The sequence below is a fragment of the Leguminivora glycinivorella genome, unplaced genomic scaffold (genome assembly GCF_023078275.1).
Source record: "Leguminivora glycinivorella isolate SPB_JAAS2020 unplaced genomic scaffold, LegGlyc_1.1 Scaffold6, whole genome shotgun sequence".
Lineage (NCBI taxonomy): Eukaryota > Metazoa > Arthropoda > Insecta > Lepidoptera > Tortricidae > Leguminivora > Leguminivora glycinivorella.
In genome coordinates this window covers 2,309,667-2,381,755 of record NW_025952831.1, presented here as the reverse complement: position 1 = coordinate 2,381,755, position 72,089 = coordinate 2,309,667, and the positions used below count along the sequence as shown (strand labels likewise).

At 38.5% G+C, this 72,089-nt stretch overlaps 2 protein-coding genes across 2 annotated transcripts; both read left to right on the top strand.

Annotated features, from left to right (window-relative positions):
* The first annotated feature begins 13,654 nt into the window (after positions 1-13,654).
* On the top strand, positions 13,655-22,787 carry LOC125242065 (peroxisomal catalase 1-like). Its single transcript, XM_048150767.1, has 3 exons — positions 13,655-13,697; positions 20,459-20,583; positions 21,294-22,787. Exons 1-3 carry the CDS (start codon positions 13,655-13,657, stop codon positions 22,785-22,787), a joined length of 1,662 nt encoding a protein of 553 aa, XP_048006724.1.
* A 25,470-nt stretch (positions 22,788-48,257) lies between these two features.
* LOC125242104 (odorant receptor Or1-like) lies at positions 48,258-58,928 on the top strand. The gene is made up of 10 exons (XM_048150815.1): positions 48,258-48,310; positions 48,743-48,926; positions 49,802-49,931; positions 50,653-50,851; positions 51,404-51,564; positions 52,238-52,298; positions 53,253-53,352; positions 55,304-55,405; positions 56,149-56,298; positions 58,869-58,928. The coding sequence occupies exons 1-10, from the start codon at positions 48,258-48,260 to the stop codon at positions 58,926-58,928; spliced, it is 1,200 nt and encodes a 399-aa protein (XP_048006772.1).
* Positions 58,929-72,089: the final 13,161 nt, after the last annotated feature.

Sequence of the window (72,089 nt, the reverse complement as noted above, 5' to 3'; positions counted from 1 at the left end):
AGACCGACGGTCGGATTTTTCCGGGGTCGCGAGATCAACCTCTATACTACCACAGCCACACCAAATACTGCCACCTGCAAAATCTCCTGGCTATTTTTGGAAAAATGTCAGTCGGGTTGCAGCTTTATATTATATAGAATAGAAAAATAGAATAGAATATAGAATTGATAAATAAATGAATATACAAGAATTGCTCATTTAAAAGTATATGATATTCTTAAAGAAAATATATAAGTTATATTTAACCAAATTAACATGCAAAGAATTAAGTTATTTTATTTCATCTTTGTTTAAACGACAGGTAGGATAGGATAAGATTTAATAGTAATTTGAGGAAAGATTTCGTTTAATTTTTATCTAAAAAACCGGCCAAGAGCGTGTCGGGCCACGCTGTGTAGGGTTCCGTAGTTTTTCGTATTTTTCTCAAAAACTACTGAACCTATCAAGTTCAAAACAATTTTCCTAGAAAGTCTATATAATTTTTTTTTTTCATATTTTTTAAACATATGGTTCAAAAGTTAGAGGGGGGGGGGACGTACTTTTTTTCCTTTAGGAGCGATTATTTCCGAAAATATTAATATTATCAAAAAACGATCTTAGTAAACCCTTATTCATTTTTAAATACCTATCCAACAATATATCACACGTTGGGGTTGGAATGAAAAAAAATATCAGCCCCCACTTTACATGTAGGGGGGTACCCTAACGAAACATTTTTTTCCATTTTTTATTTTTGCACTTTGTTGGCGTGATTGATATACATATTGGTACCAAATTTCAGCTTTCTAGTGCTTACGGTTACTGAGATTATCCGCGGACGGACGGACGGACGGACGGACGGACGGACAGACATGGCGAAACTATAAGGGTTCCTAGTTGACTACGGAACCCTAAAAACACTACGTGACGTCACGCGAGGCAAGTCCATTGGGCGTTTAGTGTTTTGTATTCGATATCAGTTATATGACTTCACCACGTTAAATATTGCCGGTTATAAAAAGTACATCCTGTATTTTGCTTTATAATCCTGTATTTTCTACATATAAATTCCTCACCATTTTACGATATAATATGATCTCGTACCAACGTCGATCCCCACATGTACTTCAAAATAAAATATGAATAATCGGCGGCGCGTGTGTTAGCTCATTGAATTATATATATTTTATGTATGTGGATTCATATTGAAAGATAAGCGCTCAGCTACCTGCATAGTGAGTGACACGCTTAAATATAAGTCTAAAGTACTTAGATGATAAATCGCATTATTTTATTTGGCAGTAGTAGTAGTAGATTCCACGATGTATACTAAATTTATTATTTATAAATTAAATTATTTACTGACGCATGTGGAAAATAGGTATATTAAGTTAAAATTGTTACTCTAGTAGTCTTATCAAATACAACCCTTTCAGGCTTAGCATTAAATAGCGTGATGCGCACAGTTGAAATAAATTTTGGCGTTTTGTACACAACGTGCGGTTTGTCGAATGTCGAGAGAGGTCATTGCCCTTCCCCGCTGCCGCGCCACGGCCGCGCGGTCGGTATCATAATACCTACACTACCCGCGTCACTGCGCTCGCTTGACTTGATCGAACGCAAATATTAATACCGTATTATTTTTCGAAGCATTCTATTAAACTTACCCAAATTCACGTATCTTATTTATCTTGTCTTTTTAGTTAATAAGATAAGAACTCTAGTAACTTTAATATTTTTTGGAATGGTAAAAACCTATTTTTGCTAAATTATCGCAAATTTTATCAAGCACTGGAGTAGGAAAACACAATTTCAGTTTATTGATATATTTAAAGGAGGCAATGCGACGTTTTTTATTTTTTTTAACATGAATATTTTTTTGTGTCTGTTTCGCTAGGTATGACAAATTGTCATATAGCACTCGAGTAAATTGACCCAAACTACGTATACACGCTAAAAATATCATTCTAAATGCAATACAGTTACATTTTTTCTCTCGAATATTTTTTTTACCACATTAGGTCAAATTAAAAATTATAACCACAAATTACCAAATTACTAAAAAAGCACCCTAGGAATGTGACCCAAAACGAAATGTTAAATTTATATGTTATCAATGTATTTATAAACGAAAACAAAATCGACTTTAATATTTTTTTAACTTAGGGCCCAAAATATAGCCAGCGCCGCAGGACTATTAGTATAAAAATTAGAAGCATACTGTTTCATAAAAAAAATGACCCAAATTCTTAATATTAGCGATGAAAAAAATCTAGGCATCTTATGTTGGGTTGTTGTATTGATATTGATATTGTAAAAATCATCTAAACAATTCAACATTAGGAGCATAGTTGTGATTAATATACTTTTTAGGGTTCCGTAGTCAACTAGGAACCCTTATAGTTTTGCCATGTCTGTCTGTCCGTCCGTCCGTCCGCGGATAATCTCAGTAACCGTTAGTACTAGAAAGCTGAAATTTGGTACCAATATGTATATAAATTACGCCGACAAAGTGGTAAAATAAGTAGTGGAAAAAATTTTTTTGTTAGGGTGCCCCTACATGTAAAGTGGGGGCTGATTTTTTTTTTCATTCCAACCCCAACGTGTGATATATTGTTGGATAGGTATTTAAAAATCAATAAGGGTTTACTAAAATCGTTTTTTGATAATATTAATATTTTCGGAAATAATCGCTCCTAAAGGAAAAAAAAGTGTGACCCCCCCCATCTAACTTTTGATTCATATGTTTGAAAAATATGAAAAAAATCACTAAAGTAGAATTTTATAAACACTTTCTAGGAAAATTATTTTGAACTTGATAGGTTCAGAAAAATACGGAAAACTACGGAACCCTACACTGAGCGTGGCCCGACACGCTCGAGGCCGGTTTTTTTAGAAGCAGAAAATATCTGTATTCGGTGCCATTTGGCTTAATAATTTTTAAAAGTTTATAATTTTAAAAAGTAAAAAAAATACTGCATTGGGTATGTGTTCAAGTCACTGCGTCTGGATCGATTTTCCAGAGCTTTGACAACTGAGCCACCAAGACTTCAACATAGCCGGAAATAACCTAACCACAAAATTAAAATTTTGAAAAAACCCCCGACCCCGACATAGTGGACCGATTTTCATGAAACATGGCTAAGAACACTCCCGACTAACTCAGCTTTCAGACAAAAAAACTAAATCTCAATCGGTTCAGCCGTTTGGGAGCTACGATGCCACATACAGACAGACAAACAGACACCCTGTCGTTTTTGCGTCGGTGGTTAAAAAAGGTCGAAATTTGTATGAACAGCCTATTTTACGGGGCCGTCCTCATTCTTAAGTCGACATGGGAACGATTGTCAGTTTGTAGACACGTATTAGTTCAGTCATTGGTTTGGTTGTATTTCTTATTCTCGTGGTAAACTGACTTTAGAAATAAACTCGAAAGAGAAACATGTCTTATTGTGTGAATTTGGGTAAAGTCTGTGATGTTTTTTTGAACCCCTGAGGCTTCTCGAATTTCTGTGCGATAAAATAACATGGCACTTAAGTGGTTGAAATTTGGAAGATAATAAAATTGTGATATCTGCAGTGACAGGTTGCTACAGCATAATAGGGATGACGACTATATATAATAACCTAACCATAAAATTAAAATTTTGAAAAAACCCCCGACCGCGACATAGTAGACCGATTTTCATGAAACATGGCTAAGAACACTCCCGACTTACTCAGATTTCAGACAAAAAAAAACTAAATCCAAATCGGTTCATCCGTTCGGGAGCTACGATGCCACAGACAGACACACACACAGACAGACAGACAGACAGACAGACAGACAGACAGACAGACAGACAGACAGACAGACAGACAGAAAAACAAACAGACAGACAGACAGACAGACAGACAGACACACACACAGACAGACACGTCAAACTTATAACATTACACCCCGTCGTTTTTGCGTCGGGGGTTAAAAAATGGCATTCTGTTTAGTCCGTCAGTTAGATCGTCCAATAACCTAACCACAAAATTAAAATTTTGGAAAAACCTCCGACCGCGACATAGTGGACCGATTTTCATGAAATATGGCTAAGAACACTCCCGACTAACTCAGCTTTCAAACAAAAAAAAACTAAATCGAAATCGGTGCACCCGTTCGGGAGCTACGGTGCCACAGACAGACACACACACAGACAGACAAACAGACAGACAGACAGACAGACAGACAGACAGACAGACAGACAGACCGACACGTCAAACTTATAACACCCCGTCGTTTTTGCGTCGGGGGTTAAAAATACTAAACACATATTTTTCGATTTTTCTAATTAATGAAAAAATACAAACATATAGATCATCAGACTTCCGGAGTGGGGGCTTGTGTTGTGACGACACTTCTAAGTAAAAATTGTACCTAGGCTTGACGTCACGCGAAACTTCAACGCACTGTACCGCCGTCATTTTTCGTTTACGAGAAAAAAGAAAAAATACGTGTCTAAAATTCTTTGATAATCTAACTGACGGACTAATTAGTTTTTAGGGTTAGTAGGATCACTTTGTTGTCCGTCTGTCCGTCCGTCCGTCTGTCAAGACCCTTTTTCTCAGGAACGCGTGGAGGTATGAAGCTGAAATTTATATCAATTACTCAGGTCTACTGTCCCTTGAAGCTGTGAAAAAATCAAACTTCTAAGCCAACGCAATCAAAAGATAGAGCCGTTTATGCCGCAAATTTTCGACACTTGCAAGGGAATCAAAACCTACAGGGTGCTTCCCGTGAACTCAGAATCTTGAAATTTGGTACGAAGCAACGTCTTATAGCATAGATAAAGGAAAAATTACGAAAACCATAAATTTTTAGTTACATCACATAATATATTTTTTTTAATAATTTTAACCTTACTACCCATTTCCTCATAAACGCGTAGAGGTATTAAATTGAAATTCATACCAAATACTCAGGTCTATAATACCTTTAAGCTGTAACAAAATCAAACTTCTATGTCAACGCAATCAAAAGAAACAGCAATTTAAGCTGCATATTTTGAAACTCGCAAGTACTCGCAAGGGAATCAAAACCTAAAGGGTACTTCCAGTCGACCTAGAATCTTGAAATTTGGCATGAAGCAACGTTTTATAGCACACATAAAGGAAAAATTCCGAAAACCTTAAATTTTTAGTTACATTACAAAATATATATTATGACTCGATTGTCGTAATGAACGAACTTTGTATACCTTGCAGGTTTGTACGGAACCCTCGGTGCGCGAGTCCGACTCGCACTTGGCCGGTTTTTTTTTAGTCGTCTCGCCTATTAAACCCCCCACAGTCGACTTCTAGGACACCTCCACCCATCCCTTTGCCCAGCAGTGGCTCCACACAACAGGATAGCAAATAAAATAATTAAGAATATTTTGCAACTTGTACGGTGGTCAACCAATTTGATCCTAGGCCACCCTGTCTTATTTACATCGTCTTCTATTTGCCATAGAAGTCACATAGACGTTTACTGTGCAAAGGTTCTACAGTGGCCTAAGATTCAAATTGGTTGACTAGGATACATAGTGTGTACATTATTGCTAGGCCCGACCAGACCGGTCGTCAAACTGTGGAGTACATAAATAAAATTAAATTAATAAATTAAATATTATAGGACATTCTTTTACACAGATTGACAGGCCCACGGTAAGCTCAAGAAGGCTTGTGTTGTGGGTACTCAGACAACGATATATAATATATAAATACTTATACACCGTGTTTCCGGTAACACTCAAAACCTCAGACACCCCAACTGATTTTTATTTTTTTAAACTCATCTAGAGTATTCATCTTTTAATCTGATGGTTACTTTTTTAGGGTTCCGTACCTCAAAAGGAAAAAACGGAACCCTTATAGGATCACTTTGTTGTCCGTCTGTCCGTCCGTCCGTCCGTCTGTCAAGACCCTTTTTCTCAGGAACGCGTGGAGGTATGAAGCTGAAATTTATATCAATTACTCAGGTCTACTGTCCCTTGAAGCTGTGAAAAAATCAAACTTCTAAGCCAACGCAATCAAAAGATACAGCCGTTTATGCCGCAAATTTTCGACACTTGCAAGGGAATCAAAACCTACAGGGTGCTTCCCGTGAACTCAGAATCTTGAAATTTGGTACGAAGCAACGTCTTATAGCATAGATAAAGGAAAAATTACGAAAACCATAAATTTTTAGTTACATCACATAATATATATTTTTTTAATAATTTTAACCTTACTACCCATTTCCTCATATTATGACTCGATTGTCGTAATGAACGAACTTTGTAAACCTTGCAGGTTTGTACGGAACCCTCGGTGCGCGAGTCCGACTCGCACTTGGCCGGTTTTTTTAATTGAATTTTTAATTTTTTGTACAGCTCTACTTGACTTTTAGCTCTACACTAAATAAAATAATTGCTAAGTTCCACCATAAACCACAAAACTATTTATTTGTGTACGTTACTGCAACGACATAAGGTTTACCAATAGACAGCTAAGATGTCACTGTAAAACACTTTAAAGCTTTGTCACAGTAAACTTCAAATTGGACAGGTAATCGCAGTAAGCAAATTTAAACCCAATGTTTAAAATGACAAGGTTGTAATTAGGTACGAGTTCAATTTGTTATGACTTATGATAAACATTAAGATTAAACTGACAAACAACGTCAAACTCGTAGCGAAAAAATAATCGTCCAAGTAACCAGCCAGTATTAATACCCCTAAATACTGAAAAAGGTAAACAACCTCTAGCAATGCGATATACACAATGTTGTCTTACGAGTACAATAGAATAGGCACGTAAAAAATAACTAATAATACAAATTTAAATAAAAATATTACCCCCATCAAGATATAGCTGAATCGATTCTACTCTCGATTCTGAACAAACTGTTTTCAGGTTTTTAGTGTTAAGTGAAACACGGTGTATACATAGAAAATATCCATGACTCAGGAACAAATATCTGTGCTCATCACACAAATAAATGCCCTTATCGGGATTCGAACCCGGGACCGCAGCGCAGCAGGCAGGGTCACTACCGACTGCGCCAGACCGGTCGTCAAAGACATAAATGCATAAGACATAGATGCAGTTATCTTTCTCATAGTACATGTCCAATATGTCCATTGCCGGAATGCCGAGCCAAAGTTTGTCACACACGGTTACCCCTCAATGTCGCTAACTACCCTAAAGTTGGGGAAAGTTAGCGGAACTGAAGTGAGAGTCACATGAGGTATTACCTCATGTATTAAACGTATTTTGCTTCGCAATTCATAGTACCTATAGAGGGTGTAAAACAGGTTTTAGATAATTTATTATCTCAGACTTTGTTGCTGTCTTTGTTTCACGGTTTGTTTCATTAGATTTATATTGACCACTCTGACAATTTGGTTAATACATCGCAGTTAAGCTGCTGAATGACTCGACAAACAAAGAGTGTTTTTTTAGTGTCACGCGGACCGATCGCGCGTAGCGATCTGCACGACCAATTTGTATGAAGTTTCTGATGACGTTCACATTACTCCAAAATCACAGTCCAAAATGCTGCCGGCGTAGCTGAATTGCAATCGTGGACGCCAGACGCCGACAGAAATGAAGTTAAAACATTATTGGTCCGGTACTGATCGAGGTTTGCTTACATAACTTACAGACTATCGCGAGGTTTGCTTACATAACTTACATAGATAAATAATCCTAATAAAAAATAGAAAATAAATAAAAAATAAGTAGTAATTGAGCCTATATAGATACCTATACGTCCTACTGCAGGGCACAAGCCTCCTCTCATGCAAGAGAGTGCTTGGACTATAGTCCTCACGCTAGTCCAATGCGGATTGAGGACTTCACATACACCTTTGGATTCCTTCGCAGATGTATACAGGTTTCCTCACGATGTTTTCCTTCACAGAAAAGCCAGTGGTGAATTTAAATGACACGATAAAGTAGAAGAATCGTATAAAATTTTTGGACACTGAAAACACATACAAAGCTTCCTACTTCATCCGTTTCATCACTAATAAAGAATATAATATATTCCGAACAAATTTCTTATCTCCCCGTCCGGTCATAACACGCCGTAATTCCTTACGGGTTATAGCCGGTTATTACGATATTATGACGGACAGGAGGTCTAGCCAATATGATCTTCTTTGAAGTAAACGAAACGAAACTGTTCTCTTTTCTTTATTTCTTCAGAAATTTCTTTGAAAAGGTGTACCTAAGTAAAGGTAAACCCTTAAATAAATAATTAAATATTGGGGGACACCTTATACAGATCAACCTAGCCCCAAACTAAGTAAAACTTGTACTATCGGTGCTAGGTGACGATATACTTACTTATATAGATAAATACATACTTACTTATACCATGACTCTTGCTTAGAATATAATAGAATAGAATATTTTTTATTCGAAAGCACACAGATAATAAACAATTTTACACTGACAGAAAAGTAATAAAGTGCCACGAAATGGCCTCACCTCAGCATATTGCTGGCGACTTCCAGCGCTGGTCTTCCGGTGAGACCATTAAGTGAGAAAAATCACGGAAGGTAACATACAAAAGAAAAACAATAAGGAACAAAAGCATAAATTTAAAAAACTAAAAAACATGACAAGAATAAAAACATGGCTAGACGGACTTTACGTTTTGATGGCGACCGAACCTGAATCGGTCCGGTCGGATATAGCGTGGCATGACATTAAGCGCTCGTGTACTAGCGCCAACGGACGTTACATGAACTAAATGACAGCAAGCAGGGTCACTATCACTACCAACTCGGCCAGACCGGTCGTCAACCTCAAAACCTTAAAGATAGTTTTATTTCGATTCTCTGCGAACGGTTAATCGTCATCTTGGCTAGGCTAACTCTCTGACGAACTTATTCAAGCGGTAAACTTTAGCAATAATAATGATACGACGTAATGATGAGCCTTGGAGAGGACTTGTGAGACATAATAGCCAATGTACGAGAAGTGATTTTATTTGCTATCATTTGGCCCTCTTATGTACATACAAGCTGCCCATGGGGAAACGGAATAAATTTAACCACGCATTTCTGAGGTCAAAACAAAGAATAGTTATTTGTTATACAAGGGGGCAAAGTTGTATTTTAACGCCGAGTGTGGAATTGAAAAACGAGCAAGTGAAAGGATTCTATAGTTGAACCACGAGCGAAGCGAGTGGTTCGAAAATAGAATCCTGAACTTGAGAGTTTTTTAACACACGAGAAGTAAAATACATTTGCACCCGAGTGTAACACAAAACTTTTCCCCTCACTATAGCGGGGAAACTACAACGCAAAAAATGCGTTTATCACTGCTTCCAGTAGTTCCACAGGTGGTAAATCATCTTTATTACTAGATTCACCTACTTTTATCAATTTTGAAGCAGTTAATTTGACTTTATTTAAGGTCAAATTACTTTACTCACTAGTGGATACAATGCGTTTTTACCCGCTGGTATTAAAGGAAAAAACACGTGTTTCCGAGCTAGTGAGGGGGAAAAAATGTTATATACAGATGAGGAAATTTTTCAAAAAAAAATTTTTTTAATCTAATTTTTGAATATATTTTACATAAAAAGTAAATGTTATTCATAAAACTGGCATTTAAAATGAGTTCACATGTTTTTTTTCTAAAATGTTCATTTTAGAAAGGTTGTACCTACTTCCCACTTTTTGACATCTATCGATGATGATAGTGAGACTATTCTCCATAATGGCATCAACGCCGTTAAAAAATGTTTTGTACCGACTGTACCGAGTAACAAGAAAATATTTTTCCCCTCACTAGCTCAGAAACACGTGTTTTGTCCTTTAATACCAGTGGGTAAAAACGCATTTTATCCACTAGTGGGTAAAGTAATTTGACCTTGAATAAAGTCAAATTAACTGCTTTAAAATTGGTAAAAGTAGGTGAATCTAGTAATAATGATGATTTACCACCTGTGGTACTTACTGAAAGCAGTGATAAACGCATTTTTTTGTTCTAGTTTCCTCGCTATAGTGAGGGGAAAAGTTTGGTGTTACACTCGGGTGCAAATGTATTTTACTTCTCGTGTGTTAAAAAACTTGGATCCTTTCACTTGCTCGTTTTTCAATTCCACACTCGGCGTTAAAATACAACTTTGCCCCCTTGTATAACAAATAACTATTTTATTCCGTTTCCTCATAGGCACATGTACATAGGTAGGTATGTACATATTATAATGATGATTTTTTAACTTTTTTAACTATGATAAATGTACAAAAAAATAAATCGATTAAGTTTTATAGTTTCCTCAAGTTGGTGTTGTGATGTGTATGTTTTTTTGTGTTTCACTCGGTAGCAATACAACGTTACGCCTACGTTCGGGTATCAATTTAGCGCGTGAGGTTAAAAACCAACTTTGTCCCCTTCTAAAACAAATAGGAAGCTAATGTTTTATTTTGGTCGGCTGTATGACGAGTTTTTATCTTCGCGGACTGTACACTTAGGGCCGGTTGCACCAAACCGTCTGGCACCGTTAAAACGTTCGTTAAATTTTATTGTATGGGAAGTTCCATAGACGTCTGCTGCGTGACGATGATGTGTCTGTCAAATGTGTTTGGTGCAACTGGTCCTTAGTAAGGAAAGGTAACAACCTACACCCTGAGACAATTTTCATTAAGTTTTAGTTGGTTTTAGGAATTAAAAAAAAAATAGATTTATGGATTTATGAAAAATATCTGACTGGCATTGGGAGAGATGATAAAATGTACAATATACTCTAAAATATATTCACGCTGATCATAAATATTACATACATACATACATATAATCAAGTCTGTGTTCCAATTAAGGGATTGGCGGAACATATGAATCTACTTAAGTTTCAGTGCCGGTCTAGGCAACTAAGGGTTGAAAAAAAAAAATTGTGACATTTGCAGTGACAGGTTGCCAGCCTCTCGCCTACGCCACAATTTAACCCATAATATATAATGGTTATAATCCATGCTATCCATACTAATATTATAAATGGGAAAGAGTGTATGTCTGTTTGTTGGTCCGTCTTTCACGGCAAAACGGAGCGACGAATTGACGTGATTTCTTAAGTGTAGATAGTAGAAGGGATGGAGAGTGACATAGGCTACTTTTTGTCTCTTTCTAATCCCCCGCTTCCCTTAAATAGGGGATGACATTTTGTATGGAGCATTCCGCATTTTTAGAATTTTAGCGAGCGAAGCCGCGGGCAAAAGCTAGTAATAAATAATACAGTGATAACAATAAAATTTAAAGTTAAAAAAAACCGGCCTAGAGCGTGTCGGGCCACGCTCAGTGTAGGGTTCCGTAGTTTTCCGTATTTTTCTCAAAAACCTATCAAGTTCAAAATAATTTTCCTAGAAAGTCTTTATAAAGTTCTATTTTTGTGATTTTTTTCATATTTTTTAAACATATGGTTCAAAAGTTAGAGGGGAGGGGACGCACTTCTTTTTCCTTTGGGAGCGATTATTTCCGAAAATAATAATATAATCAAAAAACGATCTTAGTAAATCCTTATTCATTTTTAAATACCTATCCAACAATATATCACACGTTGGGGTTGGAATGAAAAAAAATATCAGCCCCCACTTTACATGTAGGGGGGGTACCCTAATAAAACATTTTTTTCCATTTTTTATTTTTGCACTTTGTTGGCGTGATTGATATACATATTGGTACCAAATTTCAGCTTTCTAGTGCTAACGGTTACTGAGATTATCCGCGGACGGACGGACGGACAGACAGACAAGGCGAAACTATAAGGGTTCCTAGTTGACTACGGAACCCTAAAAATTAATGTTTATTTATGACTACCTCATAAGTTTTCTATATATGCATCGCACATTTTCAGGCATCGTGATTACCTCTTACTATAAAACATTTTGTGAGTGATGAATGAGTAATAATGATTGCTTAAAGTTGATAATTGCCGTAAATTCTAATATACCTAATGATTACACCGTATACACGTATAAATCTTAATATTACGAAATTTAGGCAAAGGTTTTCTGCTTTCAGAACCTGGTTTAATAATTATAGTTTCCGAGAATCCGTCAAATATACCGTCAGACAATTATCTAACGATTTATTTTTCCCCTTTAATAATTACTTGAAATATCGTTATCCGATGTTTTTGCTTGTTAAAAATTGATTTAATATGGGTAAGCATGGTAACTAAATTGTTACTGGTGAATTCTCAATTAGGTGGAAGTAAATACTTACTGCTTAACATTTCAATAGAAAATATTTTAATTGCGATATTGTGCTTATTTTTATAAATCTACATATTTAAATCATTGTGGTGTCGCCCGTGTGGTGACGGGTTAAGAATTTCACCACCCCCCTTTCTTCCCGTGGGTGTCGTAGAAGTCGACTGTGGGATATGGGTTAAATTGTGGCGTAGGCGAGAGGCTGGCAACCTGTCACTGCAATGTCACAATTTGGATTTCTTTCAACCCCTTTTTTTGCCAAGAGTGGCACTGAAACTTAGTAGTTCATGTGCTCTGCCTACCCCTTTATGGGATACTACAGGCGTGATTATATGTTATATGTATATGTAAAGCATTGTCATGTGGTTTGGGAGACTAGAGGACTGTGTGCGTAACCGAATGCACAAACGCTCACGAAACGCCCACGATAATATTTCCTTCGTAGATCTATCTCTTTCCAGGGACGACTCACTCCGCGATTCTATCGCCGCGCTACAAGTACATGCCGGCCGTTCGCGGCCTACTCAGGGGTGGCGCGCGTTCTCACTGAACGCACGTTCGCACTTTCTAATGTTACTTACTAGAAATAACCTAGAAAGTACCCAAGACTTGAATACAGTAGTATAACATTTTATGTGAGTGTTAATTCGTTTTAATCCATAGGTAACCCTATCGCAGGACGCCGCGCACGTGCGGCTCGTTTCTTTGTAAGAATTTTGTAGGTATTTAAAAAGGCGGCATTACGAGAACATCAAAGCAGTGGGCCTTCTGTACTTGTACTATTATATATTCTGTGCTCTTTCGTAGCTATAACCCGGCAATCTTCAAATCAAGAGTGAACAGGCATCTTCTGGGCGAACTCACTCCATCGTAGGCCGCGTCTTTGCCTTTGGCTAGTCTATGGCCAAGAGTAAGCCCATTTATAACAAAAAAAGCTACGAGTATCGCGCTCTTGCGTATTGGCGCGACAGAGCCAGACTACATTTCTGCGGCGTTTCGGTGGCGTTTCGCGTCGCAAAAATGCATTTCGGCTACGGGGCCTGGTAGTTCAGTTTGTTACTTTTGGGTAATAGTATTTATTTTATAAATGGGAACATAGGGGAATGAGTCTGGGCAAGGTTTATTGATTGAAATGTGAAAAGAGCATACCTGGGTCACCAAGCAGGACGACCTGGCGTACGCCCCATTTCCAATTTGTATGGTACATCAATAACATCCATTGATTTAACTCAAACACCACAAATTATTCCTCGTTATTAGTGTACGTATGTTATAATAAAATAATATTAATAAGGAATTGTCCATAATTGGATACTTTAAACTAAGCATTAATAGTTGTCCGGGTAAATTTGTAAATTTTGGTGGTAAATATTGAAAATGACTTTATGGTCGAACGAAATGCAACAAGGCTTAGAAACGTGTAGTAGCCTGTTAGTTTAGTTCTGTTCTGGCCCTGAACTATGACGTACGTGTCGTACGTCACTGGATCTGACCAGCAAACACGTAAGTACCTAATTTTGGTGTATTAAAATATTTTTTCATGCAATTTTGATGGTATATCTAACTAATGACAAACAAGTAGTTATGTTTACGTGAACTGTTTTTAAAGCATGTTTATGGTTTCTTTAAAAAGTAATAAACTTGAAAGTGACGTGAATGAAATAGTTTATTTAAAAAAAAATTATTATGCAATGGTTCTAATTTTGGTGCATCAATTTTGGTGGTTTTGGTGGTAATTGGAAAGCCACCAAAATTGCTTAATGCCACCAAAATTGATACTTACGAGTATCCTGAGCTAAAACGAAGTATTTTATTAATTTGCTGTCATATATTTATACTTTTAGTTTACAATAATAATTGACTAAGTTGATTAAATACCAGTAACAACGAAAAACTTTAAAATAAACTATAATTTCACTTTTTGTAATAGAAAATAATTCATCAATAATTAAGCAGTACCTACTATTCACATTACGAAAAGTTTGTGTTGTGAGGTCATTACTGTAACTTGCAACGAAAATGTTTGAACTGCAAAAATAAAATTATGGACTATAAAGAATTTGACAACACAGAAACTATGGGTTATTGGACACATTGCGATGGACAGCTTGGGAGCGTAGTCGACGTGAGATGTTTGTGTCAAGCTCAGCAGGCCTAGCACATGATGGCCGCGGGAGTATGTCGCCGCGAGATAGGGATTATGCGACGTTCTTGCCAATGTCACTTTTTCCTATTCGCAATTCTGGACAATCTGAATTCTACGCAATTAGTATTTCACCTCATTCGCTATTGTGGACAGTAATTAAATGTGAACAGTGGCAATTCTCCCTGTTCGCAATTCTGCACATTCTGAATTGCACACAATAGGTATTTCGCCTCATTCGCTTCTGTGCACAGCCATTATTTGTGTACAGTAGCGATTCTTCCTGTTCGCAATTCTGCACAATCTAAGTTCCACGCAATCGGTATTTTGCCTCATTCGCATCTGTGCACATTATTTGTGTACATAATAGTTTCTTCCTATTTGCAATTCTACGCAGTCCGAATTCGACGCAATAGGTATTTCACCTCATTCGTTATTGTGCACAGTCATTATTTGTATACAGTACAGTTTCTTCCTCTTCGCGATTCTACGCAGTTAGAATTCCACACAATAGGTATTTCGCCTCATGCGCTATTGTGCACTGTTATTATTTGTGTACAGGATAGTTTCTTCCTATTCTCAATTCTACGCAATCTGAATTCGACCCATTAGTATTTCACCTCATTCGATTTTATGCACACTCATCACTTGTGTAAATTAGCGATTCTTCCTGTTCGCAATTCTACACAATCTCAGCATCCTCGATCCCCTCAAACACGCACAAATAGAAACGCAGAAAATGCTTTCCACGGCGCTCTAGCACAGGCAAAGCTCCATATAGCATTATTAATATTAACTATCGTCATACGCACTGTATATATCTTGTAAACAAAATGTTAAAATCGAACTATAGGCCAATGTTTACTAAATAATTACAGATGTAGTGCGAAAAGCTTTTCCTTCGTATTTTTTTAGAAAACATTCGTATTTTTCATGGTATGATAGTTCACACTGTGACATTTGATGAAGTAGAATTGCTGATAATAAATCAGAACGAAACTCCGCTCATGTTAGGAGATTTCTGCGTTTCTATTTGTGCGTGTTTGTGGGGATTGAGGAAGCTGAGATTGTGTAGAATTGTGAACAGGAAGAATCGCTAATTTACACAAGTAATGACTGTGCATAAAATCGAATGAGGTGAAATACTAATGGGTCGAATTCAGATTGCGTAGAATTGCGAATAGGAAGAAACTATACAGTACACAAATAATGACAGTGCACAATGGCGCATGAGGCGAAATACCTATTGTGTGGAATTCGAATTGCGTAGAATCGCGAAGAGGAAGAAACTATACGGTATACAAATAATGACTGTGCACAATAACGAATGAGGTGAAATACCTATTGCGTCGAATTCGGATTGCGTAGAATTGCGAATAGGAAGAAACTATTCTGTACATAAATAATGGCTGTGCACAGACACGAATGAGGATAGATACCTATTGTGTGGAACTTAGATTGTGCAGAATTGCGAACAGGAAGAATCGCTTCTGTACAGAAATAATGGCTGTGCACAGAAGCGAATGAGGCGAAATACCTATTGTGTGCAATTCAGAATGTGCAGAATTGCGAACAGGAAGAATCGCCACTGTTCACAAGTAATTACTGTCCACAATAGCGAATGAGGTGAAATACTAATTGCGTAGAATTCAGATTGTCCAGAATTGTGAATAGGAAAAAGTGACATTGGCAAGAACGTCGCATAATCCCGAGATAGACTACCCGTCCTTATGTCATTAATACAGTTAGAAGAAGACGTGGCATCTATCTCGCGGCGACATACTCCCGCGGCCATCATGTGCTAGGCTAGGCCTACTGGACTCGGAGATCGAGAGCGACTGAGACAAGGATTTTGTGGCGTAGAAGGACCAGGCAGGGGCGAAGTGGGAATCCCACTTGCTGGTGCTAATACTTGTGCTCATTACAAAGCCTTCCTTTTTTTTTCTTCTATAATATGCTCTGAAATTCTGTCTGTTCCTTTTTCTTCGTCTTTCACGAGGCTGCATGCTGCTTAGAGGTAAAATCTTACCTTGGGCTTTTTAACGATGATACCGATCCCTTTCTTTTCTTCGCAAATCTGCTGCTTTGTCGGGATCACTCATAATTCTCCTTTTTCGTTCCCGCTCAGCAAGTTTCTTCTTTTCAAGGACCTCCTCTCTCGATTGTTTCTTTTTTTGGTTAGCCATTCTAAAAGTGAATTATTTTCTATTACAAACAGTGAAATTATAGTTTATTTCTAGTATAGTCTCATACACATCGATTTTAGCGACTTTGTTATAATCAGATAATCACTATAATAAAACGGATCATAAAACATCTGCCTTTGTTTCATTTTATAACTGATTAAATATAAATATACTACTAATGTGCAGAAATATCTAATTTTGGCGTGAATGAACAATTTTGGTGGCCAGTAAACCTAATTTTGGTGGGTGTACGCAATTTTGGTGGCAACCAAATTATTAAAACCTTAATATCTCCAAAAATACTATGTGTATTACGGGGGCATTACTACACAATATACATTGGGACTAGTTACGTATAATCCATACATAATTTAGACATAAACTACAAAAATAAAAAATACCACGAAAATTAGTCAAATTTGGAACCTGTTGAAATTCACCCTCCTTGAAAAGATATTTCATAACGGTGGTAAGTACATATGAAAAATAAGTAAATAAAATAAATACGAGTTATTGAGCCTATATTCGCCCCAAAGCTGGACACAGGGCTGGATATAAAAGAAATGTATGAAACAGTATGGGGTTCTTCAAAAAAGGAGTGTACAAGTTTCTAATGGGTCGGCAACGCGCATGTGACACTCCTTGAGTTGCAGGCGTCCAAGTTACGGTGACCGCTTTCCATCAGGCGGACCATATACCTGTTTGCCACTTGTTATTTAATGCATGTTAATTATAAGATGTAATGTTTTGAAAAGAAGTTGCCCGCCGAGTTTCTTGCCGGTCCCATAGTGGATACCCCCCTCCCAACTGAGGGGGGACTGAAATCTTCTCGAGGCTGAGGCGTAGGGTTAGAGCCGGCGTAGCTTTATTTGACGTTCATATGCGCATTGTAATATGCCTACTTGAAAAATAAATATTTCATTTTCATTTTTCATTTTAATTTTCACCGACGTGGTATAAAAAAAATGTAAGAAGATAACTTTTACTTAAAATTCAGTGTCGTCATTGACTGTCATTGCAATCAGGTTTATAGTAAATTGCTATTGAGAAAATTGCTGAATAAAAAAGGGAGTCTCAGTAATTTTTCCTTAAATATATGTAATCACCAAATTTCTGTAAGAAATGCCACATTATTAATTAATTTCAGCAGGACATAATTTAATAATTATGTTAGTTTTGTTATAAGATTTCAATAAAACAGCACAAGATGTATTTTATGGTACGGCACAGTAGGTACACTTTTTTTTTTTAATACTACGTCTGTGGCAAACAAGTGTACGGCCCGCCTGATGTAAAGCGGTCACCGTAACCTATGGACGCCTGCAACTCAAACAGTGTCACATGCGCGTTGCCACCCCATTAGAAACTTGTACATTCCCTTTCGCTGTGTTAAGTACACAGCAAAAAGGAGTGTACAAGTTCTAAGGAGGGTTCGGGTTGCCGACGACTCAAAGGACAATAAACGGAACAAGTTAGTTCCGTAAGTCCTCCCGTCATCAGCACACCGCACCCTCGTTGAGCTCTGGCAGCCTTACTCACCGGCAGGAACACAACACTATGAGTAGGGTCTAGTGCTATTTGGCTGCGGTCTTCTGTAAGGCGGAGGTACTACCCCAGTTGGGCTCTGCTCTAGATTCGAGCGAGACGATATCCGCTGTGCTGTGCCCTACCACACAAAGCGGAATATCATTCGCTATGCCCTACCTCCTATGCTCCTCCTCCTACTTTCTATAAATAGGAGAAATTTTTGGCCTGAATGGGACGCTTTTAGCGCAAAATCGGCGCCATTTATGTCAGCATACTATACATTTCCTAGTAATGGCTATTTTCCTCTATACAGACGTATTAAAATTGTTTATATATTTATTACAGTCACAGAGATATAAGCCACCGCGCCATAACACTTTTCGTTAGGTACATCTGTTTTTCGGCCCGGCCACTCTACTACAGGTTTTTAAGACGATACGGTAGGGGTCAATTCTCCATACAAACGCTCTCGACTATTTCCTCCCTGGTTTTTGAAGATAGAGCAATTATTTTTTCAACACAGATTGTTATTATTTTTATCTATGTCGGACCGTTTTGATTTTTTAGATATTCTGCTTTTTAAAGACTCTAGAGCCAATCAAAAATTTCCAAAAACGGCCTTTTTCATTGTGGCGCAAAAAAAGGTGTGATACTCAAGATTGGTAACAATTAACCAAAAAAGCTAAACAGTCCGACATAGATTATTTCATTGTTATTCAGATTTTCAAATTTCGTTCCGATTGATTAAGTTTTGAAGGAGGAAAGAGTCGAGAGCGGAACCTCGATTTTGAAAGTTTTTTAAAAAATATCTTTTGACTGAGTTGTTCTTAATGGACAATTTTTTTTCGATAAATCTAGTTAATAACACTTGTATATTTAACTAAAATTCCCAAGTTGGAAGGGAGGCTCCTTTCCATTTTAGAATTTTCGCTACTGTATCCTCTTAAGAACGTTCACCTAACAGAGATCACCAAGATCAAGGCATGAAAATTTAGAGTAACTTAAAATCACATCTAAATTAATGACACTAATGATTTATACATATATATCTGGTTTGATTTATCGCCCATATAAGACGTACACACTCTATAATCAGTTGAGTGCTTATTAAATGAAACTATTTAATTGGTAACTTAAATCGTTTCCGATAAAGTGAATCGATTAGAATTTCATTGTTTCTTCCGTTATGAACACAAATTATTACTAATTATTACAACCTTTAATTTAAGTAAGTACGTAATATGTAAGTATGTATGTCCGTATATGCTTATATGTATGTGCAAATATATAATAATTTATTATGAATATGTAATTATTTATTGGTCGCAGTGATAGCGTAGGATTTACTTTTGAATCTGCGGATGTTCTCCTCTGCAAATCGCAATTCTCAACCGATTCACGTGAAATTTTGTATCCATAGTCCACAATTCAATATTTTTTTGTCGAGTCAGATTTTGGAAATTATTCAAAATGGCAGAGCCATGGTACCTCCAGCCTAAACTAATAGCCATATCGATATTGTGTAAGTTTAATTGTTCTTTCAGAGACAAGTTTACAGAGTGCTTATAAAACACTTCAGATCTCTTAGATCACAGGTTTAGGCGGTATTAACAATATCAATTTATTTTTGATAATATTTTTTTTATACCACGTCGGTAGCAAACTGGTATATTGTCCGCCTGATGGAAAGCGGTCACCTGCAACTCAAGGGGTGTCACATGCGCGTCACCGACCCATTAGAAACTTTCACACTCGTTTTTTGAAGAACCCCATACTGTAGTAGTTCATAGGGAATACCTCGGCGGGGAGCTCATTCCACAGCCGGAGCGTCCGCGGGAGGAAATGCCTCTGAAACCGCACGGTGCGCGAACATTTAGGTTGCAAGGTGTGTGGATGAGCGCCCTGTCGAACGGTGCGACGATGAAAAGTGGAGAAAGAAAATATAAAAGTAATAAGTATCATAATTTCACCGCTCTACTTAAGCTCTACACGACGCACGCCCCGTCCCGCTGCACGCACGATACCGTTTTTTTAAGAAATAAAATTAAAAACATGATGTCTGTGTTCAGTCACTTCCACAGATTACATGCAAATTCACGATTTATAGCTTTACGTAATAATGAAACAACATTTAAGAAATACAACTAAATAAATTTATATTACATTGAAATTATTTTGATTCTTGTTTACTCATTTGTGTACACAAAAGTATTACGAGAACGCATTAAACTTAATAAGCAGTATGTGTATTAGAAGTACACAAGCAGAATATAGGCTGATTATATTTTTCCGCTACGGATTTACTAGCATTTAAACGGTATCCTCCAAAACAAAGTTACAAGAATTATAAGAGATCACGTAAATCAGTTAATATAAGAATTTTTCATATGGCACACTATCATCTTCAGCCATGCAGTGGCCAGTTGTGTTAGTCTGCGTGGCCATAGCCAATAATGCATATGGAATCGAGTACCTTAACGTTACCTTAGACGCTGTACAGAGACAATTAGAGGACTTCAAACTCAGACATCCGGTAAGCATCTGCAGGGCAAGCATTGGCGTGACAGTATCTCGCCATGACAAAGTTTACACAGTAGTTGTTGCTTATTTTATCAATGTTAAAAAGTTTTTTGTCCCACCCATTTTCGGTTACATTTTAAGGGTCGCTACCGTATGGTACAACAATGTGCATTGTTACTACAAAAAAAAATGTCAATAAATATTTTTGTTTAAAGGTCAATTTTACCAGCTAGCTTCGTAAATCAAGTAAAAATTTGTATGAATTTACGTTGTAGATAAAATGCTTTTTCATGCATTTTTGAGGAGTCAAAAGAGCCTTTACCAGTTGGTGAGGCGAAAAATAAATTAATTTAGGAGCCTCCAATTGCTTATCACATCAATTTGAGAACCCATGTGTTTAGCAAACAACAGAGTTTAATATTGATTCAAAAATTGGGACCCAAAGCGTTGTGAGGGTTAATAGGGTTATGTTTTAGTTTTCGAATATCACTTTGTCTCCTAGTGAAAATAAAAGATCATCACATAAAACTACGTAACATGACCTAATCTATTGTTTCAACGTCAGTTGTAGTTCTCTAAACTCCTCAGGCTCAGACCCACTTTTGCACTGTTGTTGAATTTGGAACTGTAATTAATTCCATTGTACCTAGTTCCTGAATTTATTTTGTTCTTGTTACCTAAGTAAAGACTTTTGTTAAAAGTTCAATGTGTATTTAATTGCAGAAACCTATCGGAGTGTTAACAACATCAGCTGGCTCACCGGTGGATGTGCGGGAGACAGTTACCCTCAACACCGATTTCTTCAACAGTCAGTATTTCTGGGATCTGCAAACATCTATTGATAAAGAGCGCATTCCACAGCGCGTGGTGCATGCGCGCGGCACGGGTGCTTTCGGCTATTTCGAAGTCACCAACGACGTCTCCAAATATACAAAAGCGGATGTCTTTAATGGCATCGGAAAGAGAACTCCTGCCTTCGTCAGATTCTCTTACCTTATCCAAGGTCGCGACGGTTTAGACGTGGTGAGAGAAACAGGAGCCTTAGTATCCAAGTTCTACACGAACGACGGCAATTTAGATTTCCTGTCCTTATCATTCCCAGTATTCCTCTATAATTCTCCACATTTGTTACATCCATTGAATCATGCTTTCAAGAGAAATCCAAAGACATATGTTATCGATTCTACAGCTCGATTAGATGCCATCAGTCATACTCCTGAAGCCATCCACCAAATATTATGGCTGCTCTCTGATTTCGGTATATTTAATGGCTACAGACATATGAACGCATTTCCTATCCACGCATATGAGATCGTCAACAAACATGGTGACAGCTATTTCGTAAGATTCAATTTTATAAGTGAACAAGGCTTGGAGCTGCTCAGCGAGCGAGCTGCCGTGGCTCTGAGATCTAATGACCCGGACTACTCCAATAGAGATCTTTACGATGCAATAGCCGCTGGAAATTACCCCTCTTGGAGACTAGACATAGACATCATTCCTAAGGCCCACATTACTAAACTTAATTACAATCCTTTCGACATGGGCGCGTTATGGAGAAACGGAACATATCATACAGTAACTATTGGACGCTTAGTTTTAAACAAAAATCCTGACAATAACTTTAAGGATAGCGAACTAGCGGCTTTCAATCCCGGAAATTTGGTGCCCGGAATACCAGGACCGGTTGACGACATGTTCAAAGCGCGAAGATTCTCCTACCGAGATGCTCAAGCTCATCGGTTAGGCATCAACCATAATAATATCGAAGTCAATCTGCCGAAGTATGCGAAAACCTATAATCGGGACGGCGTACCGCCAGTGCTAGATAATATGAAAGATGCGCCGAATTACTATCAGAACTTGTTTAATGGCCCAGTTCCGTTTGTAGACGTAGCGAGACCTAAAGAGTCCCCCATGATAAAGTTCCGTCAGTCGACAGATCTTGGAGAGTCTGCTTATTTCTACAATACTTACGTCAATACGGAAGGTAAGAGGACAAGGTTGGCAACAAACATGGCGGGCATAATGGTGAACGCGGTCGAAGAAGCGCAGAAGGAATGGCTGAGGATCATGTACCTCGTAGACCGTGACCTTGGGGCGCGCGTTGAGGCAGCGTTGCCTCTCGCTGAGGCACAGAAGATATTGTCGCGCCCGAGACTGGTATTAGTTGAGGAGAATCCTAAAACATATGATCTAGTACCTAACTGTCAGTAGTAACACAAAATATTGTTTTGTTTAAGTTTAATTGACGAGTAGGTTTCAAAAATACCTGTTCTACAGTTGCCTGTCGGCACATTTTTTAGGAAAAAACTTGGTTTCATCTGAAACTGCTCCATGATTTACTGGGATAAGAAAGGGTTTTGCTCCTAATTAGTTTTCTTTTTTGTAAATAATGAAGTTTACTACCTACTTAATTATTTCACTTGATGGTCTCACCGGAAAATCAGCGCTGGACCAGCTGCTAGGCAACAAGACGCTGAGATGAGGCCAACATCATGCCTTTTTGTATTTGTTTTATTGTTAATTTTGTCGCCTTGGTTCTAAAATAAATATGCATTTTATGCTATTATATTCCAATATCATCTCCGTTAATTTTTGAAAAAAGTTTTGCGTTGTTTATTATATGTACCTGCAATTTGTTTAGAGTTTATTTTATTTCTGAAATGTTACATGTCTAAATAAATAAAAATATTATCCTATTCTAAATAACTGTTAAGTATGTGACTGGTTTAAAATAAATTACATTAATACACGTTCTAATCTTAAATATACTCGTAATGTTCTCAATGGCAACTTTCAGAACTTTTTTAAAGAAAAATTCATGTAATTTACGAAAATTTTGAGAATGATCCGCAAGTTGGGCTATGTTTTCTGAACTTACAACCGCAATAGCCTTGCCATACATTTTTCTAAATATTTTTCTTTGTCTGACTACCGATAATTTTTGTTAACATTCATGAAGCTAGATGTACCTTTACCTGCGCTAGTGCTCCGCGGAACGCATTTTTGCGCGTCTATGTGTGCGTGTTTGCGGGGACTGAGGAAGTTGACGAGCCACTTCAGTGGGGCCTTAGAAAGTCTTTTATTTCAATAAATAAGGATTATATTAATGACAAAACCGCCTGGGACTGAGTTGACTTGCGCACTCTAAATACTAGCTAATACCGTTTATATAATATTTAGTTGCCATATTATACTGTTGTATTGTATTATTTACTAATATAATTTCGTATAACTGTAATATAATTATTATTGTAATACTTATCTGTAATTCTTAAGCTGTAATTGTTAATATTTTGTATGACATGTCAAAAGTGCTTATTTAATTAAGCCTACATGAATAAATATTTGAAATTGAAATTGAAATAAACATTGCCCTGACTCATTCCCATACGATCTTTTACAAAGGCAAGCAGGTATATAGTAAAATATCCTTGTCGACCTATATTGTGCCATCGACAGTGATCGAATTGCTAAGTCCATCAACGTTCTAACATAAATAATTTAGGCCTCGATTGAGCCACTCACAATGCCCACACGTACCCTTACTTTATTAACATTGGATTGCCGTTTTTATTTCACGAAATATTATATTATTGTTGCTGAAAGCAGGAAGTGAAAAGTCGCTGAATCACTACAAATATAAAAGCATTCTTCACTTTCAATCTGATCAGTCGTAACTCTAAGATATTGCCATAGCAAAAGTGTTTAACGGGTAGTAGAATAAAGTCTAAAGTCCGACGGGAGGAGTAAAAGTATTTTAAGGTTATAACGTAGTCGAAATCGAGTCAGCCAGCGGCGTATTGGAGGTGTGTTCCGGTCACGGTTATATGAGATTTATCGTCTTTGTAATTTGGGGTTACTATAACTTCTCGCCTTCCAAAATAAATGGTTTTGTCGATTTGTTATTGTTACTAAAACTATTGTTTAAAACTGTGAATACATTTTCACATAACATGGATAACTTTCTTAAATAACTAATTAATGTCACACAGGATTTGTTTTAGAATTCGTCCGTTTGTTTGTCAGGATCTTTTATCTCGAGAACGCGTAAAGTTGAAGTCGAATTAAAAATATTGCCTTCGGTTACCGCGATAGTTAGGTACTCGTGAAATAAAACTATCAGGGACTAACTGTCGGGATGAATTGTAAATTCATTATACGCGATATAATCCGTTTCCATAGTTTTATTTCATAAAAACTTTAAACACTCAAAATCTCTTAAAACTCAAAAAATCAAACTTCCACGACAACGAGAAAAATATCAGGCAATTTGTACAAAAAACAAAATATGCTTTCAAATATTGTATCCCAAAATATTTTTAGGTACGTAAAAAAAATCTGCTGTAGCAATTTCTCAGTAAGACTACTCTAAATATTAAAAGACATCTGATTTTTAAATTTTAACGCTACGCCGTTCGAAATGTAAACATCTTTACTAAATTTTACTGACGTTTCTGTTAGAACGAACATAATCTCCTTTATATTTCAGAATAGACGTATTATTCTGTAAAACATCTATTTTCATGTTTGCACCTCTCACGCCTCGGTAACCATACTGATTTCACTTTCATCGTATAATTTTGCTGATTTTAGAGAAAGAATTTGATTTCTCCAAAGGAATTGTTGTTACGAATGAGTCTCATGGCAATTTACACATTTGGATATTATTTTAACGCCTTCATTTATTAAACCATAAAAGGTACCTATAGCACAGTATAATAAAAAGTACTATCGTACGGTATAGCCACTCCCGCTCCCCACTGAAAGTGCCACCACCCGCTCTCGGTTACCTCACAGTTACTGCCTGCCTGTCAAAAACGCGAACAGTCGACCTGTCATATCTCACTCACACAAGCATGGTACGCGTTCACCTATACGAGCTTAGAATGTGTGCTAGGAACGCGCCTCTTTGATATAGTTGATCGCCAGTGAGTGTCCGAGATGGCTATAGATAAATAATTTTTTTGGGTATTTGGGCCATTTTTTCAAAGTTGTCCACCCCACTTTTTTGTAACATGGGTATTTTTTACGCGATTAATACTCAGAATCGCGAGGTCTTTCGATCCTTATAGGAGAAAAAAATGTCCCAAGATTTCCATACATTTTTTCGAGCCTTCCATTCCGTTACCGCCATACAAAATGTATGAAAAAATGGTAACGGAATGGGAAAAAAACCTTGGGACACTTTTTTTCTCCTATTAGAATTGAAAGAGCTCGCGATTTTGAATGAAAAACCACATAAAAAATTCCAAATCCAAAAAAAAAAGTGGGCTGGACAACTTTGAAAAAAAAAATGGCTCATTTGTTATTATAGATACCAGCCAATGCGAATGACATGACATGACAATCGTTGACGCTAGACGACGCAGTCTGGCTCTGTCGCGCCAATATAGAAGAGCGATAGAGATAGCTACGATATTATCGTAAGCAGTCGTAAGCGTTTGTGCATTTGGCTACCCAGAGGTCGTCCGAATTGTCCTAACCCTGGCTAGTGTCAGTGAGTTATTTACTACTTACAGTCAGAATTAATATATGTATATGGAGTCCGCACGAATCCAAATACAAATTTATGTTAGAGCGCATACAAAATAAGTTTGTGAGGATTCTTTACCTGAAATGTTATGGTGTTTACCCGTTCTACCCCCTTATGTACCCAACTTTATTTGTACTGGGAATGGTAGGCTACAACAAGTTGGAGGTTAGGAGGGAGCTTGCTCTAGCTAGCTACTAGAGTTGTGCCGTTCCCGAGAATGTTCTCCCGTTTGTATGGGAAATGTTCTCTCAGGAGAATATTCTCCATAGTAAAATGAGAACGTTCCCGAGAACGGCACAACTCTACTAGCTACATATTCAAATTGTTGCTCGGTAGGATCAGTAACCCTGGGTTACTGGGCACCGTGAGTCTCTGTGCGCCCCCGCGGTACGTGTGGCGCCGGCGCCGGCCGCCGCTGCTGGCAGAGCCGCGCGCGCGCACCGGCCTACTGCGCGAGGCGCCGTGGACGAGAGCCCTGCGTACGCTCAACCGAGTTGCTACTCGGATAGATCTGTTCCATTGCTCTGAGAATGACTTCACTAAAGCTACTTTGTTTGTATTGTGTTATGTTAATTAGGATAATTGTAAAATATAATTAGATTAAGATTGCTACACTATCGTATTAGGTAACTGTAATGGTAGTTGTATCGTTGTTGTAAATAAATAAATAAATATTAAAGTAACGGATGAAACAAAGCACCAAAAGTAACATCCTGAGTAAATTTTCTAAATAGGTACCTACTTATAAATAAATCTGTACAGAGTAGGCAGCCAAACGCACAAATACTGAACATCTCTTCTTTTCACCAGTTGCTTTCCGGTGAAGTAAATTTAAATCTAATGTACAGCGGGGCAAATCTCGACTAGGGGACAATTAACTGGTCAATTTACAATGTTTGCATTATTAAATAGAGTGTCCACAGGTTATATATGGTAGGCGTGTTCAGTGGATACATGTAGAACTCAACATCATAGTGTAATAATGGAAAAAGTGGATTAGTTACGATTGCCCGCGGACGAGATTTTCCCCGCTGTACTTTACACTAAATAATGATAGAATTATCAGCGAATTTCATTTACATTTGAGCCAATTTCCAATATTTCTAATTTTATTACAAGGAAAACGAGAGATATGAATTATAACAACCAATTTGAAGCTGTCTTCTCCGGTGTCAATCAATTATATCACAAGGAATATCTCAGAAAAGATAAATCTATTCTGAAAATATATCGTACAGAATCATTGATCACAACTCCATTTCGCCCGACAGGGCCGGATTAAGGGTAGAGCGAGTGGAGCGGCCGCTCTAGGCGCCGAATGGTAAGGGGGCGCCAAAATCGTCATTGCGTGGGCGCACACATAGCCCAATGGCGAGAGGAGCCGGAAATGAAATTTATTCAGATATTTGAAAATCTAGATTTTTAATTGTGATTCAGATTATCTGAAAAGTTGCACCACAATGCCACCATGTACCACATTCATAAGGTGGGAGCTGTTGCTACAGTTGCTAGGGCACCGCGAAAGATGTTTCTAGCTCTTGACGAACCACATTGTTGGGTGGCGAACGACAAAGACAATGTTGCGTCGCTATCCAAACGCTCAGTGTTTATCCACAATTCAAAGCGGAGTTCCTCTTAAAGCCAAATGCGCAAAACGTCTCACAGAGGCGCAATTTTTTAACCGCCTTCCAAATCTCAAGGGAAGGGGTTCTCAATTCGTCTGTATTTTTTTTTTTTTAATGTTTGTTCCTCGATATCTCCTTCGTTACTGGACCGATTTTGAAAAAAAATTTTATATACAGATTGGTCCCATTTTTCTCAGAACTCAGTTCTGGTGGTAGGATCCTGGAGAAATCGAGGGAACTCCCCAAATCTGAAAGGCATACATATGGTGTTAAAGGAACAGCATGCATTTACGTACGGAACAGTGACATTTGGTGCACTGAAACTCCTGATGATGGTCAGAATGGAACTCCTCAAATCTGAACGGCACACTTATAGTGACTTTGGTATTTTTATAAGAACAGCATGCACTTACGTCCAGAACAGTGACATTTGGTGCAGTGGAACTGCTAATGATGGTCAGAACGGAACTCCTCAAATCTGAACGGCACACTTATAGTGACTTTGGTATTTTTATAAGAACAGCATGCACTTACGTCCAGAACAGTGACATTTGGTGCAGTGGAACTGCTGATGAAGAGTGAGCCGCCCCTGGTTAGAGTTCCGTTCTGATAATCATTCTCATCTGTAAGTACTTCAGAATCATCCAAATTTCATTATTAGAAATTTTTCATTATTAGAAATAAATAATTTTTAAGAAAAAAAAACCACCTTCCTTTGGGGTTCTGGTGATAAATACTTTCAAATGTTGGATTATGTTATCAATTCGTCTGTATATTTTTTAATGTTTGTTAAGCTAGGAACATACTACGCGGACGTCCGTCGTAAATCGACCGCGGACGGGGATCTGGACAATGAATATACATTTAACCGTGCAAACTATCGGTCGACGGACGTGGACGTGGCCTTGAGCGCATGGACGTCCGATCGAAATCTGGCTGGCTGGATGTTTTGTTCCGTGCACACTGATCGGTCGCGGTCGCGGTCGATTTACGACGGACGTCCGCGTAGTATGTTCCTAGCTTAACAAACATTAAAAAATATGCAGACGAATTGATAACATAATCCAACATTTGAAAGTATTTATCACCAGAACCCCAAAGGAAGGTGGTTTTTTTTTCTTAAAAATTATTTATTTCTAATAATGAAAAAATACAAAGATATAGAACATCAAAGTTCTAAGTAAAAATTGCACCTAGGCGTGAATTCACGCGTAATGTTGTAATTTTTCGTTTACGAGAAATAAGAAAAAATACTTGCCTAAAATTCTTTGATAATCTAACTGACGGACTAATTAGTTTTTTTAGTCGTCTCGCCTATTAACCTATTTAATTCCAAGCTTTGCTCTTCTGCAGTTTTGCAATTAGAGTTGAACTTCTCGACTTCTCAATGTCTGTCCAAGTTGGCCATTGCTGAAATTTGCTTTTCTCTCCCATGCCTTGCCTTGGCCCTGAACTAAATCTCAAATCCGACTGTTATCAGTTATTGGTTCCTTGGTGTAGGGCTAGAGCTTGGTTTTTGGCCTCTTTTGTTTCATCACAGCCATTTGTTCTTGTCCACTACTCAATGAATACGCCGCACAGGAAAGCATTAACCTCGCGTACGTTTGTCCTATGATAGCCAGGGGCTTTTATAGAATCAAGCCCCCCCCCCCTCCCATAAATAATAGGAGAAATTTTCGCGCTCGCTTCGCTCGCGCTAACAATTTCTATCGATGAGCATGCATGAGAAATATTTTAGTAACCTAGTCAGATGGTTGCGACGTTTCAGATGGACACAGCGAATCTCTGAGCATTTTGGCAACGAACCCCCCAAAAAAGGTTAAACAAGGGGGCGCCAAAACTATATCTCGCTCTACCCTGATCGAGTGCGCGGGCCGGCGCTGTCGCCCGACTTGACATCTCGTTGTCTATTTATAGGAATCGCAGAAATGCAAAAAGAATTCTTATATTCCTAACAGATTGTAACAGATAAAAACTGCGGTGTGCAATATATTGCTAAAGCCACAGCGCAGGAGACACGAAGATAGTTTTCACATAAGACGTATATTGACCGGGATATAAACCGTGATTACCTTTTTGATTTTTTCCCCTCACTAGCTCGGAAACACGTGTTTTGTCATTTATTACCAGCGGGTAAAAACGCATTTTATCCACTAGTGGATAAAGTAATTTGACCTTGAATATAGTAGTTTTTTTTTGCTTTAAAATTTATAGTAGTGAGTGAATCTAGTGATGACAATGATTTACCACCTGTGGAACTACTGTGATAAACGCGTTTTTTGCGTTGTATTTGCCTCGCTATAATGAGGGGAAAAGTTTTGACACACGGGTGCAAATGTACTTACTTCTCGTGTGTTAACAAACTCGCAAGTTCAGGATTCTATTCTCGAACCACTCGCTTCGCTCGTGGTTCAACTACAGAATCCTTTCACTTGCTTGTTTCTCAATTCCACAATTCAACAATTCCACACTCGGCGTTAAAATACAACTTTGCACCCTTGTATAACAAATAACTATTATTGAGATCCCGAGTCCTTTTATTCCCCGCATCCTGCTTACCTAGTCCTATCCAAATTGGCGCTTTTAATTCTTACCAGCTAAGATGGGTCAAAATCAGTTTTCTGTTCTAAGGCATTTTTTTGCAAACATGATTTTTGGGTTATTGAACCCAAATTACTTAATCGTAAAAACTTTTTCATTTTTAATTAAAAAAAAATCGAAAGAAAGAACTCTAAAATGAAGGAAAGTGATGAAATTCCATACGGAGTGATCTATTACTCACCAATACGGCTTTCTTAAATAATTGATGACAATGGATCTTTATTTTTTGGAATTAATAATCAATTGGTTGAATTGTAATAATCTACATATAAACTTGGAAAAGACGAAAATTATGAATTTTTACCAAAGAAAAAATGATATGATTAATAATCTTACTGTGACATATAATAATCGTTTAATTGAGGAAACCGATTGTACAAAATTTTTAGGATTAAATCTAGACAATAAGTTGACATGGGAAACCCAAATTGACATTATTTGTAAGAAGTTAAATAGTTTTTCGTATGCATTGTATAATTTGAATAAAATCGTAAATCGCACTCAAGTACTTACTGCTTATCACGCATATGTAACATCTACACTGCGCTATGGTATCATGTTCTGGGGTAACTCAACTGATAGGGAATTGGTATTTAAGGCTCAGAAAAAATGTTTGCGCTCTGCATGTGGGCTAAAGACTCTTGACTCATGTAAACAATATTTTGTCAATTTGAAAATATTAACTGTACCATGTTTATATATTTTTGAAATAGTAATGTATGTAAAATTAAATATAAATCAATTCCCTGCTTACAATAGTGCGCGGCAGCGACATAAAATTGCATATCAGCAATCCAAAACAGCCTTGCGTGCAAAGAGTGTTTACGGGATGGCGCCTAAAATTTACAATAAGTTACCTAACTCAATAAGGGAATCTGAAATGCCGCTATTTAGGAAATATTTATTGGATTTTTTGGTGAAAAACGCTTTTTACTCTATAAAAGAATATTTAAACTATATGCCACACATGTATTAATTAAGTATAAGTAATTGTAGGATGTTTATTATGCATGCTGCATGATAGTCATAAATTCTAGTCATAGTTATAAGGAACGCTGTATGAAACTAGTTTTCTATAAGATTTTGCATGCCCTCTAGCTGGCTGAATACACTGCACTTTACATTTGTTTGATACCATCTACTTGACTGTATTCTTGCAAATAAACGATTTGATTTGATTTGATTTGATTTGATTTTTATTAATGTTTATTCCGAACGTCAACTTCTCGTATTTTTATTAATGTTTATTCCAACGTCACTATACGAGGAAACATACATAATAACTACCGTCACACCTCGGACACCGGCGATCAAATTATATATAAGAGGCGCGTTCCTACGCACATAGTCTAAACACGTGTAGATAGGTGAACGCGGGTGTGTAATGATTGATATAACTTTTTTTGGTATAATAACATTTGATATAACAACATTTCGTACATATTTAAAGGATATAATTACTCATTTGACATAATTAACATTTGGTATAACCACAAAATATCTACTTTTATTTTGTATAATCATTATTTCGTATAATACTTGTTTATAATAACCGTTATATGGTATAACTATCTATTGATATACGATTAGTATAATATAACTAGCAAACAGTATAAAACATTTCATGAATTAATTTTATTCTTTTTTGAAGGGATCACAGTTCTAACCTACTTTTCTGATAGCAGTACATATGTTTAAGGGTCACAGTTCTAACCTAACCTATTTTTCTGCTAGCAGCGCGTTGTGTGTAGGGGACACATTCTAACCTAATCTACTTTTCTGGTAAATGATGGATCTAATTTACTGTACAATTGTTTTTTATTCTAACTGTGCTTTAGAAAGAATTTGTGTTATACAATTTATTTATTATCAGAAATAAGCATTATACTCAAAGTATGTTTTAATAAATGTTATTCGAAAAAATTATCATTATATTAAATAAGAATTATACAATTTGTTAGTATATTATTTGTTGTTATATGATTCAATAATTATATCAAATGATCGTTATAACGACTAAAAATATATCAAAAAAAGTTATATCGATCGATACGCACCCGGTGAACGCGTACTATGCTTTTACGAGTGAAATATAACAGGTCGACTGTTGGCGTTTTGGACAGGCGGTAACTGTGAGGTAACCGAGAGGGGGTGGACTTTCAGCGGGGAGCGGGAGTGACCATACTGTACGATCCCTTATTCATAATCATAAACGTGCTCTAAAGTTATCAAGCCGATAAAGTTCGTTTGTCAAAAGGACAAATCAACTTTATCGGCTTGATAACTTTAGAGCACGTTTATGAATAAGGGGGTAAAATTAAAGCGATGTCGCGTAAAAAATATTTAAGTTAGGATTTTTGTCCTTCTCCTACTAGTGGCTGGACTCCCGATCGGGCGGCTTCGGTAACGTTCGACTCCTATTGCTCCGAAGCAATTATTAGCAATAAATATGGGCACGGACAAAGTGTCAAAATTATGTATATACTACCTTAATATAAATATATAAAAGAAGAAACTGACTGACTGGCTGACATATCAACGCACAGCCGACACCGCTGGTCCTAGAGATTCTAAATTTGGCACGTAGGTTCTTTATAAAGTATAGAAGAGCACTAAGATAGCCTTTTTCAAACTTCACCCTCTAAGGGGGTGAAATGGGGGTCTAAAGTTTGTATGAGAAAACCAAAATAGATTAGTACGCGGACGAAGCCGCGGGAAAAGACTAGTATAGATAAGATCGTGAATCGGTATATTATGCCTTTGTCCGTTTTCATATTACTTTGACTGTACTGTACCTATACAATTTAACGTCCCTTTGCGTGCAAGCGCGGATCCAGCTTCGTGCCCAGGGGGGGGGGGGTCACGTGGTCTATTTGTATGGCCAGCCTAGGCTCCAGGGGGGGGGGTCATGACCCCGATGGATCCGCGCATGTTTGCGTGAGCCATCACAGATGGGGTAATTACGTGACTTTTGACAACCCTAAATAATTAACGGGGATAGTCTGACCTTGAAATGCTGTCCTCCGGTTTTGTAGGAAGTGTCCTTTCTGTACCTAACTACCTTTCATGGTTGTCTCTACACACACCTTTAACCGCTTTACCATGAATTTAATTTTCGCTTGAAAGTCTTCTTTCTTGTTTTATGTAATCTGTGGCGTTACTATTGGAAAACTGCGAACACGAGTAATGCTGGTCGTTCGTTTGTAACGACAGAAAATCTAATAACCGGATACGACACGAGCCGGTACCATGTGTTTAAAATAACGAGTTTAGAATTATTCATGGTTGTAGCGAGACAAAATAACATCACGCGCGAGCGCGCGGATCCGAATACTTTCTCGCTCGCACATCACCACCTGTCACGATCAGCGGACCGATCAACCCGAGCGCGCGCGAAGGACTTCGAGCGGAGCGGGGAGCGCAGGCGGCGCGGAAACCGTAATAAAAGGCGCCGCGCGGCCGCCGATCAGTCATTTTTCCCCAGGATGTCCCTTCGGGACATCCCGGCGTTCTCTTTTGGATAAGATAGGGCATCGCTCTAAATTCCAATAACTCTTATATAAAAAAAAAACGATCAGTCATTCTCTAGCTAGCGGTCTAGCTTGGGAGACGGCCTCTGCTATCCCCAAGGTTAACCACTAAATGAGCGCGGGTCGAGACCGTCTACACGGACCGCCCATAAGTTCATACTCGGGTCGGACTTGCACTGGACATCTCCTGAGGGGCTGAGTAAGGGGTGAGAACGCCGATGCGTACCGCCCTATGCTCACTAGTACCTTTGTTTTGTAGCTAGGTATTTACCCCGCTTTGTATGATATGATATTTTGTATGAACGACCAATAAATCACTGGTTCCTACTTGGCGTCTTATTCCAATCACCCTACATTCTGGCGCCCAACGTGGGGCCCATGAATGACAGCTACAAAGAAGTACTTTCATTTGCCATCATATAGGTACCGACTGGGATATAGATCGTGCTTACCTTATAACGTTTTGTCTAGCTCCCAATATTTAGACGCAATAACAATCAGACTCTTCGTTCGTCGCGACATCTACACAACAACAACTCTGACAAGTAGCAGTACTGATAATTAACGCTATTTGACGCGTGATTGTCGCTAAATGTCACTACAAATAACCCGCATTTACGAATGAATGGAGTTACAACTCTTCCCTCACTCATTCCTTTACGGTTAGAAGTCGCATTAGAAGTTTATTTATTTATCTAAACTTTATTGAACAGTAAAAATATACAGTTACAAAAGGCGGACTTAAGATTTTAAGTTTCATAATATTGTCTTCGGTTACCGCGATAGTTACTCATGAAATAAAACTATGGAAACGGATTAAATCGCGTATAATGAATTTAAAATTCATCCCGACGTTTCGAACTCTTTACAGCGTTCGTGGCAGCGTGGTGGTGACTGAGGAAAAATTACAATATGCAAAAGCTACCCACATACAAGAAACAAGAAATATTAACGAACCATGACCACAAAATATAGATTTTGGAGGCAGGTTCACAGACTAATAAAGCTAGTTATACAATATTCAAAACATTGACCATTACTATGTTAAAAAAAAAATTAACCAATTAATCTACACAAAATTGACAAAAAAAAACTGCAAATGTCCAACACCATACAACACAAATGCCTCACAGCCTTCGTCGTGCTTGTTCCATTATCAGATGTACTACTGGATCCCAAGCCGGTGGTAAAGTAAAGCCATCTTATTTTTTTTTTTAGTATGAATAGTAAGTGATGATGGTAAGTGATGATGCGCTCTACGGTGGATCACGCTTACCTATGAGATACCTATTTACTCTTGCTTTAAAGAGACATGGATTGTACTCATGTGGGAACACAGTCTCAGGCAGGGCATTCCACTCTATTAAAGTTTGGATATTTCTTGATCTCAATGGCCTCGCGCAACATTCTGGGTATATATCGCTTCTCCTTAGCAAGAACCAGAGGCTTGTCAAACTTTATAGCATGATTGACTTTATCCATGAGTCCATGACATGACTTAAATTTCACTTAAAGAAAGGGGAAACTCGTAGTAGAGGTAACGATGTCGTACTTGTGTCCCTTACACGGATTTTACAAGAAAGCCATTTTAACGAGAAAGGACTTTGTTGAGGTCTGTTACAAAACCAAGAATGGACGAAGTTCTGTTTTTGTCATCGTAAGGTTAAGATGTTAGTATGCAGTAGTGAATCAATTCAATACCCTCTCAATTCAAACATTCAACGGCTCTCAGTGTAATACAATCAAATAATCCAAATCCTTCAAATCAATGGTGAACTGCCTGGCATCCGTTGGCTCGTTAGGTCGACGACATGCGGAAATTTGCGGGTCACAACTGGATGGGACTAGCTCAGGACCGGGACAAGTGGCGTATTAGAAGAGAGGCCTATGTTCAGCAGTGGGTGATAAAGGGCTGATATGATGATGATGATGAATTCTGCGACGCTAGACGCCGATCGAAAGGGCGCTGCTGGCTCTGTCGCACCAATACGAAAGAGCGATAGAAATGCCATTCGGCTGGACCAGGTACCTTCTAATCTGGGCGAGCAAGCTACTGCTAAGCGTGGCACTGAAGCTTGGGACGGTTTCATTTGCTCGGCCTACCCCTTTTGGAAAAAAGACATGAGATTGCATTTTTATGCTTCTCCTACGAACGAAGTACGAACTTCATTGAAAATAAGGACAATGTCGTAAGCCGTTAGCTCGTTGCGTGGACGACTGGGTCACAACTGGATGAGACTAGCTCAGGACAGGGACAAGTGGCGTACTAGAAGACATGATGATGATGATGAAGGTCAATGTCCCAAATTACCGATGAGGATAAAAATAAATATAAAAGTGTAACTTTGTAAAGTCAAAAAAAAAATTGCCTATTAATTATGCATCACTTCAGTCACTGTTTTTGAATTTCCATTTTTGTCATTTTAATGATTTTCCTGTTTGATACGTTTCTCTTCGTAAATTAATTCGTTATCTTACCTTTTAATTGGTTTCGATAAAACGGCCTTTTGTTTAGGGTTGAGTCCTTTTTCGTAAGGTTTCCTTGTTTTTCTTCCTGTTCTCTTAAGAGTTAGGCTTGAGTGCACGCTTATCTTGGGCGTGCATGACAGACAACTGAAGCACAGTTATAATAAAGAGTACTATCGTACAGTATGGCCACACCCCCTTACCGCTGAAAGTGCCGCCCACCCCCTCTCGGTTACCTCACAGTTACCGCCTGTCAAAAACGCGAACGGTCGACCTGTCATATTTCACTCAACAAGCATGGAACGCGTTCACCTACACGATTGAACTGATTGTGTGCTAGGAACGCGCCTCTTTCATATATTTGATCGCCGGTGTCCGAGGTGTGACTGACTGAAGTTTATACAAGTGTCCTGAGTCGACACTGCATAGGCTGGAAGTACGCTTGGTTGGCGCTGCACGCCCCACCGAACGCTCCGCATCGAGCGTCCACTCAGGCCACATTCAATATATAAGTTTGACATTTAAAATAAAGTTAGCACGTCGCGAGGGAGGGAGGGACAGCTGTCAAAATCATTGGCAACTTATCTTGAACTCGTTTTAAAGATTTCTGAAACGCTGTTTTCGCCAGACGACGATAATAAGGTGTCAGGTTTTTCTTACAGCAAACTTCAAAATCCACCAATGAAATAAATATCGATAAATCTATTATTGGTGGTAGTGGATTTTGCTGTCCGAAAGACCTGGCGCCTCATGGCGCAATTTCATTAGTCGATAACTCGTTCGGTATACAGCATACGGGGAGTCCCCGTAGGCGAGGTAACAACCAATGAAAGTGGTGCAATTTAATTGGTCGTTAACTCGTTCAGTATGCAGCTTTCGAGGAGTCCCCGCAGGTGACACATCATCATTGGCTTTAACGTCTATTGCAGACGTTTTATGGTGTAATATTCGAGGAGTGGTGTAATATTGGTGTAATATTCACCTTTTCTGATGACTTATTAGACCGATGCGAGACCGACATAGTCTACCGCAGGCCCTGTGACACGCGTTCCTGAAATCTCTCGTCGCACCCTGATTGTGGACCTTATCGGCTAATGAAAACGATCTCTTTTACCCCGCATGCGGGTCCTGTCGACTTATGTAATAGCGCCATCAGTATTGCGCCTGAGAAAAAACAATTCAGAATACCCTCATTATTACGACGTGGCGATTTTCTTGTAAGTAGTATAAATTATGCTTTTTAATATTAAATGTGAAAGACAAAATGAATTTGTCACGGGGTATTTTAAAGTCGCTTTAACATTTAAAAGTGACAACCCTAAAGAAGAATTAATTCTTAAAGGCGACAATGTATTGTTTTAAATGAAATTCGAACCAATTTAGGTAAGTAGATAAATACCAGCATTTATTTTGCCCCCTGGCAAGTTTACTCAAGTTGAAACATCGCAGATACTTAAAAGGAACTCTTCCTTCTTTGACAAAAGCTCAATTAAGTGTCCGTTGAGCTGTATTTCAGTAACCTATGAGAGTCCCCCATCGAGCGTGAATGCGACTAGTGGTATCTAACGCTGAAAGTGAACGCAACCGACGCGCGCGAAGGGGGGTAGATCGCGCGCTGTTTATGCAACTTTGACATCCACCCGCTTTCTTCAGTTTTCCGTGATCATGATATTCATGATCATGATGCATGCAACGGCGTCGAAATACCGGGAGTTCAACAAAAATCAAAACGGCAATCACGGTCTATATCCCGGTCAATATAAGTCTAGTAGGTAACCTACACATAAATAAGCGTATATGTCCATCTTTTGCAGTTTGGGCAGTTACAAAAACATATTTCTATATTTAGGTATTCGTTTAGATTACTTTACCTTACTTTTAAATGATAGGAATGGCTTGTTGCATTAAGTCCGCCATTTATACATTGTTGTGTATATTTTGTGCAATAAATTTTAAATAAATAAATAATAATTGGCCGCGGAGCTTCGACATGCCAGGCAGTCGATGTTGGCGAACGAGCTCAAGATACCGCCTGTCAAACAGAAGGCGCTTTAGGGTTGCAAATAGAAAAAAAAAACAATATTTTTTCAGAACTATGAAAAAAAACCAAGCATGTTTTTTTTTTTCTAAACGACAATAACGGTTTTTAATGATTTGTAACGTTTCAATAACAATACTGTACATTTTAATTCGATAAACATTCAGTATACAAACATTTATTAGGGAATCCTCGATGCAGCGTGGAACGTGGAGAGGCGGTGGTGTTGCCAACAGTAAATAGCGATAACTACTAACTACAGATTGTGTTAACATAGTCTAATACCCGTATAAAAGTATTAACTGTTCTGTAAATTTTGAGATTTCGACCATTAGAAAAAAAACATACTCCAGAAAAAATCTTATAATACACCGTGTTTCCGGTAACACTCAAAACCTCAGACACCCCAACTGATTTTTATTTTTTTAAACTCATCTAGAGTATTCATCTTTTAATCTGATGGTTACTTTTTTTTTAATTGAATTTTTAATTTTCTGTACAGCTCTACTTGACTTTTAGCTCTTCACTCAATAAAATAATTGCTAACTTCCACCATAAACCATAAAACTATTTATTTGTGTACGTTACTGCAACGACATAAGGTTTACCAATAGACAGCTAAGATGTCATTGTAAAACACTTTAAAGCTTTGTCACAGTAAACTTCAAATTGGACAGGTAATCGCAGTAAGCAAATTTAAACCCAATATTCAAAATGACAAGGTTGTAATTAGGTACGAGTTCAATTTGTTATGACTTATGATAAACATTAAGATTAAACTGACAAACAACGTCAAACTCGTAGCTGAAAAAATAATCGTCCAAGTAACCAGCCAGTATTAATACCCCTAAATACTGAAAAAGGTAAACAACCTCTAGCAATTCGATATACACAATGTTGTCTTACGAGTACAATAGAATAGGCACTTAAAAAATAACTAATAATACAAATTTAAATAAAAATATTACCCCCATCAAGATATAGCTCAATCGATTCTACTCTCGATTCTGAACAAACTGTTTTCAGGTTTTTAGTGTTAAGTGAAACACGGTGTATTATTTGTACAAAAAAACGCTAATCTGTTTAAAAAATATCTTCTTCTGGGGACTCTAATAAACAAGTGAAGCCTTTTAGTAAGAAAATTATGTTTTCACCATTTTTACATTAAACAAAAGAAAATTCATTCGGAAAAATCGTCTTAGTTCATGAAAGTTTAATTTAGTGCTCCCTGGGGTCAGACCAGTAGCCCGTTTCTCGAAAGGTACAAGCCTTGTATTACAAGTGTGTTTCCATGACAACCCATACGATTTGACAGTTCGCGCACTTGTAATACAAGGCTTGTACCTTTCGAGAAACGGGCCCCAGGTTATTCAATCCACTGGAGACGAAATAAATGGCTACTTTCTGAAACTCAAGCATTGGACCGACTATAAAATTAGATATTTTTCTTTTTTACTATCCTTGAAAGAGGTTCAAGCTCCATCGGTCAAATAATGTTTGCAACAAGAACGATACAATACGGGACCGACAAAGCACATACAAAAAACGTATCCCTGAAATGTATGGGCTTTCCATAAAACTAGATGCCGACGTATAAGCGTGTTCTTACTAACGAGGGAGGTTTAGGGAAACCTAGGTCTCTTAATTTTTTTCATCACATTTGCTTTTTAAAGGTATCATTGCGTCTACGTGTACTGAAGCATAATGTACTATTTTATTCCCAAGGGAATAATGGATTTAGTTTTAAAAATTAATACAATCCGTACAATACTTCAGGCAAAGGATGTTTCAATCTGCCAAGGATTTTTATTGCACAACCAAAATTTTACTATTAAGCTATAAAATATATTATACCGTATATAAAATGCATTTTATTTATGTTTTACAATTATTTCAGTGTGTTTTGCATTTGTTTCGTAAAATTTAACTTAGATAAATTGTTATAATTTACAATCTGACAATATGCTCTCTACTCGCGCTTGACCGCGGGCGTACGTGAGGCACCCACCGTTGCCTAGCAACGGAGAGTACAACAGACCAAAATATTTAAAGGAATGGAAAATGACCTACAATTTTAGTTAAATTTTATGATTTATATGCTTTTTTGAACGTTGCATTTAATGTATATGCAGTATTTTTGTGTTTGTTTTCGTTCAAAAAGTGTTTGTTATCAAAAACAATGGATTTAATATGAATAATCTGATGTAGATCAAGATACACTACTGGTCGCAACGCCGCCGGTTTTGCCTTATGACTGTTTCCTCTGTATTTTTCTCTCAAATGTGATGAAAAACATTGTGTGTAACTCGGGGAGTATGAATATTACTAACTCGAGTCTTTAAATCGCTCCGGCAAGCCGTCGCGATTTAACTTACTCTCGTTAGTAATATTCAACTTCCTCCCCTTGTTGCACAATGTACTATTATTTATTCACAAGAAACTTACAACTATTTTACATAAAACGATTCCGCCAAACTGAGAACTGTTAGCAGTGAGGACAGTGTGTTGGCGGACGAGAAGGCGAGCGAATCATTTGGTTGTTCCGCGCTTGCGACGAAGTCATTGCGTATTCGCCTCGCTTTCTCGTTTGCAACTCTTCAATATGATATGTGATCTTCTTCTTCTTCTTCTTCGTCGAAACCTAATGACTGAGGATCGTGACCACTATAAGTCGCTGTACGTTGCAGTGCTCTCCACTCAGGCCGATCTTTTGCCCTCCTAAAGGATCCCTGGAGCCCAACGCGTGTGACCTTCATGATTGTGCTGAACCAGCGCGTGGGTAATCCTCTTTTACGATGGCCCTCCACTCGTCCGACGATCAACGCCTTCTCAAGGCTGTCAGGATCTCGTCTGGCCAAAAGGCCAAAGAAGCCTATAATGCAGTGATATGTGATATGATGGCGTCGCTTGCTTTCAACTCGCTCGCAACACGCCACTGTAATATTGAACTAATACAAAGTGATCTCGATCCTTGGTATCTAGGCAACGTTACAATCGCTTAGATAACATCTCGATCCTTGGTACCTAGGCAACGTTGCAATCGCTTACGTAAGCGTATCATAGCTAGCTCGACAGAATCAGACTTCGTTTCGATAGCCACGTAGCGTCAACTACTGTCACTTCCACTAGACCCGCTGTAACGCAGCATATATCAGTGTCAACATATTCTGTCACCATAACTTCCCTAGTACAATACAAACTACCTACATCTTCGTTGCGAGAATTTACCGGTGTCGAATTTCCGAGTAATTATGATCCGGAAATTAAATGTTCACTGTGAACAAATATAACTAAAGGTACCTACGCATCGTTCTTGAAATAAGGTGGGCATATTAAATTAGTAGTTTCATCAGCAGTGACTCTCAAATGAGTTCTTGGCGTTTTAATACATAGTTCCGTTGTTTCTCCAATAAATTAAATAAAACAGTACGATATCTGAACCCGGAACTCGAGTAGTAGATGTAGGTGCCAAGACCGCTAGGCTTAAAAGGGCTTTCGTGTTAAAAATAGTGAAATCGCAACCGAGCGCTCGATCATACCGTGTGTAGTATCAAATTAAAGGGCTTTGCGAGTAGTTTATAAATATATATCACATTATAGGACTTTTACTACTTGGTCTAACAAAATATCAGAAAATGTCCAAAAGTGGTAATAATTGTACCGGTGAAGGCTCGATTTAAAAAAATTGGCAAAAATCAATAATAGCAATTTATAATCACTAAGGCACAACAGCAATTTAAGTAAACGTTCAAAGAAATTGTCACTTAATTTTAGGTAATTTCTGAAAAAAATTGAATTCGCCTTAGGCTAGTTTACTCTTTTTCAAAAACTTAAAATAAAAATCTAGTCTGATATGATTGAGGTACAGGATATACGAATTATAAATTTACCCGTTTTAACATTCAAAATTGTCCAAATTTTACAAATAAGATCGACTGATTCAGCTCTATACGTGCGTTTTTCTAAACGTGCATTAGAGAAAAATTCATAATTAATTTAGTGAGTTAGTTTTCAAAAATCCAGTCTTATAAAAATCAAGATAATAAGATGCTCTAACTGGAACTTGAATTAAATAAATCTATTGGATAACGGAAAGTGTAGTATTTCACCGACTAAAACTATCAATTTTACATTCTTTTGACGTTTTTTTTTAAAGCAGCCTAAGTGGGACTGGTGGTCTGGATACGTCATCCGCATGCATCCTGAAAGGTGGGCCAAAATGGTTACCGAGTGGGACCCACGGACTACCATAGATGGTGTAGGTCAGGTTTCAGGCAGGCCTAAAGGAGATGGTGCGACGACTTGGAAAAATTTTATCCGACCTGGTGAGAAAATGCGAGTGGGGTCGAGTGGAGGAAGAGAGGGGAGGCCTTTGCCCAGCATTGGGACGCTAATGCAGGCTAAAAAAAAACGATATTCGAATACCAGCCAGCCTAGCCGACGCGTCAATTTTTGACGCTAGGTGGCGATCGTAACGCAGTCTGTCTCTGTCGCACCACTACAGGAGATAGGGAGAGCTAGCTACGATAGACTTATGAAGCATAAGCGATTGTGACGTTGGCTATGAACAAGTCCTAAATTAATTTACAAATGAAAGGAGACATATTGGATCCAAAGTTAAGCTGATGGATTCTCGGAAACTATAATTATGAAACCAGAGGAATATGCCGAAAAGCATTGTCTTAATTTCGTAAAATTAAGATTTCTACGTACAACGTTTTAATCATTATTGGAATTCGCATCAAGTATTTCGTTTTAGCAATAATTACTACTCAGTCACCAACCACTGAGTACTTATTGAATAAATTTTAATTGGTTACCTACAGCCTACATAATTCATTTCCGATCAAGTTATTTAAACGATTCGATTAGAATTAGTTGTTTCTTCCGTTATATACACAAATTACGTATTATTAATTTTGGCATACGGCTTACACATAAAGTAGGTAAGTAATTAAATTTGTCAAGCATGGTATGAAATGTTGTCATTACATTCGTTAAAATAGGCTTCAAAGTATCACGTTGCAGGCGACGCAACTCTTGAAAGTTAGGTTAATTAGTTTAGGTTTAGTGAACTACTAGTACACCGGTCAAATCTTACATGAAAATCGGCTAAAAAAACAAAGTGTGATGTAAAGCTGGATTTTTGGTATGTTACTTGGAGTCCTTGGGGGAATGTAAGACTATATTTTGCAAGCAAAAAAAAAGTGTGCTAACTTCGTAATTTAAAAAAAAAGTAAAAAAAATCGGTCTTTTTTTGGTTTTTATTTTTTTATTAAAAAACTATGGGTTTTTGGTCAAAAATTGCTAAGTAATGTTGAAAGCGCATTAAATTTCAAACAGTTTGACATCTTTTTTATCAATGTCCGTCAAATAGTTTTCGAGATATGAAGCGTCAAAAAAGGTTAATTTTTGACGCATTTATAAAATGTAACGTTTTGCCAATATTTTAGACAAATATCTGCAAAATACTTCATGATATGATATATATTGCAATATAACATTGTATAAAATTTATTTTGCTTTAGTTTTAGTGCAAATAAAGGTCAGTAAGACGAATAGTTACTTTGGTAAACAAAAAAAAAATCTATAAATAGAGAAGCCAAGAGTCTGGTAGATTGGTTAAGGTAAAATAGTTTACGCTAAAAGTTTTAGGTTGAAAGTGCTATCTATTCGATCTTACTTTCTTTGATATCCGTTTATCTGAAAAAATTGTCTAAGCTAACTTTGCATCGAAGACTAATGAAGAAATAAAATACAGTAAAATTTTGAAGTTTAGTAAATTAGAAAAATAAAACAGAATTAGTTACATTTTCCTGGTTCTGCATCTTGATGGCACAACTCCTGTAGTGATAGAAAGTCCACTTGAGTTGTATTTGACCACCAATTGCTGTGGAATAAACTACGGGAACGGAAAGCGCCCACGCCAATTATTAAGATACTGGAGAAGTGGTATTCCCAGCAGAAAAACGTAGTAAGATGGAAGTCAACTCTGTCCACAGCCAGCGGGCTAAACTGGGGTGTGAGACAAGGAGGCAGCATGTCACCGGCTCCCTTCAGCGTGTACATGGATGGGCTGTCGCAGGCTTTGACCAGTACCGAGGTTGGCTGCTCCATCAATGGGCAAATGATAAATCACATCGCATATACAGACGATATGGTCCTACTAGCACCATCTGTGGGAGCTATGCGTAAGTTACTTGCAGAATGCGAGAGATACGTCAGCCATCATAACATGAGATACAATCCGGACAAGTCTGAATTTATGCTCATGGAGGCAGCACATATGCCCACACAATACATGTACCACCTCTTTTGCTTGATGGAGTTCAATTGCGGAGAGTACACGAAGTCAAATATCTTGGCCACATCTTGTTCTCCAGTTTAAAAGACCAGGAAGACATAGAAAGGCAGAGGCGAGCCACCGCAGTAAGGGCAAACATGTTGGCTAGAAGATTCGCCAAATGTAGTGACAGCGTAAAAAGACAGCTGTTCCTCAGTTTTTGTACAAGCGTGTATACTGTCGAGTTATGGTCCGACTACACCTGCGCGGCGGTGAGAGACCTGCGCGTGCAATACAACACTATGTACTGATATTTCGTTAAACGGAGAATACAATGATTCGGGCACGTCCACGACAACGCTCGTGAGATTGCATCGATGTTATTGACCCTCAGTGATATGCTTTAAAAACCAGTCCGTACAAGAACAATTTCGGAACAATCTGATTCAATTAATGAGGGTTTTCTATTCGTAAATATTTTTTTCCGCCAAGCGGCGAGCCTGAGGTCTATCTGACCGTAAACTTAACTTACTAAATAAATGTTTATTTGATATACGCAAATATGTGTCTGAGTAATACTTGAACAGCCCCCAAATAATAATAATTCGTTCTCCGCTACGCCTTCTGTAAATATATGTAAACTATCCCATTTGGCCATTATCATCCACCGATTATTTCTGATCCAGTTATACTAGACTTATGATATAATCCTATTTTTTTAAATAACTGGCACTCTTTTGGTCTTATTGATATTTTCTACATTTTTATTTTACAATTTATGTAATAGCCTGAGTTGTTTTGCTGATATCTGTCTCAAAATATTAGCAAAGCAAATATTTTCATAGAAAGGGGAAAAATGCTCTTTTTTGACGCTTCATATCTCAAAAAATATTTGACGGACATTGATAAAAAAGATGTCAAACTGTTTAGAATTTAATGCGCTTTCAACATTACAAAGCAATTTTTGACCAAAAATGCATAGTTTTTTTATAAAACGGCAAAAACCAAAAAAAGTCTGATTTTTTTACTTTTTTTTTTAAATTACGAAGTTAGCACACCATTTTTTTGCTTGCAAAATATAGTCCTACATTCCCCCAAGGACCCCAAATAACATACCAAAAATGCAGCTTTACATCACACTTTGTTTTTTTATTTCTCTTTTTGACCAGTGTATAGGGTCCGACTGAAAACCAGTGTTGCAGTAAAAATTACTGCAACATTATGCTGAGTCGCGGCCCTTTTTAATATCCATGTTTGACCTAATTATTTTAATTTTAACATTGTAACATTGTGATATTAAATAAAGCCATTCTATGTTTATGTCTATGTCTTCTATGTTTTCTTTAATTTATTCAGTTATTTGTTTAAATGACATAACATATTCAGCAATTTAAAACAAAACTAAGAGGGGCTTTACAGACGTTCAGACAGCAGTCTGCAACACACAACTTTTAAGCTGAGTTTAGACCAGCAAGTTATTGTTGCAAGTTTTGAGACGTAACTATAGGTAAGAGTGAGTGGCCAATATCTGCATCTCTTTCTTGCATATACTTCTGTCTCAAAACTTGCAGCAATAACTTGCACGTCTAAACTCAGCTTAAGAAGGAACAACTTTTCTGACCAATATTATGTTTTCGGTGGCTACGTATTGACTTTTTTTTTTAATGTCAAAATTTACAAAACCCCGCTGCTGGTTAAGACCTTATATAATCGAAAACGCTGCCCAAAATATTTAAGCTATGTATGGCAAAATTATGTATTTCTTATAAGCCTTCAAAAAAGTCCATCATGGCATATGTCTATCTTTTTTGACGACCGGTCTGGCTCAGTGACCCTGCCTGCTAAGCCGCGGTCCTGGGTTGGAATCCCGGTAAGGGCATTTATTTGTGTGATGAGCACAGATATTTGTTCCTGAGTCATGGATATTTTCTATGTATATAAGTATGTATTTATCTATTTAAGTATGTATATCGTCGCCTAGCACCCATAGTACAAGCTTTGCTTAGTTGGGGCTAAGTTGATCTGTGTAAGGTGTCCCCAATATATATATTTATATTTATATTTTAAACAAAACCATAAAACTTACTGTACGGTTAGCTAGGAAAGTGGTTTACCACGTTTCGCCTCTATTTTTAAACACATGAGGTCGAAAAGAGGTAAATCACTTTTTTGGTTGACTGTAGATGTTTTTATGATTTCACCCCCGTGCGAAGCCGGGGCAAGTCGCTAGTTAAATTTGCTATCAAAATGTCATGCTGTCGCTGCATTCAATAAGTGAATTTCGCAGAAAGTAACTACGAATTTAGTATAATTATCGAAGAAAATTGCGAACATTTCTGAACTACTTATTACGAAACAGACGTCAAATATCTTAATAACATGTCTGAGCTGCAATTAATCGCATTGGTTGCAGCGATAAGGTTTTGCAGCAAAATTCTGTCACTTGGAAAAGTGAATCGTCAAGGCGTCACGTGTTTCAAACTATATAATATTATATAATTAAGGCACTGAAGAATAATCAGCTACAAAGTAAATACAGGTTTGTTGTCTACATAGTTAATCCGTCACCATTAGGCCTGATTTAGACAGCGTGCGAACTCGCATGCGATTTTAGTTGTACCTATTGCGGGCTGTTGACGTTACATACAATTTTGCACAGCCATCAAATACCGCAATGTAATAAAACTCGTATGCGAGTTCTCGTACCGTCTAAATGGGCCCTTAAGCCTGATTTACACGGCATGCGAATTCGCATGTGATTTTAGTTGTATTGCGGGTTGTTGAGGTTACATGCACAGCCAGCCATCAAATACCTACTGTTTGTCTCTTTCTAACGCGAGCGAAGCCGCGGGAAAGGGCTAGTATTATAAATGGAAAAGTGTGTGTGTTTGTTTGTTTGTCCGTCTTTCACGGCAAAACGGAGCGACGAATCGACGTGATTTTTTAAGTGGAGATAGTTGAAGGGATGGTGTGACATCTTTCTAACGCGAGCGAAGCCGCGGGCAAAAGTTAGTTCGTAGTAATTATAAGATAAGATAAGATAAGATAAGATAAAAATGTATTGCACATATGAAAGAAAAGTTACAAAAATGGTACAGAGTATTTAAATAGAAATGCGCATAGCGTTGCGTATACAGAAGCATCAGAGGTCCCCGCACTAGGCCAGGCCTGTATCGCGGGAGACCAGTTCATCGTATTATAACTACCAAGTAACACCTTTCTGGTCACATGACTTTAAATCCCTTCGCATCATCAATAAGGCTATGAAATCAGTCAACAGAGATGACTGTATTGACTGTCTACTGTCTAGTGAACTCTACCTCTAACCCATATGAAAACTTTTTGAATAAACCTCACGGTATTCATTCAACGTACAACTCTGATTAAAACATATCGTTCGGTAGAAAAGGTCGGCAGTAATTAGAAAACAAAATCTACCTACAAACTTTCCGACATATTTCCGTAATTTAATTTGATTCGAATTAAAAATTGACTTTGAAAGTTTTAAAAAAACCTTAATTAGATAAACTTTTGGCTAATTAAAAACTAAGCTTATTACTACCTAGCAGTGTAAGCGAAGACTCGGAATAGAGAGCACCATCTCAATGTTTAAACAGATTTTCTATACGTTTCTATCGTTCTTTTCCAGTCGTTCTAGGTAAGCGAAAAAAATGTGACTGAGCAGTAGACTTGAAGTCTTCAAACTAGTACCACAGTACCTTTCTAAAACGAACCCGAATTTATAACGTTTAATTCAATAATCTGTTTAGTTATAAGATGTGCGGTAGGTTACGCTTACAAAATTTTGCAAAAATCGGTCAATTTTTATAATGAGACCGGGTCAGAATAGCATCCGAAAAGATTTTTGCCGCACCTCAAATACAGTCCTTCAGTTTTGGCCGATAAATAAGAACTTTAAATATTTCGTAAATTAGGAATGCAGCTTCTTGTGTGACGCTTCGGCCTTACGCGGAGCTTGGCCTTTGGGCTCCGCAATATAGGTTACTTCTAGCCTGCTTCACCAGCTTAATTGAATGGTGCTAGCAAATCTTAGTGTGAACGACCAGCTTTAGCCGATCATTTACTGCAGAGGCACTGCAATGAAGAATTCGGATTGCCTCTCATCATCTATAGCCGTGATGAAGTACTCTGGAGTATGGATGCCGGATAATCTGACGCACGGCGGGAGATTGGCCTACATAGTATTCAGATACGTCACGCAAACTGTCATGTTCTTCTTCATCATTCTGGCTGAGATCGCGTATGTGTATAAAGTGAGTATTAAGTGATTAGATGTTTGTTAACCTTGCACCATAGGCTTGAACCTAGACAGCAATCTATTTCTGCAGTTGATTCGCTTCCGTTGAAATTTGTCTTTGATTTTCCACTATCATTCTCCTGGAAGATCGTGCTGCCTTTTTTTTAATGTGGGACTCCCATATAGGCTAATGAGACCCATGGTTTATTGCCACCTCAGGGCTATAGGACGAGGTCGCAGACTCGTTTCGGCACTCCTCCGCAAAAAAGTACGCTTAAGCCGGGGTTCGAACTCACGACAGTCACGACACCCTCGGCGTCATCTAGCCGTCAAAGCCGCTAGACCATGAGCCCGTTAAGATCGTGCTGCCTAGCCGAAGTGACAATTGTTGACGCTACGTGGTGATCGAAAGTTTGAGCGATAGAGAGATCTACGAAGCGTAAGCAATTGTGACGTTGGATGTATCCTGGCTTTTAGAATGTGATGCTGAGGCTTCGTTGTGCTGTAGGGGTGATCAATAAAACTCAGATTTTACTCGAGTACTTTGCGATTGACCCGCTCACCATGGTAGTGGAAAACAAAGTGCCGAGTTGCCGACTCGAGAGTAGTTCGCATTTTGTACATTTTATTGTGTCATCGTCACATATATAGACCTACATATTTCAGCCCCCGACCCAAAAACGACAAGATTTTATAAGTTGGACGTGTCTGTCTCTCTGCCTGTGTTGTGTCTGTCTATGACATCGTAGCTCCCGAACGGATGAACCGATTTATTTTGTTTTTGTTTGATAGCTGAATTAGTCGGGAGTGTTCTTAGCTATGTTTGATGGAAATCGGTCCACAACGTCGGGGATTTTTTCAAAATTATAATTTTGTGGTTATTGCTTCCAGCACCGTGACGATTCAGAGCGCATGGTAGACGCGGCCGTGTTGCTGATGTCACATCTCGTGCAAGCTGTAAAGCTGATGACTATCATTGTCAGGCAGGAGAGGATAAAACGCCTCATCGCCTTGGGAGATGGTAACGCGCCCAAATTAGCATTTAGTATGAACTCGCATTCCCAGAAACATATTTATGGTAGCTGCTCTAAGAGCAAATCAAATTATTTTCAAGAAAAATTACGAAGGTCCATCAGCGCCTTTTTTTGTATAAATATGCCATTTTGTTTTAGTTTATATTCCTAGTACGTATATCTCTATATACGTAACTATGTATGTGTATAATATACCTATATTGGAATTGCGAATTGTTCATAATGATCAGAACGGAACTCCTCAACGACGCATAGCTCATGTTAGGAGATTTGTTCTCTTTGTTATGTTTGTATGCTTAATTTTTCAATGAAAAGTTTGTAAGCTTGAGTTTTCAAGTCACATTTTGGTCAAATTCGAGTTCTGGTACTGGGATCTATGAGAGATCAAGGGAACTCCTCAAATCTGACGGCACACTTTTAGTGGCTTTTGTATTATGATCATAACATCAACAATTTACATTACAAATAGTGACATTTGATGGAGTGGAACTGCTGATGATGATCAGAACGGCACTCCTTAACGACGCATAGTTCGTGTTAGGAGATTTGTTCTCTTTGTTATGTGTGTTAAGCATGTTGAGTTTTCAAGTCACAATTTGCTCAAGCTCGAGTTCTGGTGATGGGATTCATTAGGAGTCAAACGAACTCGTTAATTTCCGTAATTAAATTTTGTAATTCAATTACTTTTGCCCATATCACTGCCTACAGGTCCAGCTTTCACCCCATCAGAGCCGCAGCTGAAAGCGCAGCTGGAAAGAGCAGTAAAACTGACGGGATTGGTTGGAAACCTGATTTTGGTGTCTGCTGGTGTGACCGCCATCTTTTGGTTCGTGGTGCCGGCTCTGAAGGACGTGCTGACGCTGCCGTTGAAGATCACGTTTCCTTTCGACGTGAAAGGGCAATACATGTAAAATAGAAAATAGCCTACTTTAGTGTGTAGTAACTTGTTGGAAATAGATAACAACAAGCTGAAGAGCAGATTATGCATACCAGATGACTTGTTGGCGAAATGTACGTCAACCAATTGGAACCCTAGCCACTCTACAACCATGTCAAAATGACAAGCAGTAAGAGATTTCTTACAATCTGATTTATAACTTCACTATGACATAGTCCTACAGTGGCCTAGGGTTCCAATTGGTTGACTATACTACCAATTGGGCTTCAAAATCGAATAGGATGTCACAGCAGGTTTGGTGGCGTTGCCGAGATGACCTTGATGTTTTTGATAGGAACTAAAGTTTTACCATAAGGTTTTGACGTTATACGTTAGCTTGTGAAAAATACTGGCAATTTTTTTGGAAAAAACTCTTTAAATATCCTGATAGAATTTCAGTACTATTTTGGGTATAACGCATTCGCAAGTTATTTTTGATTTTTGTTCATGCAATTACGAATTTTGCTCAAAGGAAATAGTAACTAAACTCTTATTCTAACTAGATTTTTTTGTTGTAAGTAGATTCGCAGTGATGTACTTCTACACCTCGCTAAGCGTCGTAATATCTGGCGTGGGTGACGCCGCTGAGAATTTTCTCGTCTCTGGAGTATTGACGCTGGCGTCAACGCAGGTCGGCTTGCTTCACGAGCAACTGTTGAATCTCAAGGGTGATGGTAAACAGGGTAGGAACTTATACAATACAATACAATACTTTTTATTTCACACCTCACATAGTTTACAAGTAATCCACAAGAAACAAAATCAAATAGGTACTTATGAAATGTGTCGTTTGATATTTTTAACCCCCGATGCAAAAACGATGGGGTGTTATGTTTGACGTGTCTGTCTCTTCGTCTGTGTGTGTCTTTCTGTGGCATCGTAGCTCTCTAAATCGATCGATTTAGATTTTTTTTGAACGCTGAATTAGTCGGGAGCGTTCTTAGCCGTATTTGATGGAAGTCGGTCCAATACATAAGACTGGGCTTTTTCAAAATTTAAATTTTGTGGTTAGGTAAGGCCAGTCGCTTTGTGGTGAAGGAAAACGTAGTGAGGCAACTGGGTAACGAATGTCACAATCGCTTACGATCCGTAAATATATCAAAGCTAGCTCCCTATCGCTCTTCTGTAGTGGCGCGACAGAGCCAGACTGCGTTTCGATCGCGACATAGCATCAGTGATTGGCACTTCGGCTAGGCTGGACTAATTCTAAAAAAAAAAAGTCAAAAGTCCTCACTCCTCACCACGACATTCGCAGAATCCACCTGGCTTAAAATAGCGAGGAGCAAAAGCCATTCTTAAAAAAAAAATCTAAATAATCCTAGTTAGACAGTTAATAGGTAATATGTTTTCTTTCAGACAAAGATTGTTGCTACAAGAAAGCGGTGCTCTGCGTTAAGTTTCATCAACGGATCATTGAGTTAGTAGACAACATTTTTATTTAAGTACTAGCTTTTGCCCGCGACTTCGCTCGCGTTAGAAAAAGACGAAAAGTAGCCTGTGCCACTCTCCATCCCTTCAACTATCTCCACATAAAAAATCACTTGAGAGAATGGAGAGTGACATAAGCTACTTTTTGTCTTTTTCTGACCTCCCGTTTCCCTAAAATGGGGGTGGAAGTTTTTATGGAGCATTCCGAAATCTGCGAATTTAACGCGAGCAAAACCACGGGCAAAAGCTAGTTCCAAATAAACTTAAGGGCACGCGGCCGCGATAGGCCTAAGAAACGCTGGCTGGACGTCGTACGGACATGGAAGAGAACAATCTCACACCTCAGGATGCCGAAGACCGGGCAAAGTGGAGAAGACTGAGTAGGGAAGCGCACTCTGGCGCTAGACCGGGAAAACCATAGGTTGAAGAAGATATTCCAAATAAACTTAAATTTCTTATATGGTTCATTAATAACTTTACTATAAACCCGACTTCTATCTATCCATCCTTCCGGATCAATCCTATCGACTGGGAAATGGAGGCTGAAGACCGCGATCCCTGGAGGAAGACCCTGGGTGAAGGAGTAGTTGCACACGACCAAGCATGGTTTGACCTTCTTCACTCTAGGCGAGAATTGAGACACCAGCGCGCTAACTAACCTTTGTCACTGGACACGGCCATATTCTCCTGCCAGCTTTGCGGTCGCGGCTGCCGCTCTCGCATTGGGCTCACTAGTCATTTGCGGAAGTGCCGCAATCTAATTGGACGCTGCTTAACCCATCATATTCTTGATGTTAGAGGCCATTGATGATGATGATCTATCAATGTCAAATTTTTAATTATGCCCTGTGACGGCTTTCAACTGTGTACGAATAAATTATGGCCATAAATTATGGTTATAATTTCAATTGACATTTCTGAGTGTTTTAAATTACTGTTTCAGGTACGTCGAAGAAATCGCGAAGATCTTTGGCATGCCGATTTTCTGCCAATGTGTGACCAGCAGCATAGTCGTATGCATGACTGTTTATAAAATAACCATTGTAAGTATTGTATAGGAATCTCGATTAAATCATGAAATCTTAAATCAACCTTCAAAATCTAGGGTGAACACTGAACAGGCATCTTCTGGGCGAGCTCACTCCATCGTAGGCCACGTCTTTGCCTTTGGCTAGTCTGTGGCTAGTAAACCCATTTACCTATAATTTAAAAAACTCTCACTCGTTAGCGAGAATTCAAGGAAAAAGTTTATTATTGATTTTTAGTTTGTGGAGGCTGTTCGCCAATGTAACATACATACATACATACAATCACGCCTGTTTCCCAGAGGGGTAGGCAGAGATCACGGATTTCCATTTACTACGATCCTGACAAATCACTTTCGCTTCACACACTTTCATAACGTTTCTCATACACGCTCGTCGGTTTCGAGTACTTCTGACCTGGTCTTTGTAAATCGCCAATGTAAATGATATGTAATTATGGAGTAAGCCGCCAGACCGAACTAACTTAAACGTTGATACGAACTATACAATATCCCAAAGCTTCATCCTTGAGAAAACGAGGAAGGTCTGGCGGCTGTGGGCTCTTAATAAGTCCATTAGATTATCTGTGTAATTGCAATTGTGATTACAAAAATCGACAATTTTGAAAACTTAGTCCGTGCGCCTCTGCAATATCACAATTTCTTTTCTTTTTTTTTTCTTCCTTTTATTCAGAAACAAACAGTCATACACATTTTTCTTATCTACAGTAAATGTAACAGAAAATAGACCTATAGTTTCATAAAATAATAATAAACAAAACAGGTTCGTGTTTATCTTAAAATTATCTTAATTTTACATTGTTTGATGAGATAAATATCTACTTTGATATATGTAAAAAAAACAGTGATTTACCTCTAGAGAAGCTATAAGTTATATGTAGTGCTATTCATTAAACAAAAAGAAAATTATATCTATTAATAATTAATCAAAATTATACTTAAATGCATTCTTAAGCTGTGCTAGTGTGCCATTGAAAAAATCAAAATCAAAATCAAAATCAACAATTTCGTTTTCTTTCAACCCCTGATCTTTCTGAGGTGTTTCCTTTGCGCTATGACATGGGGTTCTTCAAGAAGCAGGTATTTAGGGTTCTCAAAGGTCGGCAACGCATAAGTGGCTCCCATGATGTTGCTTATGTCCATGGGCGGCGATGACTGCTTACCATCAGGCGGCTCGTCTGCTCGTTTGCTGCCTATTTCATAAAAAAAAAACCCTTAATAGGCTAGTTTCCTACTAGTCAAATCAGCTTTTTTTTAAAAACTGTCAAAACTATTTGCTAACATGGAATCACTATGAAATACTGAGGAGTGACGTCACGGTCAATTCATTTACTTTATATCTTTCTCTCTGACTTATTAAATAGAATTTATGTTTAAACATAACTACGGTTAAATTTTTTTCTTTTAATTATCATCATCATTCGCCTGCCCTTATCCCATTCATTTGGGGTCGGCGCAGCATGTCTTCCGCTTCCATACCTCCCTATCATCCGTCATTTCATCATTCACTTGCTTTCGCTTCATATCATCTCTCACGCAATCCATCCACCTTTTCCTCGGTTTTCCTCTTCCGTTACTTCCTTCCACACTCATTCGCAATGCCTTTCTCGTCACATGACTTTCATCCCTTCGCATCACATGCCCATACCATGCCAGACGATTAGCTCTTACTTTTTCTACTATCGGTGCAACTTTCAGGCTTCCTCTTATATACTCATTCTTTATCTTATCCATCCTTGTCACGCCACACATCCATTTTTTCTTTTAATTATATGATGCTTTATTTTGTACTTTGCATAAAATATTTTATTTTAAGTATAGGAAACAAGGCTATTCCAGAGGCATTGGATTGAAACCTGAGCAGTTTCATGTACTCTGCCCGTTTTAGGAATACTTGCGTGAGTTTCTGCATGTATGTCTTTAATTTGTATGGCTTGCTTCATTCTCAGACACAGGAACCAGTGGAGATGATGACCATGATATTTTACTTAATGTGTGTCATGATGGAACTCCTGATGTACTGCTTCCCAGCAGATGTGCTTATAAATAAGGTATGAGTGTCGTTAGCACATTTTTTTAATTTTTTGACCAAAAACTGTATAATTTTTTGTCCTTACGGGATCAGGCTACGATCGACTAATCCCGGCTTAGCAGAGAAGTACCTAAATCACAAAAATGGTAGCAAGATCCTTACAATATAAACAATTAAACATTATACTATCAAGGACCTTTTGAAGACCGATGAAAGACAAACATTTTCTTGCTTTTATATCGCAAAGGGCTTTGGATTTCGACTAAAGCTCTTATATTTTTTCATTTCAGTAGCAAATATTGTCAAATTTCAAGCGAGTTCGACTCGCACTTGATCGGTTTTTTATCCTGAACAAACAAACATAAACTAAACAGGCACGGAAGGTTAGGTTGTTACCCCATGATTGATCAGCAGAGAATGCCTAAAGGCATTAAGTCCGCATGTACTTTTTAAATGTGCAATAAAATTTAAAACAATAACTTTAATTATTAAAAGCTTAGACTGTATCCCACTGCTGGGAAAAACCCTCCCCGTTCAATTTCCACTCGTCCCAATTATGAGCGATCTCCGGCCAATCGCTGCGATACACGTCCAGGTCATCCCGCCATCTCCGCCTGGGCCTGCCAGATCCTCGCCCGTCTTGCGGCACCCATACTGTGCTTAGTTTAGTCTCTGGTGAGTGCAGATGGCAGACGGCTTGCCCAGTTCTATTTCTGCTTAAGGTCCGAACACCCCCAATAAAGACATGTAAATCTTTTCCAGAGCTTGCAGATATCTGACGCAGCATACCCCGAGTGGTCGGGGGACGTCAGGACCGGCAAGGTTCTGCTGTTGACTGCGCTGCGCGCTCAACGAGCCCTGGTCGTCAATGCTGGGGGCATGTTCAGGATCTCGTTGCCTACTGCGGCCGCTGTACGTATGTCTTGCACTCGTCTTTTTTATACTACGTCAGTGGCAAACAAACATACGGTCCGCCTGCAACTCAAGGAGTGTCACGTGCGCGTTACCAACCCATTAGAAACTTGTACCTAGACTCCTTTTTGGTGTGTTAAGTACACAGGGTTTGGGTTGTCTTTGACCCATCGGCGGAAAGTCTAGCTTATTCCACCGTCCCCATTCTACCATCTGACTTCTAGACGCTCGTCGCACGGCCGGTTTCCTCCTCACTTGGTATATATTATATACATACATACAATACATGCAATCACGCCTGTATCCTATGAAGGAGTAGGCAGAGCACATGAAACTACTCAAGTTTCAGTGCCACTCTTGGCAAATAAGGGGTTGAAGGAAAACGAAACTGTGACATTGCAGTGACAGGTTGCTAGCGAGAGCCTACGCCACAATTTAACCCATATCCCACAGACGCCTTCTACGACACCCACGGGAAGAAAGGGGGTGGTGAAATTCTTAACCCGTCACCACACGGGCAACTTGGTATATAATTCACCAATTGAATGAAGTGCTTTGCTTCTTCTTTTCTTACGTAGGTATGCGCAAAGCCGAGCAGTGAAATTCCCTGCCGACCGGGTCGATTTTTTTTCACCGATTTAAATTCAACAGCGCGTGAACACTTCAACTTTTAAGAGTGTATTTGAGGGCTGATCACGCTCTTACACTGGCTTCCTTTATAATTGAAGAGGTTTAGGACTGAGCACCTTAAATATAACTTTTTTTTAATACTACGTCGGTGGCAAACAAGCATACGGTCCACTGAGATGGAAAGCGGTCACCGTAGCCTATGGACGCCTGCAACTCAAGGGTGTCACATGCGCGTTGCCAACTCATTGGAAACTTGTACACTCCCGTGATGTGTTAAGTACACAGCAAAAAGGAGTGTACAAGTTCTAAGGAGGGTTCGGGTTGTTGACGACTCAAAGGACAATAGACGGAACAAATTAGTTCCGTATGTCGCACCCTCGTTGAGCTCTGGCAGCCTAACCCACCGGGTAACCTATCGATGTTTCGAAAATCCTTTGTCCGATTATCACTTGTCCGAAAACGGTTGACAGAATTTTTATAATCCAAATACATTGTTTACCATACTTTCAATATGTCGCTAGTTTGCTATCCCACATTATCGTTTTTCCGAAACTCAATAACCAGAAGAACGGTTGCCAACTTTATCATTTGACAACCGATTTGTTAACCACCTTTTTATAAACCCCATGCTACGTAACATCGAATTGTCATTTTCCCTAATACCATTTTATATAAACTCAATAACCAGAAGAACGGTTGCCAATCTTATCATTTGACAACCGTTTCGTTAACCACCTTTTCATAAATACGATGCTAACGCGACATCGAAATGTCATGTTCCCTAATATCATTGTAAAAAAAATACAAAATAATTGGATAGGTTACGTCACGGAAACAAACATTTGCTAGAAAAGTGGGTTAGGTTAGGTTAGAACTGCGACCATACAGAAACAAACTTGTGCTAGAAAAGTGGGTTAGGTTAGGTTAGAACTGCGACCATACAGAAACAAACTTGTGCTAGAAAAGTGGGTTAGGTTAGGTTAGAACTGCGACCATACAGAAACAAACTTGTGCTAGAAAAGTGGGTTAGGTTAGGTTAGAACTGCGACCATACAGAAACAAACTTGTGCTAGAAAAGTGGGTTAGGTTAGGTTAGAACTGCGATCATACAGAAACAAACCTTTGCCATAAACCCTTATGGCAAGGATTCTTAAGTCAAGTAAGAACTGCGACCGTGAGGGTCGGCAACAAACTTTTGTTAGAAAATTAAGGATTTACTGAACTTTTGATATAGCGGCTTAATAATATTTCGAATTATAAAACTATACGCCATACAAAATAGCTGTCAAATGATATTTAGGAATTTTAACAAAGTGTTAATTCGAATTTCGAAGTTTTGATATAGCGGCTAAATAACATTTCGGATTAAAAACTTTACGCGACAAAAAGTAGTTGTCAAATGATTCTTAGGCATTTTAATAAGTGTTGATTCGAATCATAAGCGAAACAAAATTACAGCGAAATAAGAATAGGGAAAATAATAATAGGGGAAAAGTACTTTCGGGCAAACAAAACTTAGGGCAATTAATAAAATGGGAAGCGTTTTCGGGCTACTAATATTCGACATTACAATTTTCGACTTTTTGATAGGTAACCTACTCACCGGCATGAACACAACACTATCAGTATCCTGTCTTTGCGCACCTGCACTAAAATAAAATTTATTTGGTTTTGTTATCAACTTTTGTTTTCCTATTTGAGGGTCACAAAAAAGGCCCTAACCTAACTTAGATACTTAGTTGATCTTTTTACTTTGATTTAAACTAATTTATAATTATAAATCATTCAAACTACGACGATATGACTCGGGAACAAAAATATATGCACTTCACGCACATATTGTTGTTCCCGAGTCATGTCGTCGCATTTTGAAAAACCTTTCTCATTTTATAATTATAAATTATTCTTTCATGGTTGTAATAAAATGGTTTTAATTCCAGGTAGTTCAAACATCGTACACCTATTACGCGCTTTTACAACAGAAACTGAAGAAGGAATAAATTAGAACTTTACAGCCTAGTTAAATCTGCAATCGTAAAATGAAGTATACAACTTTATTTGCTTAGACTATTAGAGAAAACTAGCTGATTAAACTGCTTAGAAATGTTTTAAATCATTTGTAGAATATCCCTTCATACACGGCACACAAATAAAAAAAACCGGCAAAGTGCGAGTTGTACCCGCGTTGCAAGGGTTCCGTACACTACAAGAAGGGCTTAAGCACCTCCTTTTTAGTAGGAACTTAAGTCATTTTTGCGAATAATCGATATTTTGACGAAACAGAAATGAGTTTATATGCTTTTGCCCGCGGCTTCGCTCGCGTTAGAAAGAGACAAAAAGTAGCCTATGTCACTCGCAATCCCTTGAACTATCTCCACTTAAAGAATCACCTCAATTCGTCGCTCCGTTTTGCCGTGAAAGACGGACAAACAAACAGACACACACACTTTCGCATTTATAATATAAGTATGGATATTCAAACGCGCTGACATAATTTCGAGAGATTTGGTAACTCCTTGCAGCGGCAGTGAGTGAAATTCGTATTTAGAGTTTTTTTTCCTTTAAGTCCGACTTACGCTTTACTGTAGATTTCTAATAGGTATTCCTGTAATCTAAATCTAAAATCTCTGTCAATCTGTAATCTGTAATTGATTGAAAACTATCTCATGTATTTTTTTTGAAAATTTTACGCTTAGTAGTTTCGGAGATGAGGGGGGGGGGGGGGTCATTTTCTTAAATTACTTGAAAATTACTGTACTAAAAATTATTGAAAAAAATATTTTTTGAAATACTTATAAAAAGTTCTTTCATTTGATATGCAACACAATATAGTTCTAGAAACTTTGATTTTTAATTTTTACTTTTACCCCCCAAAAGTGGCCCCTATAATTGAATTATTCTTAATTTAAATTACATGTCCGTCTTTGGGTCACAGGTTTACATAATATGTGTGCCAAATTTCAAGTTAATCGGTTCGGTAGTTTCGGAGCAAGTTGGCTGTGACAGACGGACAGACAGACACACGAGTGATCCTATAAGGGTTCCGTTTTTCCTTTTTGAGGTACGGAAACCTAAAAATCATAGTTTTAATCATTAATTTGTTCCTATATTCATACTATTTCCTATTATATATTCCGCAAAAAACTACCTAATCCGAATTTTTATTACCATCATCATCATCGCTCACTCGTTTTAAGAAAGCGACTGCCATCCTGACCTCCTAACCCGAAGGGTAAACTGGGCCTTATTGGAATTAGTCCGGTTTCCTCGCGATGTTTTCCTTCACCGAAAAGCGACTAATCCGAATTTTTGTATCGGCAAAAAATTGCTATGATATGGAATGGATAAGTCGAAATATAAGAAAAGACGAAAATATAACCCGCGTGATACAACTAATTTAGGTCAAAATAATTATTAAATCATAACAGTGCGCTACTATGTGTTTAACATAATATAATTATGTGTGCGTGCTAAAAAAAACTGACAGCAGACACACCCACCAAACAAAGTAGGTACACTAAAACAGTAACACTTTTAAAACCAGGCTGTGTCAAGTGTCAGAAGGCCGAGGGTTCCGTACAAATTTAATTTCGTTTTAATTTATTTTGAATTAAAAAAATATTAAATAAAACGAATAAATTTTTTAGAACCTTCAAATCAAGGGTGAACAGGCATCTTCTGGGCGAGCTCACTCCATCGTAGGCCACGTCTTTGCCTTTGGTTAGTCTGTGGTCAAGATTAAGCCCATTCATAATAATAAAAAAAAGAAAATTACAAATAAACAATTTTTCTCTTGACAAATAAACAATTTTATTCGTTTTTTCTTTTCAATTTTATTACTAAAATTTTATAAATTGTGATCCTTCTGAAATTGTAGAAAATATTAAATGTTTGTGACTACAACCAAAGACATAATGTAACTCCGTATAGACGGATAAAGTCTAAGAAAAAAACGTACATCAAAGCCATAGACAAAAAGGCACGGTGGCCTAGATGGCGTTAGACCTTTGGAGAACGCTCGGCTAGATGGCGCTAATTTTCATATTTGACAGTTTAATACATGTCAATCTAAAAATATGGGCCGAATTGGCAAAACTGAGGTTCAAAAGTTCTAAACTTGTGTCGAGAGATGGCAGTCTATGCACTGTGATCACCACGTGATCACACATTTTACTTTGATAGTAACTCTCTATAATACTCGATCCTCTTTGCTAAAAGTAATCTCTTTTCTTTTTGCGTCAACTTAGAAGTTTAGTTTTCTCACAGCAGCCTTTTATATGAGATAGGAGGCAAACGAGCAGACAACCTGAAAGGAATGTAGACCGAAATTATGTATTCTTAAATTTTAATTCGACATCTGTAATCTCCACGCGTTCCAGAGATAAAGGATTTTGACTGACAGACAGACCGGAGAACGGATATCGGATGGACAAATATAGTGATTTTATGAGGTTTCTGTTTTTTAGTCTTTTGACGTACGGAACCCTAATAAATTTGGGCGTATGATGGACGCGATCATCGCGTGATATCGTCATGATTTTCAAAGGACACTATTTCATTTCTTTTGAACGAAAGAGACGCGTTTCCAGTCGTTTTGACTGATTAATTGATTGACTACCGGTCTGACTCAGTCGGTGGTGAGTGACCCTGCCTGCTGAGCCGCGGTCCCAGGTTCGAATCCCGGTAAGGGCATTTATTTGTGTGATGAGCACAGATATTTGTTCCTGAGTCATGGATGTTTTCTATGTATATAAGTATGTATTTACCTATTTAAGTATGTATATCGTCGCTTAGCACCCATAGTACAAGCTTTGCTTAGTTTGGGGCTAAGTTGATCTGTGTAAGGTGTCCCCCAATATTTATTTATTTATTTTTTAATTAACCAAAACAGAAGAAAATTTTATTTAATAATAGGTAGAATGTACGGTTGAAGTAAACATTTTCCTAAGACGCAGTTACCACAATCGCTTACCGTCGTATCGTAGCAGAATGCATTTCAATCACCACATACCGTCAACGTTTGTTACTTCGTCTAGGCCGACTAGCTAAATAATAAAAATAAATATTTATTTTGTGACGTAAGGTGTTCAGGAAGATTCTGGGACCCGTGAAAAGAGACGATGGCAGTTGGAGAATCCGAAAAAATGCCGAAATTGAACATCTTATAGCCGAACCGAATATATTAGGTGAGACCAAGGCACATCGTCTCCGCTGGCTTGGCCATCTTATAAGGATGGGTGAGGATCGGGCAGTCAAGAAAGCCTATTTGGGTTGTCCAACTGGACGCCGTCCCGCTGGCCATCCTAAATATCGTTGGGCAGATAGAGTGGAAGCAGATCTTCGCGAACTCGGCGTTAACGAGGGCTGGCGAGAGGTCGCTCTGGACCGCGTAAAGTGGCGTGCTCTTGTGTTGGAGGCCAAGACTCACTTTCATTTCATTTCATTTCATTTATTTTAGCATACATAAGCATTACAGTGTTAACCAAAGCGCTTATATACTAGTCACCTTAACACTAAAAATACATTATTATTCATTACTTATCATTATCACAAAATTCAATGTCAAATTCAATATAAAATAAGTTACTAAAATAATACAAATTTCATTCTAAAATAGGAATATCAAATCTACCATTAATATATACACTATTTAGCTAATATAATTTCATTTATTTAAATTACACAAATATTTGTAAGTGGCCTCTGTGAACTTAGTAAGAGTACAGCTGAAGAGATCTATTTCAACTGAGATCTTGTTTAAAATATTAATTGCCGCGACCAACGGTGCTGCAGCTAGCAAATTAGTGCGCGCGCTCGGGCGCGCCAGCATGCGCGGAGCGCGGCGGCACGGCCCGCGCGCGCGCGGCACCACCAGTCCTAACTCCCCCAGCACTTCCGGATTGTGCACGATCCCCCGCCAAACTTTGAACACATATGTCGCTAATGACAGATTTCGCCTCACTTCCAGTTTCGTGTAACCTACCATGCCAAGAACAAAGAGAGTCGGGTACATGAGTGGATAAAACGGATACACTCCATACTCTTTTAAGTACAAATATCTGGTAAATTTGTTTTGGATTTTTTCTACCATCAAAGAGTACTTCGCTTCATGAGGGTTCCATATCATTGCCCCACTTTCTAGTCTACTCCTTACTAGCGCGTTATAGAGAGCCCTGACTGTTGCCGTGTTTTTAAAGTCCTTTGTCTGGCGTAGTATAAAGCCTAAGTTTCTAAAAGCTTTCTTGCAAGTATCTACTATGTGCTTTCTAAAGGACAGATCCGACTCAACCCGCAAACCCAGATCTCGCACAGACGACACTCGCGTTATTGGTTCCCCTTCAATGTTATACGAGTGCACCAATGGAGAGACGGCTTTGCTGTATGTCACTACGTTGCATTTGGACACATTGAAGGACAACTTATTTTTGTGGCTCCAATTCACTACCTTGTCGATGTCACTCTGTAATCTTCTACAATCATTGCCATCCCTGACTTTCAACAACAATTTAAGGTCATCTGCAAACATCAGGCAGGTAGCATGCTCTACAACACTCGGAAGATCATTGATCATGAGATTGAAGTTTAAGGGGCCCAAATTACTGCCCTGGCTTACACCTGAAAGCGTTCGATAACAATCCGATACGTGGCCTATATAATCCACGTATTGCTTGCGGTTACTAAAGTAATTTGCAAAGAGACTAATCAGACTTGGTGTAAATCCCATGGAAGCCAGCTTTGCCAACAGTATATCGTTATCCACGGTATCGAACGCTTTCGTAAAATCGAAATATGCGACATCGACTTGTCCGCCTAGCCGGTCTACTTCCTGTGTCGCATAGTTCATAAAGCACAGCAAATTGCTCTCCGTGCTACGGCCTGGACGAAAGCCATGTTGGGCTTCACTCAGTCTCGCAGCCACCTGGGGAAATATCGCTGCGTGTAACACGGATTCCAATAGTTTGGCAAATGTTGACAAAACCGCCACTGGTCGGAATCCGCTCCCATCCGTTCCTGCCCCACTCTTCGGGACTGGTGTAACTCGAGTGGTCTTCCAACATTCTGGAAATACGCTCTGATAGAGACACAGATTAAAAATGTGTAACAAGGGCTCTGCTAACAAAATTCGACAGTCTTTGACCACATACGGCGGAATTCCATCGGGTCCGGCAGATCGCTTTGGCTTAAGCCGGCGCAGGGCAGTTTGCACATCCGATAGCTGCAAGCACGGTATATGTACTCTTAAACTTGTCCCTGCACCGCCCGCTGCCGCCTCTTCCGCCGCTACACTCGGGTTCAGACGTGGTTCGACCTTACTGTACACGGATTGAAAGAATTTTGCCAACTCCCTAGCACATTCTTCCGGCTGTAACGTCTGGCCGTCCTTAGATACCATGCACTTATTACGACTGTCGCGCTGTGATCTTACAAACCCCCAGAATGATGCGGGATCGCTAATGAAATTTTTCTGTAAGCGTTCCTGGTACATTTTTAATGACGCACTAATATTTTTCTTAACTATGGTCCTGTAATAAGAAAACATTTTATAATGGTTCTCATCTCCGCTGTGTTTATATAACTTATGCCAATATGCTTTTGCCTTTATATCCCTTATTATATCTACGGTATACCATTCGGGATATTTAAACTTGTCATTCCTCTTATTATTATTGTGTCTTTTAGTAGGTACGTTACTATTTATCACACTATATAGCTTAACATAAAAACATTGAACAGCTACTTCAACATCTCTTATACTATACAGGGAGGACCAGTCTATCAGTGTCATATCAAGATACAGTTGATTAAAATTACACTTACAGAAATTCCATTTAGGGTAAGGGTGGACCTTAGTCTCATTCGATGCGTTGTATTGAGGCTTACCAGCATCTATCACAGTTTTGGGCTTACACGCGCCTACCACCACGTTGATTTCCAGTGGTGGGTGATGCTCGTCCACTGAAACCAGAATATCAAGGGCCAACCTTACAGACATATCTTCATCCCGTCCAGATGTCAAGGCTAAATCTAATAACCTCCCGTTGGTATTCGTGACTAGGTTTCTCTGACTTAGTCCACAGAAGGCCAAAAAAAAATCAAAATAATTTTGAACATCAGATGAAGCTGAGTACAAGTTAAAATCACCAAGTATTATAAGATTTTTGTATTTCGAAGAAAAAAGCTCTAACGTGTGAAATAATTGCATATACTCTCTATCGGGGCTTTTAGGGGGAATGTACACCACACAGTAAAGACAAGAATAGTTATTTTTCACTTTCACTACCGCTGAGACAAGTTCATAAATCGCTGAGTCTATGTCGCGACCCGGTGGTACAACTCGCTGTAGGCTGAGGCCGACCCGCGGAGCGGCTATCAACATTGCCCCACCATGCTTGCGGCCATCCATGCGATCGCAGCGCAGCACTGTGAATCCTTGAGGAACTAACTCTCCATCCGAGATGCTGTCATTTGTTCCTGATTCTGTAATTGCTATTAAGTCGTATGTGGATGACGCCGCATTGTTAAAAAATGTATTCAACTTAGTTCTTAACCCTCTAGCGTTTTGATAATAAATTGTAATCGATTTTGTCGTATTCTTCGTCTGTTTTATATTTGCCTTCTCTGAAGTAGCTCTACAAGTTTTACTTTGGCATTTGACGAAAAAACTGCAATGGTGTTTCTTGCTCTATGTGAATGGATTCCGCACTTTGGCTTGGTTTGTCCATGTGAGTTTTTGTGGTACCCGCAGGTGTGACGGCCTGTGATTTTTTTTGCTGAATTGTCCATATGAGCTCCTCTAAACATTCAAGTATTATTTGAATTCCCGTCCTCGCAACTTTCCCAGTCATGATAGAGAAATTATTTAGTGTAAGGTTAAGGTTAGAGTCGAGTAGTACGGCATACCTGTGAGTGAAAATATCCTGCCCCAATAATTTATTAAATGTCTCGACTCTAGCATTGTATAGCGCTGCCCCATAAATATAAGTTGGAGTTGCTATGATTATGTTTGTATTTACAAAGCTTTCCAATTTCCCTCTAATGTACTTAACAATCTCGCCATAATTTTGTGTAGTACAGAAATCTGATTCACCAACCATAATAATGCAGAAATCCTGTTTAGTGTATAGATTAATCTTCTTTTCTAGGCCCTCGAGCATAGTACCGATGCCTACATTGGGAATAATAAAGTGGCATCTTTCGAAGTCATTAAAAACATTACTTGCTTGAATATTTTGTAGTAGTTTACATCTTTTACTACTCGAAATGATGCAGAGTTTTCGTTTGCATGTATCTTGATCAATCTCTATACATGTACTGTGCAGCGATTCCATTACTTGTCCCCTTTCTGTTGGATTACTTTGTACTGATTGCTGTTCAAGGTCTCTAATATTTTCCTTGAGACGGGACAGTTCCGCGCGTGAGCTCACAAGTTCATTATTTAACTTTTGTATTTGAGCTTCCATTGAAATAATTTTGATTAAATTTTCTGGATGTAAAGTATCTCTACTAGAGTCCAAGGTCAGATTTTTCCGGTCTTTTTTAGTTTGTTGAGGAGATTTGCATATATTTTTAAGAGCGCGTACTTCCCTCGTAAGCTTTTCAATTTGACGTGTAAGTTCACCTTTCTCCAAAATTACATTTTGCAGTTCTTCCTCAGTGGTAGCGAGTTCCAATTTTAACCTCTTAATCTCACAATGGAGGTCTGATATAGATTCAGTATTCCGGCTCAAATCTAAGCTTTTTGACTGAGTTTCATCCATGAACTGCATGCTGTCGTTCATTGAGTCGCAATGTACGATACGATGTAGATACTCGCTTGATTTAGATTTTGTTACAGATCTATTGTGCGGTGACCCCATAGAAATATTAGGCTCTATTAAAGCTCTAGGGCAAGGAGTCGAGACTGTAGAGGGACCTGTGGGCGTTTCTGGATCGTCTATTTTGTATTTGGAGGGACTGGGTGACTTATTTAACGTGTTGATGGTGCCATCAATATTAGTGTCCGGGCCCGGAGGTATATTTCTCGAAGGGGTAGAGGGGTCTGAAGGCGTATTTATGGGCCCAATAATGACATCCTTTTTCTTTCTCATCGTTACGTTCATCGTTGTAGAGTCGTGTGTAGCATTTATAAGCTCTACTGCTACTTGACAGCAATCGCTCTGAGCTAATGGTATGTTTGGGGAGCTTTCGAGCTCTTGCAGCGTCGAAGTAGGTTCGTTTTGGACGACATATGTCTCTAAAATTTTAAGCTCTTCCTCCACTATGCAGCGATCACTATAGGTAGCTGGGGTGATCGGGGAGCTTATAGGGTCACTTTTCGGCATTGGCGTCGCACATGAAAGTTCGTTTTTATTGATACCAGTCTCTACCCTTTTAAGCTCTTCCCCCACTTGACTGCGATCGCTCTGGACAATTGGGCTGCTTGGCGAGCTTTCAAGGAAGTTTTCAGTTTCTTGTGTTGCACAGGAAGGTTTGTCGTTGTCGGTAAACGTCTCTACATATATAATCTGTTCTGTTACTACACAGCCACCGCTTTGAGCACCTGGGGCGCCCAGATAGCTCTCAGGTACGATGCACGTCTTTAAATGTGTGTCTTCGTCCGGTTCTAAACTTTCCGAGGGAATGGACTCGGCAGGGGCAACAAGGAGATCGAGGGCCTCTTCTGCTGAGTGAGCTGAGTGGCTATAAACATTTTCTATCTTTGTTTTTTTATGACTTAAGAGATTAGGTGATGACACCTCTACTGCCGGCGACATCTTACTTATTGTTTTTGTATATTTTCTTCTTAATGTGATATTTTGTTCGTCCTCACTTTTTAGCATAACAGGGGGTTTTCTTCTTGTGAGGTGTTGGCTTGGTGATAGTGCACTTTGCCGACATGAAAGGCATACCCATGCTCTCTTACTTTCTGTCGTCATCAAATTGAACAACTTACTCGACCTTCCTGCACATTTTTTGTCAAAAGTATTTTTACATTTGGTACATTTGAGTACATCTTTGTATTTGAGTACACTTTGGGTCGTCGCGCCAACAAAGTAAGTAGTAAGTAAGTATTTATTTTGTTTAAATAATAGTGTGTATATATGTACTGACGCGATAACTTGGACAGGTGTCCACGGAAGACCAGCGTCAAGATACCTGGGGCCTATTTCTCGAAGCTACAAGTTACAATTTACAAGTTGTAGTCAACGTTGGGAAGGGACTTCCGCTTGTAACTTGTAAGTTTCCGTTTTGAGAAATGGGCCCTTGGTAGGTAACTTGTGAAAAGTCTGAGGACAGACCTTTTCATTGACGTTAAAACCTATTAATATATGTGTATCATAAATATAAGGAATCTTGTTAAGGTCTTTAATAAATTTATTTTCCGTCTTTCTAAGTTATGGTCTATATAATTTAGCGCCTGCCGAATCATTGTGAGTTCGGAAAATCAGTAGACAATAATCTTGTAGATCAATTTGTTTGCGGCGTTAGTTGCGATATTCGCCAAATCGCAAAAAACCCTGACATAATATAGCAAGGCAGAGAAAAAACGCATGTCATTTTGAAAACATTATCTTGTTCTGCTGAACACATTTATTGTCTTTCACCAATTAAATATTTAATTTTTATTTTATTTCCAAATACCTACGTTACACAGTATGACAGTAAAAACCAATATCCACCAAACCAGTAATATCGGGAGCTCGACAAAAATCAAAAAGGTAATCACGGTCTATATCCCGGTCAATATAAGTCTAATCTGGTCTAATGAAAATAACCGTGAATCATTCAAAACTCTTATAGTAAAAACCAAAGCACTGAGTAACTAAAATACATAAAATCTTAAAAAGATAAACACATAAAAGTAAGAAAATATCAACACATATCTGTCCGGGAGCAGAATTCGGCAGGTTGCCCCGGAACCGTCGAAAGACTACACCCTTCGGCCAGAAGTCTGCATTATGTTGTATAACATTTTAGTAGACTGATAAATCGCTCCTAATTGTTGTTTTATTTTCAAAATGAGATGCGTTTTTCCTATGCTTGCATAAATGCATATGACTCATGAGAGTCATGAGACAGTGGTAGGTTTTGCCGCCACTGGATACCACAGAGCAAGAAACTAATAGTCACACCAAACATAGAATAGAAAAATATAGATGGAAGGATTTCATCAAGATGTAATAACCGGCGACGACCGGTCTGGCCTAGCGGGTAGTGACCCTGCCTGCTAAGCCGCGGTCCCGGGTTCGAATCCCGGTAAGGGCATTTATTTGTGTGATGTACACAGATATTTGTTCCTGAATCATGGATGTTTTGCATGTATATATGTAAGTATTTATATAAGTAGTTGTATATTATATATATATATATCTTTGTCTGAGTACCCACAACTGTGTGTGTGGGACTCGGTCAATCTGTGTAAGAACTAACTAACTAACTAGTATGGCACTGTGATCCAAAGAGGATCTTGGCCTCCAAAACGAGAGCACGCCACTTATCCCGATCCTGCGCAGCTTCCTGCCAATTATCGGCTTGTAGCTGACACAGATCCGCCATCACGCTGTCTCCCCAGCGGTATCTGGGCCGACCCGCCGGGCGGCCACCAGTTGGTCTTCCCAGATACGCCCTCTTGGCAGCCCGATCCTCTCCCATTCTGAGTAGGTGGCCGAACCAGCGAAGTCTGTGGGATTTGGTTACGCCGATGATGTTCGCTTCGCCCACCAACTCCTCTATTTCGGTATTCCTCCTTATCCTCCACGTGCCGTATCTGTGTAAGAATATCCTATAATATTTATTTATTTATTTATATTTAAGTATAATAATTTTATGTCATCTGTACATGAAGCGTACCGTATACTGAAAGAGACAGATATTAACTACTGTACTCGATCTTTAATCAGTGCCGCTTTTTACCTCTAAAACCTTAATTGAGCTGCTGGATATCAGTAACATATTGTCGGAAACTAAATATACTTGTGCTGGGTTTCTTTGGCCATCTGAGCAGGACCGCACCAGATAGTCTAGAGAAGCTCACAATCACGGGACGCATGACAAGGAAGCGAAGAAGTGGAAGCATGGGCACACGTTGGGCAGACAGAATAACGTCTGTGACAAAGACCACTTTGCAGGCTAGCATGCACCGGGCCCAGGATCGAGTGGCGTGGAGACGACTGATCAGAGTGTCCACATTCGCCACATCCCTCAGCCATGAGGATACGACAAAGAAGAAGAAGAAGTAGACTTACCTCCTGTAGGTGATCGGGCCGCCAACGGTAAAAATAAAACACTGAGTTTATATGTCCAGTTTATACACACACATAAGAAGCACAGGATATTTAGAAATAAACGCGATTTAAACAAATTATTTACAAAAGTGTGCATAATAAACAATTTGTCGCTCATTGACATGACAGAACTGAGAAAAAATTTACAAAAAAAAATGACCGGTTATATCACATATCGGCCAGGCTGCCAGCACGCGCGCGGCGCGCAGCACGGAGGTTGGTCGTCCATTTTGGGACAGTTTATGTAAAATTAGGACAATTAAACTCAAGTACTCTGCATACCCCTTCTAGGAATATAGACGTTATTTTATGTATGTGTACCAGCGGCGGAGCAATCCAAGCTCGTTTCAAGCGTCAATTTGGCAACTCTCCCAAGCTTAATTGATGGCCTGAAGAGTCCCGTTTATTTCACTGCTCTGTGATTTTATTTTTATTTTTTGGTACGGAATGGACTTCACAAAGATCTTAATGACAATAGTAAACAAATCGATAATGACAATAAAAATAAAACAACGTTTCAATTAAGGAAAAAAAAAAATCAGTCGAATTAAGTACCTCCTGGTTTTTTTGAAGTCGGTTATAAAACTAACTAGGGTTTAGGGTTCTCAAAGGTCGGCAACGCATGTGGCTCCCCTGATGTTGTTTATGTCCATGGGCGGCGATGACTGCTTCCCAACAGGCGGCTCGTCTGCTCGTTTGCTGCCTATTTCATAAAAAAACTCAAATTCATTCATTTAACAAATATTAGGCCTACATACTTATACCTACTTTCATGTGTCAATCTCACATTGAAGATTTTACATGATATATAAAGAAATACTAACTAGAGGTAGGTACAGGTAGGTGTAAAATACTCTACTGATTTTCATAACTTAAACTAGGTACTTAATCTAATTGCCCTTAGAGATGTGTATGGTCTCTAAGAGTAAAGACCCTATAACATTTTATAGGTGGCCGCTATCGGATGTAACAAGCGCCTGGCATCCGTTGGCTCGTTGAGTGGACGAGATTCGAAAAACTGCCGGGCATTTCTGGATGAGATTAGCCCAGGACCGGGATAAGTGGCGTACACGAAGGGAGGCCTATGCTCAGCAGTGGGCGATTAATGGCTGAAATGATGATGAAAATTTTATTTTAACTAAAGAAAAGAACGTGTCTCAATATAATGCGTAAACGAAGTACAAAACTAAAAGTAATACTTACCTAAAAATTTAAAAAATAAATTAAAAATAAATTTAAAGTACCTATTAACTAGGCAAAATGCCTAAATGTTTGCTTTGATAGCAAATCTACCTTCCCCTTCAGGATGCCTTTTGTACTTAATCCTTACCAATTTCTCAGGAGAGATTACAATACAATAACTGAACAGGCATCTTAACAATGGTTCCAGAGAGTCAGCTTAGTAATCAGCTAGAACTCCTACCATGAATTTATTACGTTTTAGAATACTTTACGTTTGCCCAGGGTTAAGAATTTCACCACCCCCTCCGGGGGGGGTCTTAAAAATACTAGTAGGATATGGGTTCAGTACAAAACCTGTCGCTGCAATATCAAAATTTCGTTCGTTCACCCTAACCACAAAATTATAATTTTGAAAAAAAAAAAAAACCCCCCGACCCCCTACATAGTGGACCGATTTTCATTAAACATGGCTAAGAACACTCCCGACTAATTCGGCTAAAACAAAAAACACTAAATCTAAATCAGTTCATCCGTTTGGCACCTACGATGCCACAAACAGACGCACACACAGACAGACAGACAGATAGACAGGCAGGCAAATAGACAGACAGACACGTCGCGTCGAATTTATATTTCATTTTTAACCCCCGACGCAAAAACGACTTGGTGATATAAGTGACGAACCTATCTGTCTGTTTGTGGTATCGTAGCTTT

Coding starts and splice junctions, on each gene's coding strand:
- LOC125242104 (XM_048150815.1), top strand. CDS start 48,258: ATGTTTAAACAGATTTTCTATACGTTTCTATCGTTCTTTTCCAGTCGT. Junction 48,311..48,742: donor TTCTTTTCCAGTCGTTCTAG/GTAAGCGAAAAA, acceptor CATTTACTGCAG/AGGCACTGCAATGAAGAATT. Junction 51,565..52,237: donor CAAGGGTGATGGTAAACAGG/GTAGGAACTTAT, acceptor GTTTTCTTTCAG/ACAAAGATTGTTGCTACAAG.
- LOC125242065 (XM_048150767.1), top strand. CDS start 13,655: ATGACGTACGTGTCGTACGTCACTGGATCTGACCAGCAAACAC. Junction 13,698..20,458: donor TGGATCTGACCAGCAAACAC/GTAAGTACCTAA, acceptor TATCATCTTCAG/CCATGCAGTGGCCAGTTGTG. Junction 20,584..21,293: donor ACTTCAAACTCAGACATCCG/GTAAGCATCTGC, acceptor ATTTAATTGCAG/AAACCTATCGGAGTGTTAAC.